We start from the raw sequence: 72,089 nt of genomic DNA, 5'->3' as shown, positions 1-72,089 counted from the left end.
TCTCTACTTGTGGGCCCCTCTGGCTCAAGGGCCCCAGTGTGATCGCTACCTCTGCACCCCCTATTGCTGTGCTACTGATTAGGGGTGATTAATGAGATGTAAATAATTACCTCTTGCATTCAAATTGTATGTAAATAATATACTGGGTGAAATTAGAATGATTAGAATAACTTCTTGTCAATTTTGATTGGTCCAACTTCAAGCTACATAATATTTACATGAAATTGGCATCTCATTGAACCTCCCTACCCAGCCTGTTGTTTCTCTTTCAGATAGCCACCCCTCGTCCAGCAGTGATGCACAAAGTAATACTTATCACACTAAACAAAGTAGTCAAATCTGAATGATTGAATGCTTATTTATTTAATGTAAAGATTAGATTTTTTTTACAAATAATTAATCATTGAATATAAAAGTAAACTTCTTCAGGTCACTTCAGATTCCCTTTATCGGTGATCTGCAAACTTGGCTCTCCAGCTGTTAAGGAACTACAAGTCCTACAATGCAATGCAGGAGCCTGACAGCCACGATTCATAAAGGCAAATGCATTGTGGGATTTTTAGTTTCTTAACAGCTGGAGAGCCCAGTTTGCAGATCACTGCCTTTATGATCTGCATTTGAAGATTGCCAGCAGCAATTCTGCTTGTGAACACAAGAGGGGGTGATTTACTAAAGGCTGTAATGTAATTTGCTCAGAGGGATTGTTTTTTTTCAGTGTACTATAAAGTGACAAAAGGCAGCATGTGCAGCTCTTGCCTGGATCATATCAGAACATAGAGGATATTGATGAAAGGTTAGTCATCTAGAGGTTGTGTGCTGCAGTCATGTGATGCGCCACAATAAGAACTTTTTTTTTTGTTAGTAACACCAAGCAGTGCTGGGCCGAAATTACGCATTAGCGTAATTACGCATCGTAATTCACTACAAATGCACCGTAAGCGTTACGTGTAAGGTTACGGTATTACGCGTAATTAATTACGCGTAGACCGTGGGTTACGTTTTACGCGTAACAAATTACGCGTAAGACAGTAAACTCCCATTGAAATTACACAGTCTGCCGTAATCGCGTAATATTACGCTCCCGTATAATATAAAAAAGCCGCCGACTTTAAGGGTTAATAGCAAAGCCCCCTTAAGTGCTAAGAGCCTCAAATTTGGAGAATATATTAAGGAGATCAGAAGGAATAAGAGGAAAAAAATTTTTTTCAAAAAGACTTTATAGTTTTTGAGAAAATCGATGTTAAAGTTTCAAAGGAAAAATAGATACATTTAAAAACCCGCCGACTTTAACGGTTAATAGCAAAGCCTGCTTAAAATTTAGAAACACCAAATTTACAGGGTATATTAAGGGGATCAGTGGGAATAAGAGGAAAACATTTTTTTTCAAAAAGACCTTATAGTTTTTGAGAAAATCGATTTTTAAGTTTCAAGGGCAAAAATGTCTTTTAAATGCGGAAAATGTCAGTTTTTTTTGCACAGGTAACAATAGTGTTTTATTTTCATAGATTCCCCCAAGTGGGAAGAGTTTTACTTACTTCGTTCTGAGTGTGGGAAATATTAAAAAAAAAACGACGTGGGGTCCCCCCTCCCAGACCTCTTTAACCCCTTGTCCCCCATGCAGACTGGGATAGCCAGAATGCGGAGCACCGGCCGCGTGGGGCTCCGCACCCTGACTATACCAGCCCGCATGGTCCATGGATTGGGGGGTCTCGGAAGGGGAGGGGCAGCCAAGCTTTCCCCTCCCCCTCCGAGCCCTTGTCCAATCCAAGGACAAGGGGCTCTTCTCCACCTCCGGTGGAGGTGGAGGCCGCGATTTCCTGGGGGGGAGGTTCATGGTGGCATCTGGGAGTCCCCTTTAAAAAGGGGTCCCCCAGATGCCCACCCCCCCTCCCAGGAGAAATGAGTATAGAGGTACTTGTACCCCTTACCCATTTCCTTTAAGAGTTAAAAGTAAATAAACACACAGACACTTTGAAAAAGTATTTTAATTGAACAAAAAACATAACCACGAAAAAAGTCCTTTAATATTCTTAATTAACCATTAATACTTACCTGTCCCTTTAAAAGCCAGTTCCCACGCAATATCCTCGGAAATATACTAATCAGTTACAATGTAACAAAGCTATTACAATGTAACAACTTTGTTACTTTGTAACACCACCGCACCCGACGTCACTCGCCGCCACCGCCGCGTCTGCGCTGACCCGACAGAGCTCTGAGCTATATAGCTCAGAGCTCCCTAAGCATCTTTGTATTTGGGCTCCAAGGAGCCCCATTGGTCCTTAGCAGACCAATGGGGTTCCTTTAAATCAGAAGGAACCCCATTGGTCTGCTAAGGACCAATGGGGCTCCTTGGAGCCCAAATACAAAGATGCTAAGAGAGCTCTGAGCTATATAGCTCAGAGCTCTGTCGGGTCCGTGCGGGACGCTAAGTCCCCGCCGCCTCCCGCTGTCCTCCCCGCCTCTTCCACATGTCACCCACATGTCACCCACATGTGGGTGACATGTGGGTGACAGATGTGGGCGGGGCTGACAGCGGGAGGCGGCGGGGACTTAGCGTCCCGCACTGACCCGACAGAGCTCTGAGCTATATAGCTCAGAGCTCTCTTAGCATCTTTGTATTTGGGCTCCAAGGAGCCCCATTGGTCCTTAGCAGACCAATGGGGTTCCTTCTGATTTAAAGGAACCCCATTGGTCTGCTAAGGACCAATGGGGCTCCTTGGAGCCCAAATACAAAGATGCTTAGGGAGCTCTGAGCTATATAGCTCAGAGCTCTGTCGGGTCAGCGCAGACGCGGCGTGGCGGCGAGTGACGTCGGGTGCGGTGGTGTTACAAAGTAACAAAGTTGTTACATTGTAATAGCTTTGTTACATTGTAACTGATTAGTATATTTCCGAGGATATTGCGTGGGAACTGGCTTTTAAAGGGACAGGTAAGTATTAATGGTTAATTAAGAATATTAAAGGACTTTTTTCGTGGTTATGTTTTTTGTTCAATTAAAATACTTTTTCAAAGTGTCTGTGTGTTTATTTACTTTTAACTCTTAAAGGAAATGGGTAAGGGGTACAAGTACCTCTATACTCATTTCTCCTGGGAGGGGGGGTGGGCATCTGGGGGACCCCTTTTTAAAGGGGACTCCCAGATGCCACCATGAACCTCCCCCCCAGGAAATCGCGGCCTCCACCTCCACCGCCCATCGGAGGTGGAGAAGAGCCCCTTGTCCTTGGATTGGACAAGGGCTCGGAGGGGGAGGGGAAAGCTTGGCTGCCCCTCCCCTTCCGAGACCCCCCAATCCATGGACCATGCGGGCTGGTATAGTCAGGGTGCGGAGCCCCACGCGGCCGGTGCTCCGCATTCTGGCTATCCCAGTCTGCATGGGGGACAAGGGGTTAAAGAGGTCTGGGAGGGGGGACCCCACGTCGTTTTTTTTTTAATATTTCCCACACTCAGAACGAAGTAAGTAAAACTCTTCCCACTTGGGGGAATCTATGAAAATAAAACACTATTGTTACCTGTGCAAAAAAAACGGACATTTTCCGCATTTAAAAGACATTTTTGCCCTTGAAACTTAAAAATCGATTTTCTCAAAAACTATAAGGTCTTTTTGAAAAAAATTTTTTTCCTCTTATTCCCACTGATCCCCTTAATATACCCTGTAAATTTGGTGTTTCTAAATTTTAAGCAGGCTTTGCTATTAACCGTTAAAGTCGGCGGGTTTTTAAATGTATCTATTTTTCCTTTGAAACTTTAACATCGATTTTCTCAAAAACTATAAGGTCTTTTTGAAAAAAAAAATTTCCCTCTTATTCCTTCTGATCTCCTTAATATATTCTCCAAATTTGAGGCTCTTAGCACTTAAGGGGGCTTTGCTATTAACCCTTAAAGTCGGCGGCTACCTAACATTGATCCATGCGTCAACTTTTCCGCTTGGCAGCATGACCTTACGCATTAATTGCTAGTAGGAATTTACGCGTAAGCCTATAACGTAACAACTTGAATTACGGTGTTCTTACGCGTAATTGCGTAAGGGCAATGCGTAATTACAGACATGTACCGAAATTGAATGTCTATGCCGTAAGCGTAATTTCGTAATGCGTAATAGCGTAAAATTACGCGTAATGATCCGTAAGCGTAGCTTTTTCCATTACGATCAGCACTGACACCAAGGTCTGTTCTGATATGATGAGGATTCTTGCGGTGGGTGCTGCATGGAACTGCCATAGTATAAACCCCGTAATTCCCTAACCTTTCAGCCAGTCACACTATATCCTCCTGATATGACTCAAGCGAAGGGTGCATATTTTACCAGCTAACAGCAGACATAACACAGAGGTTGCAGAGGGCAGATACACACTGCAGAGTGCTTTTGAGGCCTCTTGCACACTACATGCGATTCCGATTTTTTATACGATCCAATTTTTTTATTCTGATTAAAAAACGTAGCAGCATGCAGTACTTTTTAAAATCAAAATCAAAAATCGGATCGTATAAAAAAATCGTAATTGCATATAGTGTGCAAGCGGCCTTAATCTGTTTTCGTTTTTAAAAACACACGCCCATTGACTTGCATTAAAATGACGGTAAAAGTGCAGCAACATTTCTCCAATTGCGATTTTTCAAAAAAATTATAATCACACCAATTTTTCCGCGATTTGAATGCAAGTGAATGAGAGCAGGTTTTTGTAAGAATGAAAACGGATCGAAAAAGTGTTCTACAGTGTGTTTCAGCTCTAAAAGTAGAGGAACAGTGTGGTGAAGCCACACACTAGCATCATATTGGTACAATGTACAAGAACATGTCTGCTGATGTTTACTTAATTAAATGACTTTAGAACAGTCCCGGGCACTTTAGTCTGGACCTGATTATTCATATAAATCCCTTGATTTTGGCAAAGCTTCTCTTCACTACAAATGCAGCATGGAGGGGCTCAGTGAAAGTGGTGGTGAAGGTGTGGATATGTCTGATGGGATTACACAGCTCATAAAACGATAGTCGCCCAGCCTCATAATCCAGATATACACCAAAACTGGGTCTGTAGGCCGGTGCTGCAACTCTGATCACCTTATTGTTATGGGAAACACTGAGAATGTTTTCAGAGCATAAAAGACACCAAGACTTCTTATTAACCCCAATAATTCTCTTATCTTTTCTGTCTATGCTTGAGTAAGCGACCCCCAAACAAAAACTCCCTGTTTTACCTGTTTCCACTTCCCAGTAATGTCGCCCAGAGGAAAAACCTGTTTTACTTAAAACCTGATTATTGCTAAATCGTGCCGGATTCTCTGGATAATTATTAAGCTGTTCTGCCCAAGACACAGTTTTCAGATCCTCAGAGATATTTACATTAATTCCAGCTGTATCTCTATCTAGTATGATGTCTGTCTCAGTCTGTGCAAACATATCTATATTAATGTCACCTATAATATGGGATAGGCCATGCAGCAATGATATAAATGTCTCCTCTTGATGAAAATGTCTCACACCAGTTGTTGCCGCCTCTAATTTCTTATATTCCTCAGTTATAGTGTCATTGTCTTCTCCATGTTCCTGCAAAACATTTAATGGATCTTTCATACTGCAAAGCTTCTCAACCTTCATTATCTTCTGGGAGAATTTGGCCACTTTTGTTTCCAGATGTTTGATAAGATCAGATACAGAGCTGTAGACCATCCTTTCTTGTAGATACATTTCATGAAGGATCCTCTGCTCCAGACCATCCAGCTTTTCCTTAATGTCTTTGAACAAGGCAGTGATTGTCTTTTTTACACTAGTAGCATCCTTCTTCACTTTACTCTCATGGTCCAGAAGCATCTGGATATGACTCTTGGCCTGTGCTTTTTGTGAGGACAACCCATCAAGACTGTTTTTCAACCGTTCTCTCTTCTTTGCAGAAGCATCATTTATGGACTCCACCTTATGCAACTTATGTTTCCCATCCAGCCTGCAGGACACGCAGATGCACACCGAATCCTTTTTACAGTAATACTCCAAGATCTTCTTGTGGACGGAGCACTTCCTGTTCTTCAGGCAAGTGGTAGGCTCAATTAGTACATGTTCTGCTGCTTTATTGTGGACTTTCACATGCCCCTCACACAGAGAAGCTTCACAAAGCACACACGTCTTTACAGCAGCTACTGAAGAGTTAATGCAGTAGCTACACAAGATTCCACGTATCTCCTCCTCTGCTGGAATATTAGGCTGGAGACTCTCTGCAATGTTCCTTAAAGCAATGTTCCTGTGCAGTGCAGGGCGCTCTGCAAACTTTGTACGGCATTGAGGACAGGAATAGAATAAGTCAGATCCTTCTTGTGCATCCAGTACAACTCCTATACAGCTGCTGCAGAAGTTGTGGCCACATCTCAGCACGACAGGGTCCTGGTAGACATTCAGGCAGATGGAGCAGTTCAGCTCCTCGCTGACATTAGCGAACGCCATTGCTGAGAAGAAGGAAGTAGGAATAAAACAGAAACAAGCTTTGTCAGCCAGTGTTTGATATGTGAGCTGGAGGGGGTGTGGCCAGACTGAGTAAGTTTCAATTCCTGACTTAGTATGATGAGGTCCCAAAACATACCGTAATGTCTGTAGCAGGCTGGCTTTATTTTAATCGGCATTGGCAAGTTACTACAGGAAGAATAAAACAATATTTCTTTATAGGAAACATAGCATTTCAGACCAGGATCCATTCGAAATGCAGAACATTACAGTGAATTCAGTCAGTTTGTACCTGGGAAGAATTTTAGCAAATATCTACTGAGGAGCTACTGATAGTCCTAGACATGTAGTGCCTCAAGCTATTCATCAACTATAGGACTGTAAGGATCTGCGTATGCAGATCGATATCAAGACAAGGAACAGGAGATGACTTGCAAGAAAATACTGAGGTGTGCAAAGGCTGGATTTAAAGGTGAAAACAAATGTATTTTATAAAGGTGCAACAATACAAATACACAGACCACCATACACATGCAATCAGAAAATCAGCACTTAATGCAGACTGGTACAGCCCAGCAGATGGATAATGGTCGCACACATTGCTAGAGGTTCAGTCCAACAAGCAAAGGTAGAGAAAAGAGCTGGGCACTGTCATTAACTAGCCCCACGGCACGCTTGCAGAGATGGGTACTGGCGGGGTTTGACCAAATATCGAGAGGAGGAGCAGCCTTATTTAAGCTAAACCAGGCTGTCGACCTCAACCACACTCCACAAGACTCACCCACCTCTAGCAGGCGTCTGTGAACGATACTGCTAGAAACCATACACACACAGATTCCTGCACTGAAGGAGTTCTGTCCCAGTCTATGTCAATTACAACAATTGTATGCACTGCTGTCGAGCTGCAGGCACTCAGGCTGGCGTGCACTTATCTTGGGTCAGCCGTAGACTTTAGGCTAAAACTACAGGAACGCCACCTACACACAATGCAATCTCACATGGGTAGTAATTAACAATCTGAGCATACAATATGGCAATGAATTGTAACACAAACCTTTGCAGTCTCTCTCTAGGAGAGACTGGAGAGACCGTCCCCCCCAACAAACACTTCCTGACACCTAACTCTAACCATCCCCCACACAAACACCCTTCCTGACACCTAACCCTAACAATTCCCCCACACAAACACTTCCTGACACCTAACCCTAACCGTCCCCCACACAAACACTTCCTGACACCTAACCCTAACCGTCCCCCACACAAACACTTCCTGACACCTAACCATAACCATCCCCACACAAACACTTCCTGACACCTAACCCTAACTGTCCCCCACACAAACACTTCCTGACACCTAACCCTAACCGTCCCCCACACAAACACTTCCTGACACCTAACCCTAACCGTCCCCCACACAAACACTTCCTGACACCTAACCATAACCATCCCCACACAAACACTTCCTGACACCTAACCCTAACTGTCCCCCACACAAACACTTCCTGACACCTAACCCTAACCGTCCCCCACACAAACACTTCCTGACACCTAACCGTCCCCCACACAAACACTTCCTGACACCTAACCATAACCATCCCCACACAAACACTTCCTGACACCTAACCCTAACTGTCCCCCACACAAACACTTCCTGACACCTAACCCTAACCGTCCCCCACACAAACACTTCCTGACACCTAACCCTAACCGTCCCCCACACAAACACTTCCTGACACCTAACCATAACCATCCCCACACAAACACTTCCTGACACCTAACCCTAACTGTCCCCCACACAAACACTTCCTGACACCTAACCCTAACTGTCCCCCACACAAACACTTCCTGACACCTAACCCTAACCGTCACCCACACAAACACTTCCTGACACCTAACCCTAACCGTCCCCCACACAAACACTTCCTGACACCTAACCCTAACCATCCCCCACACAAACACTTCCTGACACCTAACCATAACCATCCCCACACAAACACTTCCTGACACCTAACCCTAACCATCCCCCACACAAACACTTCCTGACACCTAACCATAACCATCCCCACACAAACCGCCTTCCTGACACCTAACCCTAACCATCCCCCACACAAACCCCCTTCCTGACACCTAACCGTCCCCCACACAAACACTTCCTGACACCTAACCCTAACCATCCCCACACAAACACTTCCTGACACCTAACCCTAACTGTCCCCCACACAAACACTTCCTGACACCTAACCCTAACCGTCCCCCACACAAACACTTCCTGACACCTAACCCTAACCGTCCCCCACACAAACACTTCCTGACACCTAACCATAACCATCCCCACACAAACACTTCCTGACACCTAACCCTAACTGTCCCCCACACAAACACTTCCTGACACCTAACCCTAACCGTCCCCCACACAAACACTTCCTGACACCTAACCGTCCCCCACACAAACACTTCCTGACACCTAACCATAACCATCCCCACACAAACACTTCCTGACACCTAACCCTAACTGTCCCCCACACAAACACTTCCTGACACCTAACCCTAACCGTCCCCCACACAAACACTTCCTGACACCTAACCCTAACCGTCCCCCACACAAACACTTCCTGACACCTAACCATAACCATCCCCACACAAACACTTCCTGACACCTAACCCTAACTGTCCCCCACACAAACACTTCCTGACGCCTAACCCTAACTGTCCCCCACACAAACACTTCCTGACACCTAACCCTAACCGTCACCCACACAAACACTTCCTGACACCTAACCCTAACCGTCCCCCACACAAACACTTCCTGACACCTAACCCTAACCATCCCCCACACAAACACTTCCTGACACCTAACCATAACCATCCCCACACAAACACTTCCTGACACCTAACCCTAACCATCCCCCACACAAACACTTCCTGACACCTAACCATAACCATCCCCACACAAACCGCCTTCCTGACACCTAACCCTAACCATCCCCCACACAAACCCCCTTCCTGACACCTAACCCTAACTGTCCCCCACACAAACACTTCCTGACACCTAACCCTAACCATCCCCACACAAACACTTCCTGACACCTAACCCTAACTGTCCCCCACACAAACACTTCCTGACACCTAACCCTAACCATCCCCCACACAAACACTTCCTGACACCTAACCATAACCATCCCCACACAAACCGCCTTCCTGACACCTAACCCTAACCATCCCCCACACAAACCCCCTTCCTGACACCTAACCCTAACCATCCCCCACACAAACACTTCCTGACACCTAACCCTAACCGTCCCCCACACAAACACTTCCTGACACCTAACCATCCCCACACAAACACTTCCTGACACCTAACCCTAACTGTCCCCCACACAAACACTTCCTGACACCTAACCCTAACCATCCCCCACACAAACACTTCCTGACACCTAACCATAACCATCCCCACACAAACCGCCTTCCTGACACCTAACCCTAACCATCCCCCACACAAACCCCCTTCCTGACACCTAACCCTAACCATCCCCCACACAAACACTTCCTGACACCTAACCCTAACCATCCCCCACACAAACACCCTTCCTGACACCTAACCCTAACCATCCCCCACACAAACCCCCTTCCTGACAGCTAACCTTAACAATTCCCCCACACAAACACCTTTCCTGATACCTATCCCTAACCGCCCCCCACACAAACACCCTTCCTGATACCTATCCCTAACAGGCCCCCCCCCCCCTCACACAAACACCCTTCCTGACACCTATCCCTAACCATCCCCCCTCACACTAACACCCTTCCTGATACCTATCTCTAACCGCCCCCCCCCTCTTCCACAAACACCCTTCCTGATACCTATCCCTAACCATCCCCCCCTCACACAAACACCCTTCCTGATACCTAACCCTATCCGTTTTTCCCCCATACAAACACACTTCATGACACCTATCCCTAACCGTCCTCCCCTCACACAAACACCCTTCCTGATACCTATCCCTAACCGCCCCCCCCCTTACACAAACACCCTTCCTGATACCTATCCCTAACCGTCCCCCCCTCACACAAACACCCTTCCTGATACCTATCCCTAACTGTCCCCCCTCACACAAACACCCTTCCAGATACCTATCCCTATCCGTTCTTCCCCCATACAAACACACTTCCTGACACCTATCCCTAACCGCCCCCTCCCCCCTCACACAAACACCCTTCCTGATACCTATCCCTATCCGTTCCCCCCTCACGCAAACACTTCCTGGAGGAGCAAACAGGATCTTCCGGGAGGAGCAAATAGAATTTTAACAAAGCTGCCAAACTTTCCAGATGGGATAATACGAAAGTACCGATATACTTTTAGGTAAGGGATATACAGGCAGATTCATCAAGTTGCGCTGCGTAGCAGTACAGCTTAATGTGAAGGAGCTCCAGCTTTCCCTGCCTTACATAGCAGTGCTCGCTGCTATGTAAGGAGCGTGCCTTCCCTTGGTTACGTGCATTGCTTACGAGCGATGCTATGTGAGAGGGAAAGCGGGTGCTCCTTCACATTAAAGGGAATGGGAAAAAAAATCAGTTTTACTCACCTGGGGCTTCTACCAGCCCCCTGCAGCCATCCTGTGCCCTCGCAGTCACTCGCGGATCCTCCTGTCCCCAGCTAGTTTCGTTTTCGCCTAACAGGCTCACTGCGCCTGCTCAGGCCTAGTCACGCGCCCCTTTCTTTGCGCTCCTGTCTGCAATCACGTCCTGCGCAGGAAGCTATTGCGGAAGGGAACGCAAAGAAGGCTACGTTTGACTGTGAGGGCTGGTAGAAGCCCCAGGTGAGTAAAACTGACTTTTTTTTCCAGGCTTAAGTGCCTCTTTAAGCTGCACTGCTAATGAATGCTTGATGAATCAGCCTCATCGTGTCTTACCTTCGCAAATGGAAAAGCCACGTGTTTAGTAGAAAATATTTATTCATGCACAAAAGACAACACGTTTCATGGGTTCTGGCCCACTTCCTCCGGTCAATAAAAAGTGCCTTGGGAGCAATAGGCCGCAAGTGTGAGCCCCTTTCCAATATCGGCCAGTTTCACCAATTACAGACCATACCACTCTGGCCCATCAAGGACCAGAGCCTAGTTTTAACGAGGCCGTTCCATGATCACTGTGATTGTCTCAAAGTTCTCACCTGGTAATGAGCCAAAGAAACTGGCTTCTTACTGACAGGAGGAATCTTGGCTGTCACATATAAGTTAACTTCCGCACCGATATACGCTGCATCAGAGTTAGAGACAGGGCTGTGGAGTCGGTATAAAAATTATCCGACTCCAACTCTGACTTTTCAGTTTATGAAACCACCGACTTTGACTCAAACTCTGACTCCAGGTATCCAAAATTGCTCCGACTCCTCGACTCCGACTCCGCAGCCCTGGTTAGAGACCCGCAGATGCGGTGTAGATCACCTACCGTGGTCCCAAGACGTTTAAAGAAAAACAAAACAATTATATGAAACCAATAAGGTTTGAGTGCGGCAGGAGAAAAACGCAATATAAATGTTCTGTCTAATCTTGCCTTTTTTAGGGCCTGCCTGCACACACTGACATGTACATTGGCAGCAACACGACATGCAGCTCCTGTGTTGCTGGTTACTCCATTGCTGATCCTATTCAGTTGCACTAAATGGGATAGCGCAGCACAGCGCACTGAAATGCCTGCAGCAGTGCTTTCCCGGGATGCATGGCATCAGACAGTTGCTGCCCAATGCCCAATGTATTGCGTTGCTGAAACAGCTGAACTTTGGTCTTTATTCGTACAGCAGAAAAGTACTTCTTTATGACTATTTTTTGTGTGAAATGGGACATTTCAACTTTGCTGTAATATTCTTTTCATTACAATTGAAATTTATTAGGTGTCGGGGACGGAACTGTTTTTGTCAACTCCAACTCCAGGTACCCAAACATCTCCGACTCCTGGTTGTAGGTGTTGTATGAAGCACACAGAGAAGCATGCAGTACATACTGTTACAAACGGGTTTGGTTAGGGGTCACCACAATTACAGAGAAACACAAGACGGGATTTGCTTACGTCTAAACACACGTTTATTATAAGGTGCACCAGTGATTAAACCACAGCAATGCAGAAATATCCCAAAACATGCACTCATAACCCTCCCCCAAACACCAAGCCCATTTAACTAGCTAATGCAAATATATACAATAATATACGGGGCACATACATATATATATATATATATATATATATATACACAAGAAATCTAGGACCAAATCACTAAAACAGTTTAAAAGGTAAGAGGAACTTACCTCCGCATGGCACATAGTTTAATAAGAGGTAGCTTATTTGTAAAGAAAAAAACAAAACAAAAACAGACAACGCGTTTTACAGAAGTCAACCAGTGAAACGCATGGACTGGCTTTTTTTTTTTTTTACAAATAAATTACTCTTTTTTACCCTAAACTATGTGTCATTTATACCACGTGCATAACATACTACACCATAAGGGGCTCCTGGCCTCTAGGGTGTTATTCCCTCTTTCTGGAAGATGCCAGGTTCTCCCGACCTCCACATACAAAGTATGCTTCACTTCCGCTGGTAATGCACGCGTTATCTGGTACCGCACTGCATGCACCACGTTACTCCAACGGATCCCATCACATCACACTGTTAATTTGATGAGAACATACCATTACAATAGAATCGCATTGCATTAGCAATGTGATTATATTGCCCAACACACACAACACACTGCAGTGAGTCCCTGTGAATGTAGCCTCAGGCCCCTTTCACATTGGGATGTTTTTTACCACAGGGTAACACTACAGCAATGATAAACTGGGGGCATTTCATACCTGCCGTGGTGTGATGCGATGCGCCAAAAGTTACGGATTTGACACTCCGACAACAGCGTTCTCGGCAACCACCCGCAGCAACGTGCAGTGATTGGAAGTCATGTAAGGCTATGGTGCCACAGACACCGCGTTTGCGTCGCACATACAGAAAAGTATATTTTGTCAATGCACTTCGTATTTCTGCAACAGGAAGTGAGCGCTAGAGTTCTTGCTCGGCTCGCAGCCAGAAGTGAGATTACTGCGTATTGCCGGGGTAATCTCTGAAGGCTGTTTTTGACTTTGCAGTGCGATTTGATCGCACCGCAAAAAAAATAAAATAAATGCAGGTTTCTGGTGTGAAACTGGCCTCAAAATACACATAAACTTAGAGATGTATGAAGGCCGCCATATTAATTTCCTTTTAAACTATGCCAATTGCCTGGCTGTCGTGCTGATCTCTTCCGCTGCAGTAGTGTCTGAATCACACCCTGAAACAAGCATGTGAATAATCCAGTCAGACTTCAGTCAGAAACACCTGATTTGCATGCTTGGTCAGGGTTTAAAGTGAATGGGAACCGCATTTAAAAAAATGAGACAGATACTTAACCAAGGAGAGGGAAGGCTCTGGGTCCTATAGAGCCTTCCGGCTCCTCTTCTGGTCCCCTCGTTCCAGTGCTGGCTCGCCCTGTAGCAGTATTTGACTAATTTAGTCAGGGTCTATATGAAAAGGGCACCGGTAAAAAAGGGCGCCTGGTGGAGCCCATATATACCAACTTCGGCTACAAAAAAGGCGCCTGGTGTAGCCCATATAAACTTCGGCTACAAAAAGGGCGCCTGGTTTAGCCCATATAAAAACTTCGGCTACAAAAAAGGCGCCTGGTGTAGCCCATATAAAAACTTCGGCTACAAAAAAACTCCGGGATGTGTTAATTACTATTCCCCCTCCAGGCCGCCATGGATAGTGGGGGAATGAAATAATTCGGCTTACAGTGCTTGTAGCCCATATAAAAACTTCGGCTACAAAAAAACTCCGGGATGTGTTAATTACTATTCCCCCTTCAGGCCGCCATGGATAGTGGGGGAATGAAATAATTCGGCTTCCAGCACTTGTAGCCCATATAAAAACATAGGCTACAAAAAAATGCAGTAATATGGGCTACAAAGGGGCGCCCTACTGTAGCCGAAAACCTTGTAGCCGAAAAAATATGGGCTACAAAGGGGCGCCCTACTGTAGCCGAAAGCCTTGTAGCCGAAAAAATATGGGCTACAAAGGGGAGCCCGCTTGTAGCCTATATCAAAACTCGGGCGCCCTTTTCTACACCTTGTAGCCCATATTTCCAGAAATAACATTGATGTCTATGGCGGCGCCCTTTTCATACAGGCAGCTCGGGCGCCCTTTTCAACCGATACCTTTAGTCAAATACTGCTTTACCCGGCTGGAGGAGGCTTCAGAAGTCTTCAGGGAGCCTGAGTGCTCCTGAAGAAGGGCGGCCCTGCACTGCACCTGCGCAAGCACGCTCTCTTGCACGCTCACGCCTGTGCAGTATGGAGCCGCACGTCTTCTGTAGGACACGGCTCCCGAAGACTTCCAAATACCCTTTTGGTCGGGGATTGAAACGGGGAGGGGGGAGCCAGCAGAGGATAGAGAGCACCGAGAGAGGAGACGGAAGGCTCTATAGGACCCAGAGCCTTCCCTCTCCTTAGGTAGGTATTTGCTTCATTTTTTTTTAAATGCGGTTCCCATTCACTTTAAAAACAGAGGCTCAGCAGAACAGCCAGACAATGTGCATTGTTTAAAAAAGGAATAAAGATGTCAGCCTCCATGTTCCTCTCAGTTCAGTTGTACCTTTTGCCTTTCGAGACCTCATGTGTGGCGACTTCTGTGGCTTAACCCCGCCCCCTTCTAGACGAGGGCTGTGGCACTCTGTATTGGAGATAGAGGTCCATATGCAATTAGCCTTTTCTCCCCAGTTTTCTCCCATGTGGCAATTTCAAACTTGTCAATAAAATGCCTTTTAAACCACCAGCAAGCAAGAAAATACTTAAAGAGAATCTGTACTCTAATATTCTTACACTAAAAAGCATACCATTCTATTCATTATTTTCTCCTGTGCCCCTCTGTGCTGTTTCTGCCACTCTCTGCTGCAATCCTGGCTTGTAATTAACAGTTTTAGGCAGTGTTTACAAACAAACTAACCAGCTTCTAATAGGCTCAGCTAAGCATAGTGTGTGAGTCATACAGAGTGTGCAGGGGGCCTGCAGAGGGTGTGTATCGCTTCTACCAATCACAAGCAGCCCTGCACATTCCACACAATCAAGTTTTAGCCCGACAAACAGGACAGAGGAAAGATACATTGATTTATTACAGAGACAGTGCAGTTAGGAAAGACTGCAGTAAGCCAGAGCAGATTAGAACAGGCATAGGAACTTATAGGATAGAAGAACTAAGGCTGAAAAATTTGTTACAGAGTCTCTTTAAAATAGTTTTGATAGTACTTTTCCACCCTTTTTTTGGTATATTTGTAACTGCAAAGTGCTGAAAAGTTATCCTAAGAGAAGATAAAAAATTTCCTCCTAGGAGAAAATTCAGGAGAAAAAAAGAATTGCATATGGGCCAGAGAGTGCCATGGAAGCACCACAGCAAGTCTCTGCAATGGGCGGGGCTAAGTGCCAGAAGAACACACAGAGTCTCGGAGGGGGAGTGTAACTAAAAATCCCCCCGTGAAGACCTTGTAATCAGCAGGACAGCCTGGCAACTGGTATAGTTTAAAAGGAACTAAATTTGGCATTTGCCATATCCTTCTCACGTCAGGTGTTATTATTATAGTGTTAAAGGTGTCCTTTAACACTACTGCTTCTAAAAACAGCTATCATAGTACAATACTCTAGTATCCATAAACAAGGAAGAAATTGCTTTAAGGCACATTTGAATTACTTTTGTACAGCAACATTATTTTCTCATTACTAATTTGATATACATACAGGCAAATATTGAATTGACCCGGTAGATGGGTGCACCTTACCAACTCAGAACCAATGGCTGCTGTAACTAATGGAGCTGGATGAGAATCAGTCTCTGGACTTACATGTTAAGACCCCCACCCCACATCCACCCCCACGCTTGCACTGGGTTATTGTTTGGTAATAAGGGTATTGTTTACTTTCTATGGAAGGGCCCTATGTGGCCTCAAAATGAAAATCTGCTACAGCCACCAAGATGGCACTAAAGATAAAACTATTTTTAACTTTGTAACAGAAAGTGTGCCAGCCCTTGCTACTTACCTAAGCAGAGGGAAGCCTCTGGATCCTGCAGAGGCTTCCCACGTCCTCTGGACTCCACTGTTGCAGTGTGGACCTCCTAAAATGAGCTTGTCAGATTCCTGATCGTGACCCCGCTCCTCTTCATCAATACATGCAGCCATACTGCACCTGCTCGACTATAGCAGCACCTGCCCTACTGCATATGTGTATGAAGAGGAGGGTGGTCTTAAGAAGGGTCCTGGGTTGCCACGATGGTTTCCAGGAGGACACAGGAAATCTCTGGAGGAAGGGAAGGGTAGAATCTATTTTTTTTTCACCTTAGAATTGCCTCGGGTTTACTTTAACTAGATCAGGTGATTTATCAATAGCAAAGGTGAGATTTAGAGGGTGTTGTACCAATGGAGTCCAAGGACCTTCCAAAGGAGACACAAAATGAGACAGGGACACCAGGAGCCCCAGATGGTGTAGTATGTCGAGGGTATGAGACACTCAACAACGATAACAGCTGGTGAGGAAAGCCCATCCCTACTCGGGTTCTTTGATCTTTGACAATGTGGGTCGCACTCCAGGAAAAGGATGTAAGGGTTCCAAGAAACCAACATACATGGCAAGTATCCCAAGTTGAGGGGGCTTGTATTGGGTATCACTGGGATGGGGAGGCATCCCAAGATGTAATGTGTGGAACTGGGAATGTTGGCTGAATAAAACATAGGAAGGGGGTAGCGCAAATAAAATGATAAATGTTTACTAGAAACCAGACATTTGACACTTACTAGTGTCTGCTTTCTATTAAAAATGTTATCATTTTATTTGGGCTACCCCCTTCCCATCAGAGGTAAGCCAACTTTGTATGTTTTATCCAGTCGACTTTCCCACTTCCGCACGTTACATCTTGGGGTGCCTACTTCCTCCTAGTGAAAGGTAAGATTTGTTCCTAGATTATCAGAGTGGGGAAGCCACAAACTGCCACCACATTGGTACAATATAATAGAAAACTAACAGATGAGGTTTACTTAATTAGTTAGTTACTTTAGATCAGGTTGGTGGCCTAGTGGTGGCGGGCACTTTGACCTGGTATGACTGAGGATCTGATTATTCGATATGCCAGTTAAAGCCCTTGACTCTGGCAAAGCTTCTGTTTACTAAAAACGCAGCATGAAAGGGCTCAGTGAAGGTGGTGGTGAAGGTGTGGATATGTCTGATGGGATCACACAGAGCATAAAATGATAGTCGCCCAGCCTCATAATCCAGATATACACCAAAACTGTGTCTGCAGGATTCTACAGCAACTCTGATCTCCTCATTGTTATGGAGAACACTGAACTTATTTTCATAGCGTCTTAAACACCAAGACTTCTTATTTTTCCCAATGTATATCTGATCTCCTCTTCTGTCTATGCTTGAATAAGCGACTCCCAACCTCCAATTCCCTATTTTACCTGTTTCTACTTCCCAGAAATGTAGCCCTGATGAATAAATATTTTTACTTAAAACTTGATTATTGCTAAATCGTGCCGGATTCTCTGGATAATTATTCAGCTGTTTTGCCCAAGAGACAGTTTTCAGATCCTCAGAAATGTTTACGTAGTTTCCAGCTGTATCTCTGTCCAGTACGATGTCGGTATCAGTCTGTGCAAAAATATCTATATTAACCTCCTTCATAATATGGGACAGGCCTCGCAGTGATGTTATAAAACTCTCTTCATGACAGAATTGTTTTACACCAGTTGTTGCCCCCTCTGACTCCTGATGTTCCTCCATTATAATGTCTTTGTCTTTTCCATATTCTTGCAATACATTTAATGGATCTGTCATACTGCAAAGCTTCTCAACTTTTATTATCTTTTTGGAGAATTTGTCCACTTCTGTTTCCAGATGTTTAATAAGATCAGATAGAGAACAGGAGACCAGCCCTTCCTGTCGATACATTTCATGAAGGATCCTCTGCTCCAGATCATCCAGCTTTTTCTTTAACTGCAAGAACAAGGCAGTGATTGTCTTTTTTACACAAGCAGTATCCTTCTTCACTTTACTCTCATGATCGAGAAGCATCTGGATATGACTCTTGGCCTGTGCTTTTTGTGAGGACAACGTATCAAGACTGTTTTTCAACCTCTCTCTCTTCTTCTCAAAAGAATCATTTATGGACTCCACCTGATGCCCCTTATGTTCTCCATCCAGCCTGCAGGACACACAGATGCACACAGAATCCTCATTGCAGTAATACTCCAAGATCTTCTTGTGGATGGGGCATTTCCTGTTCTCCAGGCAAGTGGTGGGCTCTATCAGTACATGTTCTGCTGCTTTACTGTGGACTTTCACATGACCCGCACACAGAGAAGCTTCACAATTGACACACGTCTTTATTGCAGGTGCTGAAGAGTTAATGCAGTAGTTACACAAGATTCCACTTATCTCCTGCTCTGGAATATTAGGCTGGAGACTCTCTGCAATGTTCCTTAAAGCGATGTTCCTGTGCAGAGCGGGACGCTCTGCAAACTCCGTACGGCATTGAGGACAGGAATAAAAGCCAGATCCTTCTTGTGCATCCAGCACACTTCCTATACAGCTGCTGCAGAAGTTGTGGCCACATCTCAGCAGGACAGGGTCCTGGTAGACATTCAGGCAGATGGAGCAGTTCAACTCCTCGCTGACATTAGCAAACGCCATTGCTGAGCAGAAGGAAGTAGGAATAAAAGAGAAACAGGCTTTGTCAGCCAGTGTTTGATATGTGAGCTGAAGAGGGTGTGGCCAGATTGAGTATGTTCCAATTCCTGACTTACTATGATGAGTTCCCAAAACATAACTTCTATAAGAAGGCTTAAGGCTTTATTTTAATTAACATTGGCATATTACAACAGGAAGATGAATCTTTATAGGAAACATAACATTTTAGGCCTGATGCCAAGACCAAGATCCACTGAAAATGCACAACACTTGCAGTACATTCTGTCAGTTTGTACCTGGGCAGAATTGCTGCAAATGTCTACTGAGGAGCTACTGATGGCCGTAGATATGTATCATGTAGTGCTACCCACCAACTATAGAACAGAAGCCAACTACGGAAAAGGGGACACAGGAGAAATGCAACTATATAAAAAGCAGCGGCTTAGGTTTAAGGGGAAGGTTCAGGGAGGGTGGTTAAAAAATAAAAATCAATTTCCACTTACCTGGGGCTTCCTCCAGCCCGTGGCAGGCAGGAGGTGCCCTCGCCACTGCTCCGGAGGCTCCCGGTGGTCTCCGGTGGCCGACCCGACCTGGCCAGGCCGGCTGCCAGGTCGGGCTCTTCTGCGTTCCAAGACCCGGCACTTCTGCGTCCCACGCCGGCGCGCTGACGTCATCGGATGTCCTCCGGGCTGTACTGCGCAGGCGCAGTAGTTCTGCGCCTGCGCAGTACAGCCCGGCGGACGTCCGATGACGCAGCAGCGCCGTACAATGTAAACAGAGTGGATTATTTCCGCTTGTGTTTACATTTAGCCTGCGAGCCGCGATCGGCGGCCCGCAGGCTATTCACGGAGCCCCCCGCCGTGAATTGACAGGAAGCAGCCGCTCGCGCGAGCGGCTGCTTCCTGATTAATCAGCCTGCAGCTGGCGACGCAGTACTGCGTCACTGGTCCTGCAGCTGCCACTTTGCCGACGCGCGGTATGAGTGCGCGGTCGGCAAGTGGTTAAAGGTTGCAAAGGTTCTGGTTTCAGAGGGCCTGCCTAGAAATAATCTTACTAATATTATAAATGTGAAAGTTTGGATGTTTGTTACTCAATCACGCAACAATAACTCATTCAGCCATTGTTGCGTAATTAACAAACATCCAAATCCGTTCGATTTGAATGAAATTTGGCACACACAGTACATTACCTGTAATAACATATCGGATACTTTTTATCTCCATAACCATGAGACAAATACAAATTTCACTGGGAAAATGTAAACTGCAGCCATTCTTACACTGTTAATGGCAGGGTTCTCAAACTTTGCACAGGTGGTCACTGGGTGACTGGGATTAATATTCAGAAAAGTGGGTGGAGCCTACAAAAGCCAATCAAAATTCACCTATTGATTTTCAAAGGGAATATTTAATTGCTGTTATTCTTGCACTGTTAATGGCACAAGCCTCAAACCTGGTACAGTTGGTCATTGGGTGACTGGGGTTCAAACTCAGAAAAGGGGGTGGAGCCACAGCCAATCAGATTTGTTTAATTTCAATGCAAAATTATTTATGCCAAAAGCCGCAAAGCTCACAAACTTGGTCATTGAGTAATTGAGTAATTGTGTGTTAAAAGAGTTAGAAAAATGGGCGGAGCCAACACCAGACAAATACACACCCAGGCAATGCCGGGCCATCAGCTAGTTTAATTAATAGATAGATACATACAATGTTAGAATTAGGATCCATTATTTGACCTTACCATTGAACAAGAGGACATGAATTGCATATTGAGGAAATCTTTTCCCATAATGTAAGAAATGGGTTCTTTATAGTTAGCATAACCAAACTGCATTTTCCAGCATCCCTACATTACAGCAGAAACCATGTATCTTTTATGTTTTTTAAGGAGGGGTGACCTGTAGTCCACAGGAAGTAGGTGTAAGCAATTGTAAGACCTCATCCTGCTGACAGGAAACTAGTAAGGCACTAAAGGTACATACACACGTCTGATTTTCCCAAACGACCAGTCGTTCGGAATGGTCGTTTGAACGTCAAATCGGGCGTGTGTACAAACGGTAGTCCAGGTGATAACATTGGTTTTGACGGATCCGCTTGGCGGATCGGTTAAAATCAGTCTTATCAGCCGAACGATTTTCAAGGTGTGTTAGCTGTTACATGAAACCAACAGAGGAGGCTTTCATTGTGACACTGGAAGCAGCAAAGAAGGAAGCAAGGCTGAGAAAATCAAGGTAAGCTACAGCCAATTATCCTTTCCGCTGTTCGGACGATGTGCTGCAGTCTCACCTTTTCTAGTACTGAGCAGGAGCCGAACCATACAGTTACAGTGGGATGCGAAAGTTTGGGCAACCTTGTTAATCGCCATGATTTTCCTGTATAAATCATTGGTTGTTACGATAAAAAACGTCAGTTAAATATATCATATAGGAGACACACACAGTGATATTTGAGAAGTGAAATGAAGTTTATTGGATTTACAGAAAGTGCACAATAATTGTTTAAATAAAATTAGGCAGGTGCATACAGTACATTTGGGTATTGTTGTTATTTTATTGATTCCAAAACCTTTAGAACTAATTATTGGAACTCAAATTGGCTTGGTAAGGTCAGTGACTCCTGACCTACATACACAGGTGAATCCAATTATGAGAAAGAGTATTTAAGGGGGTCAATTGTAAGTTTCCCTCCTCTTTTAATTTTCTCTGAAGAGTAGCAACATGGGGATCTCAAAGCAACTCTAAAATGACCTAAAGACAAAGGTTGTTCACCATAATGATTTAGGGGAAGGATACAGAAAGCGGTCTCAGAGATTTCAGCTGTCTGTTTCCACAGTTAGGAACATATTGAGGAAATGGAAGACCACAGGCTCAGTTCAAGTTAAGGCTTGAAGTGGCAGACCAAGAAAAATCTCGGATAAACAGAAGCGACGAATCATGAGAACAGTCAGAGTCAACCCACAGACCAGCACCAAAGACCTACAACATCATTTTTTTTTGCAGATGGAGTCACTGCGCATTGTTCAACCATTCGGCACACTTTTCACCAGGATGCGAGAGTAATGCAGAGGAATCCTTTTCTCTGCCCATAGCAGAAACAGAGCCGCTTGGGTTATGCTAAGGCACATCTGAACAATCCAGCTTCATTTTGTAATAAGGTGCTGTGGACTGATGAAACTAAAATTGAGTTATTTGAGCATAACAAGGGGTGTTATGCATGGAGAAAAAACAACACAGCATTCCAAGAAAAACACCTGCTACCTACAGTAAAATATGGTGGTGATTCCATCATGCTGTGGGGCTGTGTGGCCAGTGCAGGGACTGGGAATCTTGTCAAAGGGATGCATGGATTCCACTCAGTATCAGCAGATTCTGGAGACCAATTTACAGGAGTCAGTGACAAAGCTGAAGCTGTGCCGGGGCTGGATCTTTCAACAAGACAACGACCCTAAACACTGCTCAAAATCCACTAAGGCATTCATGCAGAGGAACAAGTACGACGTTCTGGAATGGTCATCTCAGTCCCCAGACCTGAATATAATTGAAAATCTGTGGTGTGAGTTAAAAAGAGCTGTCCATGCTCGGAAACCATCAAACTTGAATGAACTACAGATGTTTTGTAAAGAGGAATGGTCGAAAATACCTTCAACCAGAATCCAGACTCTCATCGGAACCTATAGGAAGAGTTTAGAGGCTGTAATTTCTGCAAACGGAGGATTTACTAAATGTTGATTTTATTTCTTTTTTTGTGGTGCCCAAATTTAAGCACCTGCCTAATTTTGTTTAAACAATTATTGCACACTTTCTGTAAATCCAATAAACTTCATTTCACTTCTCAAATATCACTGTGTGTGTCTCCTATATGATATATTTAACTGAAATTTTTTATCTTAACAACCAACGATTTATACAGGAAAATCATGACGATTAACAAGGTTGCTCAAACTTTCGCATCCCACTGTATAGATGATGTCATGGTGGATTTGATGATCCCAGTGTAGAAGTGGACATTTTAACTACTTTTTCGACCGCTACAGTATATCTACATCCTCTTTGCAGTGGCGTAGCTAAGGAGCTGTGGGCCCCGATGCAAGTTTTACAGTGGGGCCCCCAAAGCACTCTATAGATAACAGTTGATACGGCGCACCAACCCCTGCCAATGGCAACTACTGTGTCAGAGGTGCAAGTAAATGGGAGCATTTCGTTAATCATTACCACTTATCAATGTATCTATAAAAGTGATTATTATGAGCACAGGACCAATAAAGAGCTAATACTGTGGTTGAAGGAGGGCCCCTCTGGCCCAAGGGCCCTGATACGGTTGCAACCTCTGCACCCCCTATTGCTACGCCCCTGCCTCTTTGACGTCATCTAAGCTCCAAGGTCATTGATATAAGTTGTGAAGCTGAAACACAGCTGTGCACAAATGGGCTTGCTCCTGTGCAAAACCTCCAACACGATCTACTGCAGCACTAATTGGTTAAAGCGAATATACAGTGCTGCCCATAATTATTCATACCCCTGGGCAAATTTTGACTTAAAGTTACTTTTATTCAACCAACAAATAATTTTTTCACGGGAAATGACACATGTGTCTCCCAAAAGATTATAAGATGATGTACAAGAGGCATCATTGTGGAAAAAAAAAACATTTCTCAGCTTTTATTTACATTTGAGCAAAAAGTGTCCATTCCAAAATTATTCATACCCTTCACATACTGTCACAGCCTGTGGGAAAATCTAAACTTCTATACCATTCCAAATAGTCCAAACTGTTCTAAAGCATCCTAATTACCCTGATTAATTGGGAACAGCTGTTTTAATCAACTCAACAGGTGAAAAACAGCAGTTCTCTGCAGTTGGTTTGTGGACAGTCATGGCTAATACAATAGAGCTCAGTGAGGACCTGAGGCTGCGCATTGTGGCTGCTCACAAGTCAGAGAGGAGTCACACAGCCATTTCTAAATGTTTTCATGTTCCAGTGGCTACAGTGCAAAGTATTATTAAAATATACAAGATGTTCTGCACTGTGGAAAATCTCAGAGGACGCGGTCGGAAGCCAAAAGTGACACCTGTGCTGGCCAGGAGGATAGTGAGAGAGGTAAAAAAGAATCCAAGGATCACCACCAAGGCCATCCTGGTGAATCTGGGCTCTGTTGGTGGCAATGTTTCAAGGCAGACAATCCAATGGACACTGCACACTGCTGGGTTCCACGGATGCAAACCAAGGAGGACACCACTTCTCCAGATAAACCACACACAAGCTCGCTTGGCCTTTGCAAATGCTCATCTGGACAAAGAAGAAGACTTCTGGTCTTCGTCATTATGGTCAGATAAAACAAAAATTGAATTGTTTGGTCTCAATGATGTTTCTTTCATTTGGCGTAAAAAAAGGAGACGCCTTCAACCCAAAGAACATCATCCCCACTGTCAAACATGGTGGTGGAAACCCAATGCTTTGGGGGTGTTTTTCAGCCAGTGGACCAGGGAATCTAATCACAGTAAATGGCACCATGAAAAAAGAGCAATGCATGAGAATTCTCAATGACAACATCAGGCAGTCTGCAGAGAAACGTGGCCTTGGGCACCAGTGGACATTTCAGCATGACAATGACCCAAAACACACAGCAAAAGTGATGAAGAAATGGTTAGCAGACAACAACATTAATGTTTTGAAGTGGCCCAGCCAGAGTTCTGACGTGGGACATTACAGCTGCAGGGGGCCGATAGAAGCCCCAGGTAAGTGTCCGTTTTTATTTTCAACCCCCTTCCACAGAAACCCCTTTAAGAGCATTAAGTTCCAAGTTGTTGCTGCTGCACCAGGACCTTGCTGTCCATCCCTTCAGCATCGGTGCCAGTCCAAAGCTGCATACATGGCCCCAAGCCACCTCGTTCATGGAGGCACGTGGCCGGGGCCAAGCATGCAAAGTAGCCTGTACCTGGCCTGAAGGAAAGTGTGGAAGGAAAGTGCAGAGAGACACCAGGGAACTAGAAGAAGCCCTAGGTAAGTTAAACAGTATGTTTTTTTTTTTTCAATTAACATGCCCCTTAAAGTGGACCCAAATTAAAAATACAAGATTCCAGAAATAAAATCTATTTTCTAAATTATAATAATAAATAGCAGCCTTTTTTCAGCTGCATGATGACAAATATAAAATATTTTACATTTATTGGAGGAACCCCTCCCTTCCTTTCATATTGCCGGGACAGAATCCGGCAAACTGGTGGAGTAGATGGTGTCCGGCAATGGAGGAATTGCCAATGGCTGCCACCTGTATAGCCCTAGTTATGAAAAGAGAAGGGTGAAAAGCATGCACTGAAATGCTCATGGGCTTGAATGAACTGTTTATTTATCTTTGTATGTGTCAGAGTGGTGCAACTAAATATTTTGAATTTAAAAAAATCTTTGGTTTGGGTCCGCTTTAATGAGAGGCTAATAATTCTGTCTTGCATGTGAAATAGAACGCAGCTTTGTTTTCAACCAAACAAACGAAGACCATTTCTACCCTTCAATCATCATCATCATCTTCATCTATCAGTCACCATCCATCATCCTCACATTTCAGTCACCATCCATCATCATCTTCCTCACCTTTCAGTTACCAACTCACCATCATTCATCAATGACATCATCATTAAACCATCATAAATCATAAACATCAGAATTATTTTATAGTTGTATTTATTTAGACAATGTCTATGTTGGGTTCCAGTCAGAAAGAGAAAACATGGAATTGTACAATATTACGAGCAGAGTACAATACTGGGCCAGAGACAAATATTTACAATGAGTTAAGCAAAGGATGAAATAACAAAATGCACTGCAGTAAATGTATGGGGAGAGGAGTACATGGAAGATCAGCAGAGTTCCTATACCTTCACAGTGTATTCATACAATTCACACCTTGTAGGAGATGGACATGGAAGACAAAAGGACGGATACAGTGCATTTTATACAAGTGTTCCTTATTGCAGTGCACAATGAGATCTTTTAGCATCCAGTGATGGTGTACGTGGTGCACAAAGTGTTTTAGTCCCCAGTAGCCAATCAAAACGCAATTTGTTGTCAGATCAGTAAAAGGGTTCCTTATGATTGGTTGCCGTGTATAGTATTCGCACTTGGATGACGGTCTTTGCATTATTTAACAGGCGTGACTGTTTTGTACACATCTTTCTTTTCCTGAAGACTGGAGTTGTATTAATAAACTAACAATTAACAAAGAAAAAATAATAACATTATATTGGAATGGTTTCATTGATTCATGAATTATGGATGTCTAAATTAACAATAAAGTCTTTCTAGGTAATAATCTTGTTTGTTAAAGGAATACTGTAGGGGGGTCGGGGGAAAATGAGTTGAAGTTACCCGGGGTTTCGAATGGTCCCCCGCAGACATCCTGTGCCCGAGCAGCCACTCACCGATGCTCCGGCCCCGCCTCCGGTTCACTTCTGGAATTTCAGACTTTAAAGTCTGAAAACCACTGCGCCTGCATTGCCGTGTCCTCGCTCCCACTGAAGTCACCAGGAGTTTACTGCGCACACCCAGTATGGTCTGTGCCTGCGCAGTATGCTCCTGCTGACATCAGCATGAGCAAGGACACAGCAACGCAGGCGCAGTGGTTTTCAGACTTTAAAGTCTGAAATTCCAGAAGTGAACCGGAGGCGGGGCCGGAGCATCGGTGAGTGGCTGTGTGGGCACAGGATGTCTGTGGGGGACCATTCGAAGCCCCGGGTATGTTCAACTCATTTTCCCCCGACCCCCCCCCCCCCCACAGTATTCCTTTAAAATCTATGTTTTTTTATATAATGCTACATAAACAGTTAGAAACATATAATTAATATCATTGGTGGCATTACAGCTAAAATACTCCTGCCCTAAATCACTAAAGTCCTCGGGTAAATTCTTGGGTCGGAGGCTATTCTCAGCATGGAATTTGTATAGTTTCCATGTGCGTGTTTGTTTGGATTTCCTCTGGGTATCTCCAGCTGCGTACGTACGAAAAGGGCGTCGGGAAAAAAGGGCGCGTGGTATAAACGATAAATGAAAAATATCGTTTATAGAAATATTGTGTAGAATTTCGTTTATAAATAGTGTTTTAAGAATTTATAAATCACTAAATAATGTGTATGAGATCGGCAATTCTTAAAACGTTAATCTTCCCTATTTGTAAAGTGAAACTTATATTTACGTTTATTAAAAACCCTCCCTGTACCTATCCCTAACCCCTAGACCCCCTGTTGGTGCCTAATCCTAAGACCCCCCTGTTGGTGCCTAAACCTAAGACCCCCCAGTTGGTGCCTAAACCTAAGACCCCCCAGTTGGTGCCTAAACCTAAGACCCCCCAGTTGGTGCCTAAACCTAAGACCCCCCAGTTGGTGCCTAAACCTAAGACCCCCCAGTTGGTGCCTAAACCTAAGACCCCCCAGTTGGTGCCTAAACCTAAGACCCCCCAGTTGGTGCCTAAACCTAAGACCCCCCAGTTGGTGCCTAAACCTAAGACCCCCCTGTTGGTGCCTAAACCTAAGACCCCCCAGTTGGTGCCTAAACCTAAGACCCCCCTGTTGGTGCCTAAACCTAAAACCCCCTATGGATAATAATGTTTTACAGACATTAATAAATAAAAAATGTAAAGAAAAAAATGTAAATTATTTTTTTGGGTGGATAATAATGTTTTAGAAATGTTTTAGAAATAGTGATTTAGTATCTTCATAAACGTTATTCGTCACGGGCTCATTTTGTAAACTTAAATCATCACAAACATAGTTATAAATCCTTAAAAATCTCCGGGCGCCGTTATAAATCCTTAAAAATCTCCGGCGCCTTTTTTTCCCTGTTCAGCGCCCATTAAACGATATTTATAATGGAAGTGAATGGGGCGCCCTTTTTGTCCACTTGTCTCATGCGCCCAAATCTACTGCTTCCCTCCAGCTACCCAAAAACATTGTAATAGGTTAAAAGTCTGCCACACAATTTTTTTCTGTAGAGTGTAGTAGGGACATTAGATTATGGGCCACTCTGAGGGAGCAGAGTGGACTTGTCTCACGCACTCTGTAATGTACTGCAAAATTTGTGTCAGAGCCATGGCAGCCTGTAGGGGAGAATGAGTACCTTATTCAATGATCGGCTGTAGCAGTCAGCACCACCAATACTACCACAGAGATATTTCTCGGTGCTATCGACAGACACTTCAAAGATATTCATCTGGATGGAGCAGTTGGCTTTAAGTCCTAATGTCTTGTGCTACCCACAGGACTAACCCAGTACATTCCAACAGCTAGAGTGGACAATCCATGGAAGGTGCACCCTCTGCCTGCGGTGTGGAAGTTTGCCATATCGTCAGATGAAGCAATGCATCTGGCTAACTATAGTGCAGGTTGGGAATGTTCATGGCAATATTGCTATCCCATATCCAGTGCCAATAGACTGTGAGCATGGGCCCATAGGAAAACATGGCTCTGTTCTACATTCACTCTGGAAAATGGTATAGTAGCAGACGTATTATGAAACAACCCTCGGACGTACCTTGCTTCACGTTCCTTGCTTTCATTTCCGAGAAAAAATGGTGGGGTAACATTTGTATGCCTGCTACCAAATTCTGTAAGAAGACGTGAGAATCACTAATGACTAATAGTGAACAATGACCACTAACAAGCGCAGTCCATGAATTTGAAGAATGATGATAATGGTGTTGTGACAATGGCGCATAGCCACAAGTACCAATGAAAGCTGAAATTTCCAGCTCCACTTGGTTCTTCATGTCTAGGTTATGTCTACAATCTATAGACCCCCTGATTGGCTGTGATAAGTGGGGTGTAGACATAAAGTAGCTTAGACAGGTATGTAAGTAGCTTAATGGAACCAACCAAAGGTAACATACAACTTAAAATAAGACCAGCGGTGGCTTAAACGGCAGAAGTTTGTCTGTATCTGCATCAAGCAAATGGTTACAAACTGGTTTAGTTATAGAGACAGGTTAGTTCATCTATAATACTGTAGTGGAATAACACTATAGTTATACATAATAATATACCTTCAGACCTTCATGTAAATGTCAAGCAGGGTGTTCCTTGTCTTTCAGCCACCTGACCACAAAGTGCTAAACATGCCGTTAATTTACAAAATACCATGTAAACAAATAATAATAAAAAAAAAAAAACTTGTGGCGTTCCGAGAATAACTGGTTTGAAAACATTTTAACAACTATGGCAATTATGAGAAGGCACATGTCTTTCACTGACAATTAATGGAATTAATAAGAATTTTGGCAACAGAGCTCAGCTTTGGCTCTGGTGTTTGAGTAATTCGAGAAAGCCACAGATTATGAAATGTAATAGACCATAAAAGGAGAAAGCCTTAGTAATGCCTGTATACTTTTGGCCCACTCTTCATCCACATGGCCTGCTGTAGTAAGTCTGTCCAATGTCTTTTTGATTATTGTCAGGCTCAACCCACTGTTTTTAGCCTGGGAGTATTTACAGGTAATAAAGACAGTTTGCGATGTAGCACATTTGTCTTGTATTATGAAGTAATTTAGAAATCGGAAGGAAAATAAGTCTATTTCATTTTGTTGGTGTTTAATTTTAGAAGACCTTTTACCACTAGCTCAGATGGTTTCCTCAGTTCAAACACTAATGTCTAGGCAGGTGAGATGTCCATGTGTATACGTGAAGGTGTGCAAAGCTTCCTCGATACTCATTAAGCACAATCTCATTACCTCAATGCTATGGTACTCAATAGATGATGTTAGAGATGAGGGACATATTGAATTCCAGGCTTCAGCCTGCTAGTAATTACTAGGCTTGGTTAGCTAGACATTCTACATATTTCCATACAAAATTTTACTTATTGCACTTTGTTCAAATGATTAAACCCATGTACTTTACTTGCCAATTGCTCCACTTTAACCTGTCTTGGTCTGGACAGTATCCAAAACTGAATAAAGTTAAAGTTGGACATGGTCACACCAGAAGTCTAGTTCAAACAGATTGGTGAGGCCAATAAATCGTCCTGGGATTTCAAGATGGAATGTTGGCAAGCTCAATCACTTTATTAGAACCATGAATTATTTCAAGAGATTAAAAACGAAAACAAGACATCTGAAGGTCACATAAGTGCCATTGTAGTATGTCTTTCATTTGCAACCTGTAATGTAAGCATGGTTCATGCATAGCGGATTGATATCAGATTCATGCACTCGAGTGCCAGACATTGGGAAATGGGGGAAAAATAACAGCATACATCGACCAACATTGTGCTCCTAGTGTTTACACATAGAGCGATGTGGACTAGTGAGAACAGTGGTACAGTACAGAACTCTTGATGAGCAAGTGGTGCCTAAAGTAGCAGTGTGTAAACCAGCAAAGCACCGATTCCCAGAAGCAATATGTTGGCATGGAGGTTGCGACCATTGTTTGAACAGGTGATTTCCCGTTTCAATTGGACGGGTCCAAAATTGTAGTTCTGACTTCCGATGTCACAGACTGCCTTGGTGCCGCATCCTCGGACAGCATTCTTGCTGTCCTTTTTTCCTGCAAGAGATAAAAAAGAAGTGTATACTTTCCGTAGGTTTTAGGAAATACAGATCACCACGAAATATTATTACCTTGGGAGTGGTTATTAGGAACACATGGCATTGAGTGTGGTTATTTGGGACACTGTAAATCTGGGTATGGTTATGTGGGACTGGACATTTTTGAGTGTGGTTATTTGCGCCACTAGACATTTGGAAATAGTTAGATGGGACTCTGGACATTTAGGCGTGATTATTTAGGGCACTGGAAATTTGGTCATGGTTATTTGGGACGCTGGAAAATGGGTGAAGTTATTCGGGGCACTGGAAATTTGGGGATGATTATTCAGGGCACAAAACATTTGGGCATGGTTATTAGGGGCACTTGACTTTTAGGCATGGTTATTTGGGATGCTGGACATTTGGGCGTGATTGTTTGGGGCACTGGGCATTTGGGTATGTTTATTTAGGGGCACTGTACATTTGGGCATGGCTATTAGCGGCACTGGACATTTGGGCATGGCTGTTGGGGCACTGGACATTTGGGCATGGCTGTTAGGGGCACTGGACATTTCAATGTTGTTATTTGGGGCATTGGAACATTTGGGTGTGGTTATTTGGGGCACTGGAACATTTGGACATGGTTGTTAGGGGTACTGGACATTTGGGTGTGGTTATTTGGTCTATGGAACTAATAATCATATGCTCAGATATCCCAGCAATCACGTAAGTACCCCTAATGGAAGCATTTTGGGTGCGTTTTATGATCATGAGCATCATATAGTCTGAAAAATATGTTAGTATTGCTTAATCCATTCGTAATTTTGTGTTATTTTATGCCAAATTTAGTGGTAAATAGCAAAGCTCTCATACAATACTATCATCACCAAAATTGCTACATATGTTAAGGAGAACAGGAGGAAAAAGTCAAAGACATTGTAGTTTTTGAGATACTGTATTTTTCGGACTATAAGACACACTTTTTCTCCCCCAAAAGTAGGGAGAAAAAGTTACTGCGTCTTATAGTCCGAATGTAGCAGTTTTACCTATCCTGCCGCTTGACTTTTGTGAGCTGAAATTAATCCTAATGAGGTCCGCAGTGGTGTCTCTGACCGGCATAGCAGCAGCCGCGGTAATGACTGGCTTTGATGTTCTGTCCCTGCATCAGCACAATCTTAAGTTTCCTAGGGGCTTAGCAGGAGCCGCTGTGATCACCGTGTGACTGATGGTTTTCTGTCCCTTCATCAGCGCAATCCAAAGTTTGCTAGCTGCATACCAGGAGCCGCTGTGATGACCGGTGTGGCTTCCATGACATTCTTTCCCTACATTTGTCTGCGCATCTGCCCTGCTTTAACGCGATCCAGAGTTTCCTAGTTGCCGCTGTGATGATCGCCGTAACATTGTCCCTTCATCAGCAGCACGATTCTGGCACGGACATACCATAGATCTTCAGCCGCTATAACGGCAATGTCCTCAGAGGCTTCCGTACTGCTTTGTTTATTGGGTGTTACTCCATGTCCCCGGCGCACGCGTGTGGCAGGTCATGAGAGGGCGCCAGTAAAAGCAGTACGGAAGCCTCTGAGGACATTGCCGTTATAGCGGCTGAAGATCTATGGTATGTCCGTGCCAGAATCGTGCTGCTGATGAAGGGACAAAGTCACGGCGATCATCACATCGGCAACTAGGAAACTGCAGGGCAGATGCGTGGACAAATGGAGGGAAAGAATGTCATGGAAGCCACACCGGTCATCACAGCGGCTCCTGGTATGCAGCTAGCAAACTTTGGATCGCGCTGATGAAGGGACAGAAAACCATCAGTCACACGGTGATCACAGCGGCTCCTGCTATGCCCCTAGGAAACTTAAGATTGCGCTGATGCAGGGACAGAACATCAAAGCCAGTCATTACCGCGGCTGCTGCTATGCCGGTCAATGTATGTTAAAATGTTGGAACACCGGCTGCTTGAGCCCACTGCGGACCTCCTTAGCATTTACAGCCTGGATACCCACACTGGACCCAGCTACTTTTGGAAGAAGCTGCTGTCATCCAGACTGGTGAGATCTGCAATATTCTTGTACTGGTTAGTTAATGTAGCTGGTGGGGGAGGGGAGAAGGGGAGGGGGTTTGTGTAGTACAGTGTAGCTGAAGGGGGGAGGCATCAGGGTTAGTGTAGTGTAGTGTGTATTTGGTGGGGGGAGCTATGGTTAGTGTAGCTGGGCAGAGTTACTTAGATAGAGACATGGGAAGGGGGTCCATAAGACACTTCTGCACTACGGACGCAAGTAGGTTTAGTAGTATTTTTTTTCCTGGTTTTTGCCCTCTAAACCCAGGTGCGTCTTATAGTCCGGAGCGTCTTATAGTCCGAAAAATACGGTAATTGATTGTTAAAAATGCCAAGGCCAAATGTTTTTTAAACTCACAAAAGGGACAGTTTAGCAAACATTTTTTTTTTGCATATTCACAAATGATTATCTCAAAAACTACATGGACCACCCTGGGCGCAGACCGGCAAGTAGAAGAAGGGGGATCAGGCAGAAGGACATAACCTCTAGGGAGCTTGTGACGTAGTGATGCAGCCAAATGGAAGAAGAAAGAAGAACACCAGCGCGATCGCCTTCCTTGACTCCTCCGGGGCTGCCTGCATCAGACGTCAGGTCATCATCACGTCACCACCGGGTGACACCTGTAGCGGTACTGCAGGCTGTCAGTGTGCGGCACCCATGGAGGAGTCAGCGCTCTGGGCTCTCTTCGCCTGTGTGGTTTCCTGGTCCCTGCTCCCTCCTGGATGAGCAGCTGGTCACTAGTAAGTAGGCAGATCTACTTGTGACCTGTGGCTGTGTGACTGTCCCTAAAGAGTATGGGTTCCTGAGTCCACGGGGGTGGGGAGAAAGGGGGCACAATTTTTACACCCTCACCCTGTGTGCAATTTAGCCTAGAAACTGCCCTGGATAGCATGTATTGGGGCTGTGCTATTAACTCTTAAAGTAGACATGAAATCACACAGAAATGGAGCAAAATCATGGGTCCTCCTGATTGCGTTTACATACAAAATTTATCATGATTTTTTCCCAAGATTTCGCATTACAATTTTGCATTGTAATTGTGCATTACGATGTGAAATTACAATTATGCAAAATCTGTGATCATCACTAAAGTTGATATTTCATTACTGGAGTCTCATAAGACATTAAATGGAACATTGGTCCAGTTACGTATTATTATTTTTTTATTTATATAGCGCCAACATCTTCCATAGCGTTGTACATAGTACAAAACAAATATTGGGGCACATACAGTATATACATGAGAAGTTCAAGACACTGTACAGTCATGACAATCAATAGTACAAGTACAAATAGAAATACATACATAGTAAATGTGTAGTTTGGGGTATCGCTAAGATTGGTACAAGTTCATATGGTAAATTACAGCAATATAAGAAACACTAGGAGAAGGTCTCTGCCCTTGCGAGCTTATTTTATTAGGCATTTTCTTTTTTTGTACAGTATGTGTGCGTTATATCACTGTAATAAATGTCACATGCATTCTGCAGAAAATCCCTCAGTGTGAGTGACTAACACTATACCTTTCTGACTACATCACAACAGGTAGGGAAAGCTATTGATGGTAATACTGTCTATACTCGAGTATAAGTCGAGAAATTACGCTCTTATTTGCTTCATAAAAATATAGGGGTCGGCTTATACACGAGTCACGGGTAATCCTGAGCACAATGAGTAATGTGTGTACTAATAGTGACATTCCCATTTGCAGCAGTGTACCAAGTGGTAAGTGATACTATGAGGAAAGAAAATGCCAATAAAACACAGGTCTGAATGTCCTGGCCGCAACAATTAACAAGGAAAGAGGCAGGGAGGAAATACTGGGCTGCAAGAATGGGAGTGAATAATTGCAGCACTTGGGGGCCAGGAGGAGGTTTTGGCTGTACTTAAGGGACAGGAGAGGTTAATGGCTGCAAAACTGTATGCAGTGCTGTCATTAACCCCTCCTGAGCCCCAAGTGCAGCCATTAACTTTGCTGGGTAGATGTATACTTGAGCAAAACAAAATTCCAGCTTAAGAGGGTTGAATAGGAGTCGACTTATACAAGAGGTCGACTTGTATTCGAGTATATACGGTAGCTCAAAAACCCACTTCATTAGACATCCAACCAATCAGATCTCAAGATTTTCCAGACCACTTAAATACTAGGCTAATTTAATGTATTTTGTGCATAAGTATGCACTATAGAATACCTGAGTAGACATCTGTCTGCAGAATACACTTGTTCTCCTCTCCAGTACATTCGATGGTATCAGGGGTGTGGCACCAGTTAGAGTCCATGGAGGTGCAGCTGCGGCAGGATAGTCCATTCCTCCGGGTGCTATCTTGAGGTACTGCGGATGACAAGTAGGGGTTTTGTCAGTGACAGCATTAAAGCCCAATATCAGGATTTTTTCGATTTTAGTTTTGGCTATTGTGGGAAGTAAATAGAAATGTTTGGTATGTGCCAGTACTGGATAGATTTTCACTCTTTTCCTGTCCTTGGGACCTCCGTGGTCCTTTGCAGCTTTAAGGCAAGTGCACACGGACCAACCTGCTGCCTGATTTTCATCTGACTTTAGTCTGTTGGACGATAATTAGGCACATTTACGCGTGCAAATGACTTGACAAGCGACTGACAACAAGTAGTTTTCCCGCTCCAACTGTCAGATCTACTCACACGACTGTTGGTCTGATATCATGTGGTTGATGCATGTACAAGTCGTTTGAATGCGTAGCCCGTCATTACGCTTGCATGCGCAGTTTGTAAATGAGTTGGCCCATTTAGCCATCTAGACGTGTGGATGTAAAGGTCGTGCGGTTCGGCAGGTTGTATGGTTCGTCGGATCGTTTGGTTTGTTGTGTGCATGTTGTGCGCTTGTTGGACATGTGTACCCACCTTTACATTGAGGGCCTGCTAACACTGCATAACCAACTGATTATAGGCCATAAAAATAAACCAATAACCACCGTGATAAGTGTCAGTACGGATGGAAAAGCAACCAGGTAAGCATCCAATGCAAGACCCCCAACATATATAGCATTTGAGGTGGACAGGTGTCCGCAATTCCCATGCTAATGCCACTTTTTCTGCATATGCGTTCCATGCCTCACTAGTTTCCACTTCCTGTCCTATTTACGCGTATGCGCTCCATGCATGGCCATGCATGGGACACAATTAGCCAAGACGTCACCACATGACGCCTCAGCTGATCGCTCCTGCCGCCGTTCACTGAATTAACTATGCGCTAGCGCTGGGAGCATGGCTTTTTGGGTTTAATTGTTTTTAACTTTTTTTGTATTGGCTCTTCAATAAAATGTATATTAAAGTCAGATTACCATTACCTTGGGAACATTAGGAACATTTTTGTTTTTCAGTTATGGATGCCTTTTTGATGATTTGATGATTTGATGGCCTATAACACTGAACACTAAAAAACGGATGCATTTAAACTGATCGGTTGTTCTATAGCAGTGGTGTATGGTGAAAGCGATCAGTAAAAACACATTTAACCACTTGAGGACCACAGTCTTTTCGCCCCTTAAGGACCAGAGCCTTTTTTTCCATTCAGACCACTGCAGCTTTCACAGTTTATTGCTCGGTCATACAACCTACCACCTGAATAAATTTTACCTCCTTTTCTTGTCACTAATACAGCTTTCTTTTGGTGCTATTTGATTGCTGCTGCGAGTTTTAGTTTTTATTATATTCATCAAAAAAGGCATTAATTTTGTCAAAAAAATGACTTTTTTAACTTTCTGTGCTGACATTTTTCAAATAAAGTAAGATTTCCTATACATTTGAGTGCGAAAGTTATTCTACTACATGTCTTTGATTAAAAAAAAAAACATTCAGTGTATATTTATTGGATTGGGTAAAAGTTATAGCGTTTACAAACTATGGTGCCAAAAGTGAATTTTCCCATTTGGAAGCATTTCTGACTTTTCTGACCACCTGTCATGTTTCTTGAGGTGCTAAAATTCCAGGATAGTATAAATACCCCCCAAATGACCCCATTTTGGAAAGAAGACATCCCAAAGTATTCAGTGAGAGGCATGGTGAGTTCATAGAAGATTTTATTTTTTGTCACAAGTTAGTGGAAAATGACACTTTGTGACAAAAAAAAAATAAAATAAAAGTTTCCATTTCTTCTCCTGTGAAATCCTAAAGGTACTCATTGGACTTTGGGCCCCTTAGCACAGTTAGGCTGCAAAAAAGTGTCACACATGTGGTATCGCCGTACTCTCCCACCCAGCATGGGTATGTGTAAAAATACACCACAAAACACATTATACTACTTCTCCTGAGTACGGTGATACCACATGTGTGACACTTTTTTGCAGCCTAGGTGCGCTAAGGGGTCCAACGTCCTATTCACAGGTCATTTTGAGGCATTTGTTTTCTAGACTACTCCTCACGGTTTAGGGCCCCTAAAATGCCAGGGCAGTATAGGAACCCCACAAGTGACCCCATTTTAGAAAGAAGACACCCCAAGGTATTCTGTTAGGTGTATGGTGAGTTCATAGAAGATTTTATTTTTTTGTCACAAGTTAGTGAAAAATTACACTTTGTGAAAAAAACAATATAAATCAATTTCCGCTAACTTTTGACAAAAAATAAAATCTTCTATGAACTCATACACCTAACAGAATACCTTGGGTGTCTTTTTTCTAAAATGGGGTCACTTGTGGGGTTCCATTTTACGGGCCCAAAACCGTGAGTAGTCTGGAAACCAACTTTCTCAAAATGACTGTTCAGGGGTATAAGCATCTGCAAATTTTGATGACAGGTGGTCTATGAGGGGGCAAATTTTGTTGAACCGGTCATAAGCAGGGTGGCCTCTTAGATGACAGGTTGTATTGGGCCTGATCTGATGGATAGGAGTGCTAGGGGGGTGACAGGAGGTGATTGATCGGTGTCTCGGGGTGGTTAGAGGGGAAAATAGATGCAATCAATGCACTGGGGAGGTGATCGGAAGGGGGTCTGAGGGGGATCTGAGAGTTTGGCCGAGTGATCAGGAGCCCACAGGGGGCAAATTAGGGCCTGATCTGATGGGTAGGTGTGCTAGGGGGTGACAGGTGGTGACAGGAGGTGATTGATGGGTGTCTCAAGGTGTGATTAGAGGGGGGGAAATAGATGCAAGCAATGCACTGGCGAGGTGATCAGGGCTGGGGTCTGAGGGCGTTCTGAGGGTGTGGGCGGGTGATTGGGTGCCCTAGGGGCAGATTAGGGTCTAATCTGATGGGTAACAGCGACAGGTGGTGATAGGGGGTGATTGATGGATAATTCGTTGGTGTTTAGGGTAGAGAACAGATGTAAACAATGCACTTGGGAGGTGATCTGACGTCGGATCTGCGGGTGATCTATTGGTGTGGGTGGGTGATCAGATTGCCCGCAAGGGGCAGGTTAGGGGCTGATTGATGGGTGGCAGTGACAGGGGGTGATTGATGGGTGATTGACAGGTGATCAGTGGGTTATTACAGGGAAGAACAGATGTAAATAATGCACTGGCGAATTGATAAGGGGGGGGTCTGAGGGCAATCTGAGCGTGTGGGTGGGTGATTGGGTGCCCGCAAGGGGCAGATTAGGGTCTAATCTGGTGGGTAACAGTGACAGGTGGTGATAGGGGGTGATTGATGGGTAATTAGTGGGTGTTTAGGGTAGAGAACAGATGTAAACACTGCACTTGGGAGGTGATCTGATGTCGGATCTGCGGGCGATCTATTGGTGTGGGTGGGTGATCAGATTGCCCGCAAGGGGCAGGTTAGGGGCTGATTGATGGGTGGCAGTGACAGGGGGTGATTGATGGGTGGCAGTGACAGGGGGTGATTGATGGGTGATTGATAGGTAATTGACAGGTGATCAGTGGGTTATTACAGGGAAGAACAGATGTAAATAATGCAATGGCGAATTGATAAGGGGGGGTCTGAGGGCAATCTGAGCGTGTGGGCGGGTGATTGGGTGCCCGCAAGGGGCAGATTAGGGTCTAATCTGATGGGTAACAGTGACAGGTGGTGATAGGGGGTGATTGATGGGTAATTAGTGGGTGTTTAGGGTAGAGAACAGATGTAAACACTGCACTTGGGAGGTGATCTGACGTCGGATCTGCGGGCAATCTATTGGTGTGATTGGGTGATCAGATTGCCCGCAAGGGGCAGGTTAGGGGCTGATTGATGGGTGGCAGTGACAGGGGGTGATTGATGGGTGATTGACAGGTGATTGACAGGTGATCAGGAGGGATAGAGGCATACAGTAAACAGGGGGGAGGGTCCTGGGGGGGGGGGGGTCTGAGGGGTGGGGGGGGTGATCAGGAGGGAGTAGGGGGCAGTTTACGGAATAAAAAAAAATAGTGTTGACAGATAGTGACAGGGAGTGATTGATGGGTGATTAGGGGGGTGATTGGGTGCAAACAGGGGTCTGGGGGGTGGGCAGGGGGGTGTCTGAGGGGTGCTGTGGGCAATCAGGGGGCAGGGGGGGGGAAATCAGTGTGCTTGGGTGCAGACTAGGGTGGCTGCAGCCTGCCCTGGTGGTCCCTCGGACACTGGGACCACCAGGGCAGGAGGCAGCCTGTATAATAGGCTTTGTATACATTACAAAGCCTATTATACATACGGGCAGCGGCGATCCGGGTGCTAGTAACCCGCCGGCACTTCCGAACGGCCGGCGGGTTACAGCGCAAGGGGGCGGAGCCAGTCGCCGGCGGCTGATCGCGTCACGAATGACGCGATCGCCGCATAACCACACCCGCAGCCACCCCCCCCCCCCCCCCCCGATGGGCGTATTGCGGTTGTTTAGGCCCGGTGTTTGCCGCCGCCCATCGGCTGGGGGCGGTCCTCAAGTGGTTAATGTGAAATGACGCATAGGGAAACATGAACGAACGCTGTTAAAACAGCGCAGGATATTTGGGCGCAGCCATTGCCACTTTAGACTGTAGTAGGAATTACGGCTATATTCGGCTGCTAGCAATAGCTGGAAGCAGAATTACATCATTACCCACCATCTATGGCGACCTGAAGGGGAAATAGTAATTAACGCTGTGCAGGAGCAGGGTGAGCTGTATACTGGCTTTACCCTGCGCCCAAATCCCCTGGCGGCTATTTCATAGGTATGCAACATGGACACTGAGCTGCACATATGTCCATTCAGTTATAACATGACGTCCATCAGTTATATGACATAAACTGATTCATTGTGAATGGTAGGGATGGTCGGAAGTGCCGATTTCCGCATTCTGGTGCAGTTTTTTGCGGAAATTTCCGCCAACTATGACATAGATTTTCTCAAAAACTACAAGGTCTTTTTGAAAAAAAATTTCCTCTTGTTCCCACTCTTCTGGTTAACATACCCTGCAAATGTGGTGTGTCTAGCACCTATGGGGGCTCGACTAACATTGCAGCCTCTTGATGCTCTTGTTCAGCTTGTGGCTGCAGGGCAGCATGGATCCAATATTGCACGGAGGAAAAAGCCTTGCACAAGCAGCTCAGTGCTATGAGTTGTCATTGCTCCTATGCACTGTGGCCTCGCTCGTACAGATACAGGAGCACGGCTCCAGGAACCTATTCAAACAACCAGTGTTGGCCATTGTTTACCCTAAAACTGTGGGGGACATGGGATTCTACCCTCCAAGTAGTCTTCTGGTCTCTGCCTCAAATCATGATGTCCTAATACCACACTTATCCCATAGGGAGGATAACAGAGGGGTTGATTCACAAAGGTTACTTATTTTTCACCTTAACTGTAAGGAGTGCTAATGCATGAAATAAACAAATAAGGAGAGATAATTAATGAGATAAATAGATAAGGAGAGCTAAACCATGAGTTATGTAAAATAAGGAGAGCTAAACCATGAGCTATATCAAATAAGGAGAGCTAAACCATGAGCTATGTCAAATGAGGAGAGCTAAACCATGAGTTATGTCAAATAAGGAGAGCTAAACCATGAGTTATGTCAAATAAGGAGAGCTAAACCATAAGCTATGTCAAATAAGGAGAACTAAACCATAAGCTATGTCAAATAAGGAGAACTAAACCATGAGCTATGTCAAATAAGGAGAGCTAAACCATGAGTTATGTCAAATAAGGAGAGATAAAGCATAAGTTATGTCAAATGAGGAGAGCTAAACCATGAGTTATGTCAGTAAGATAAGGAGAGATACATTGTGAGTTAATAAATAAGGTGAGATAATTTAACAGAAAAGCTTTGTGAATAAGGCCCAAGGTTAGTTGAGAAGCAGGCCAGCTCTTCCTCCTATCGCAATGTCTTGCACCCCAACCCTGAATTTCCCCATAAGTTCAACAATGTCATGTCCCCACTATAATTGTTGAAGTTCCATCAATTCCTGATCAGAATGCAAAGGGAGATTCGGGTTTCTAACAGCCAACCCATCCTCCAGTAGCTGGCAGTGGAATGGAGTAATTGGTGCATATGCCATGACCTTTTGCAGAAGTAACTATAGTAGGCTTGGCCACTACAATGAAACAACGTATGTCCTACAGAAGACAGCAAGATCCCACCAGGAAACTTCAGTGTGGCATCATCACTGGAGTGTAAAGTGGACCTACTGACTGAGTATCACGGGTAGATGGTTGTTTCCTAATGTTGTTAGGTAGGGACAGGGGGAAGAAATAAATTGTTTGTGTGAATAATAGACTTCAATTCTGTTGTAACTGCCCAATAAATGTTACACTTTTACTACAGAACATTGCCCTCTCTGTTGTTATTCATTACTATATGGTATCACTGTCTCAGTAGGAGAAAGGGTCCTTTCCCACTGCACAGCTAAATTTATCTTTACGGCTTACAGCTTTACAGCTTTATCATAGAAATCATGAGAAGTATTTTCCACTCTAGTGATTCGATTTGCAAATAGCAATCGCTTTCTGAAACGATTTTAAGAGGGATGATGCAATATAAATGAAAAATCGCAATCGCATAACAAAATTAATGAAAAATTGCAATCGCTGGCGTTTGTGATTGCTAGTGGAAAAGGGCCCAAAAAAGCGTTTTTTTCCTAGGTCAATCAGCCAGTGCTGCCATTGCTGTCTTTACTAGGGATGCTTATTTAGAGTCCGCAGAACTAAAATGTTCACATTTCCAATTTGTAATCAGCATTTCCGATCGGAATTACATGGACATCCGTTTAACCGCAGTCGGACCACCTTGGTTATTTTAGACCAATTATAAGACTTTCCGATTTTCGGGGGGGGGGGGTTCATTCTCTGATGCAAAAAACTACTAATAAAATCCTACTTGAGAATCTGGAAAAAAACAGAAAATCGGATATCGGAAAAACGGAAATGGGCACTGGCAGAAGTCAAAGTTGCGCAAGATCAGAAACAGGCATTTCCAACCCTCCCTAGTCTTTACCCATACGAACAACTCTAACAGCTAATGCTGCAGAATGAAGTGGTTATGATCCCATGTGCAGGATGGAGAAGGGCACCCAAAGGGCTCGTTCACACTACAAGAGCTTTTCTAAGCGCTTGTGATTTTAAAAGCTCTTACTAATATTATTATGATGAGTCCGCATGGACGAAACGGGCGGAGCCAGGTGCGTCTGATGTCACTGGACACGAGGTTGAACGCTGGCCGGGTTTGAATGTGAGAGAGGACGAGCAGGTGCGCCGAAGTGGAGTCGGGACCCGGCAACCACATTGAGGGTGACACCGCTGGGCTATCAGCTCGATAGGCTTGCAGTGTATCTGATCACGTGAGTGCACAACATAGTGCGGTGCAGTGCCGCATGTTTTAATGTTTTTACGCTATGATTGTTTTATCATGCATTTTTTATGAGCATACTGGATTAAATCTTTGACTTACCTACCGTTGGAAAGCTGCTGGCTGTTTTATCAATACGCTAGGCCCACCTGGATTCTGAGGGGGATGATATCCGGTGAGCTTATATTTTAAAGGGGACGTGTCCATGTTTATGCACAGAGTGAAGCACGGGTGAAGCATTTAGCACTTGGGGTGTTTGCCTGAATTATGTCAATTTAAAGAGACACTGAAGCGAAAAAAAAATGATGATATTATGATTTGTATGTGTAGCACAGCTAAGAAATAAAACATTAAGATCAGATACATCAGTGTAATTGTTTCCAGTACAGGAAGAGTTGAGAAACTCCAGTTGTTATCTCTATGCAAACAAGACATTAAGCTCTCCGACTAAGTTAGTCGTGGAGAGGGCTGTTATCTGACTTTTATTATCTCAACTGTTCCTGGACTATTTACTTTTTCTCTGCTAGAGGAGAGGTCATTACTTCACAGACTGCTCTGAAAGAATCATTTTGAATGCTGAGTGTTGTGTAATCTGCACATATTATAGAATGATGCAATGTTAGAAAAAACACTATATACCTGAAAATAAAAGTATGATAATATTTTCTTTGCTGCTAATCTTCTAGAAATTATTCATAGTACACAACCAATTCATTATATCATATTTTTTTTTTTCGCTTCAGTGTCTCTTTAACAGTAATGCACTATGTTGAGCTCTTGTCAATTCCACAGATTATAATACAGAAGAAGAGGAGCGCTGTCATTGTATATTAATATATATATCCTATGTGTGTGTTCACACTGGAGCGATGTGATTTTGTAAAAAAAAAAAACCCATAGCATTGCTTTAGCAAGAGTTTTTAAAATCTCTAGTGCATAAAAAGCTCTTGTAGTGTGAATCAGCCCTAAGTGCAAAAATTACTTGGTAAAAGCAAGAGGTCAACTCAAACTCTTTGGTGAACTCAAGGGATGGTTTGTCTCAATGATTGGTAACTATGAGGGCTGGCATAAGCCTGGCTCTGGACATGGAGAAACATCTGAAGATACTTAGTGGCCATTGTCTTCTTCTAGGACTTACATGCAGGAGAAGAAGGTGAGCAGGCATCGGAGTAGCAGCAGGATGTGGCCGTTTTGAAGTGACCTTTGTTGTATACGATGGTTCCAGCTACTCCACAGTTGCTGCGCTTCTGACATGACCTGAAGAAGGACTTTGTCATGTGCCCCTCTGCAGGATGAAATACGGCAAAATTAGATGTTTAATAGTAACAGAATATTACAACAGGAAAATACATTTCAGTAAACTGGAGGGTTCATCATCATCATCATTGACCACCATATCTTTTTCAGATGATTGTTGCTACATCTCTCGGTATCATCTGTTAGAGTTGCCACATTTTTGGTTGTTGCTAAATAGGAGGGTAAGGCAATAATTATTCACACTTTTTTTGAGTCTTTTGTTTGGGCAGGCTTTAAAACTCTCCCCTCCCCAACTGCTCCCCCAGCTGTGGAAACATGAGGATGGCATACCGCCGAAACCTGGTCAGGAAGGGAAGACGGGCCACATATATCTCTGACACTACCAAACAGGTTTAGTAATAAGGTGTACTGGAGTGATTATCTGTGCATATACCTTATACGCGATTCTATGCAAGGAGGGTCCAGTATGCATGGACCCACAAATGTAAGTTGTTCTTATCATATGTGCAATATGTTTTAAATAGAATGTGTTGCAAGGAATACTAAGCCTGTGTTGTGGTTTGCACCCTGCGTGGTGGCCACATATTATATATTGAGCACTGGGTGACTGCAGGCTGCAACTGGAAGGGTGTTTTAACATACAACACTGAGGACTACAAATCTATTTATCTGTATCCACTGTGAATTGGAGGAACCTCTGGCAGCAAAAGTATTATTATTGTCTAGCGCTCACGTTTTTTACTCTTCAAGAAACATAATGTATTGGTGGAAACCGTGGCGAAGTTTCCACCTTGATCAGTTCGCTTTGCTTGCTCTTTTCAAGGTGTAAATATGGCCACTGAGCGGATGTTTGTGAGCAGTGATCTGTTTTCTATGGGGCTAAGGTAAAGCAATAGCCAAACTCTATCAATAGCTTAGGCCTAATATACACAGCTTTGTGCTCCTCAATGCTATAAGTAGCAGCAGGCAGCTACTGGTACTATAAAAATGACGTATCACTCCCAAAAATCAAAAATACATGTGTAAATATCCACTTTCAGTGCAACAATGCATCCTACTCCAAGTATCGAGTAATGTTTACTGTGTAGTACCACTATCACAACAATTGTAAACTTTAAAACACATGAAAACACATAGATAAAAAAACAACATTTCTCTGAGAGTAAAATGTGCTTTATATTACTTTTGTACTATGTTGCTGTCACTTACAGTAGGTAGAAGAAATCTGACAGAACTTACATGTTTTGGACTAGCCCATTTCCTCATGGGGGATTCTCAGGGTTTTCTTTACTTTTAAAAGCACTAGTGAATAGCAGTTGCTCAGTCAACTGCCAGAATAGTGTGCAAACATGGGGCAGCCTGCATCTTTATATAGATCCTTTCCAAGTAGTGCTTTCGTAAAAAATAAATTAAATGCTGAAATGTCTTCATGAGGAGATGGACTAGTCAAAAACCTGTGGTTTCCATCAGATTTCTACTAACTACTGTAAGTGACAGCAATACAGGAGAAAAGTAATCTATGGCTTATTTTACTCGGAAAGAAACATGCATCTTATTTGTATATGTTTAAACGTATTGTAAATTTAAAAACATTTTTGTGTTACAATAGTGGACCTTTAAAGTGTAACTGTCGGGCATAAAATAGCCAATTAATTATTTATTTGTATCTGTTAAACAATTAATAAGAATGCTAACCAGGCAATCCAAAAGTTAAAATCACTATTATTTTTCTTGTTGATAAATGATCATTCCCCAGTTTACATGACTCTTATTTAGTACACACAATATTTGGTACGCAAAAAGGAAGCTGCAGGGCATGCTGGGTTGTCCTTTTTTGCTTCTCTATTTCCCCTCAATCTTCACTAATGCAGCCTGACTGGCTGAAGCCTCTTTCCCTCCTGTTTTCCCTTCCCACACCTCTGTTCCTCTCTGATTGGCCAATATTTCTCCTGCTAAAACAATGCACTTTCTATAGTGGAGGGCTGGCAATGCATACATAATCAGGCAGAGGAGGATAAAGGAGGAAATGACATCAGGATTGGATTCAAAACAGCCACAGTTAAAATGGAAAATGCTTAGATATCTTTTTTTACTGTAGAAAAATCACTAAAATCAAAACGTGGACAGTGCAATACATATGCTTTGTAAGTAGAGCAAGTATTTATCTACTTATATATGTGGGTTTTTTTCTGCAATATTATGGCTGACAGCTCCTTTTTAATAGAGTCATCAATCAAATGATGCTTCCCCTCTGTACTACTTACCCAGGTCTTCCTCCAGCCCCTGGCAGCTGCTAGGTCTCTTGCCGCAGCTTCGCCGCTGGCCCCCGGTCCCCGACGGTGCACAGGACGACCTCCAGATTGTCCTCTACTGGGCCTGCGCGAGTCCCGCTGTCAATCCCCTCCACAATGGTTCGCTGTGTACTGCGCAGGCGTAGTAGTTCTGCTCATGTGCAATACGATCCGGACCACATGGAGGTCATTGACAGCGGTGCTCACGCAGGCGCAGTTAATGACACCTGGCAAGGCACCATCAAGGACCAGGAGTCATCGGCAGAGCGTGGTGCTGTGGCGAGGGACATAGCGGCAGCCAGGTGCTGGAGGAAGCCCTGAGTAAGTAGTACTTGGGGTAGCATCATTTGATTGATGACTCCTTTAAACAAGCCATTATAAATCAGGCAAAATGATCAACTAATCTGGAAAATTGTGTAAATTCAAATCCATGTAAATAAAAATAAAAATGTAAATTTAACTTCTGTTCCATGAACCCCATATAGACCTATAAAAGTCTTGGGCTTAAAGGACAACTGAGGTGACAACTGAGGAAATCAACTGAATTGATTTCAATGGCATACAGCACAGTGCGCGATGCGTAATGCCGTTTGCACGCTAAAACTTAGCACGCGAACGGCATAAACTTTGCACGTGCAAACTGTGTTATCACGGTTTAGTGAATCAAGCACCTGATCTGCTGCATGCTTGTTCAGTGTCTGTGGCTAAAAGTATTACAGGCTGAAGATCAGCAGGACAGCCAGGAAACTGGTATTATTTAAAAGGAAATAAATATGGCAGCCTCCATATCCCTCTCATTATAGTTGTCCTTTAAGAATATCTCAAATCTAAATGATGAAGGACCCTGGCAAGAGGAAGCAGCGGATGCGGAGACACAACAGCGCTGCACAATACGTGGCATGTATAGGAAATTCATAGGATACCCATGATGGTGACTTGGCTGGTAGAGGCGCACACATAGTCTCTCGGACAATTCACTTCTTCTCCATTACAGTTGAAATCTCCTCCTTCTGTTCTGCAGACGATGCAGGTAAGGGAGTGTCCTAGAAAAACACAACAAAACATATTTATTTATATACGTTATATACGTAAAGAGGAAAGGGAGACCCACGATGATGTCTTTTGAAACCCAAATATATTGTGTCACACGTTTAAATCTGCTGCTCACAAAAAGATCCCCAAAAGTTTAGACAAACCTGCTGATTATATATAAAATATCTCCTAACAACATCACTAAAGTGAAACTCCACCATTATTAAAATTACTATGATATTGTTATTAAATAGGAACTTTAGTGACATATAGTAGAGTAGAATATAGTAAATTATTCAGGATACCCTAATTTATGTTAATTATCCTGGTTTCAACATTAGAAACACTTCCTACAGCTATATACTGGTAGGTAACCTTGCTTTCCCAGTGATGTTTAGCCTGGGCTGTTTATTATGCAGAATTCTCCTCCCAGAGCATTCTGGGAAGCAAGGTGTTATTTCTGCTGGCCTCAAAAGACACATCAGAAATTCTGCAGAGACGCACCTGTGATAATTTGCAGAATATAAGTCAGGGAGAGGACAGATGTTACAGTCAAGAATGAATATTGTAAAAAAGCAATATTATTCGTTACATTATATTTACTTACATTCCCAGTTAAGAATCAGCTTTCCCGGTAGGTGTTCAGCCAGCATTGTCTAAACGAGTCCGCCATAAACTAAATACCACGTTTTCTAACCATGATATGATATAGGACTGCGCTCTAAAACCATTGACCCCCCATAACAGAGGTGTCATTGATTTACCCATAAAAGATGAAAAACTGCACATAGTGCTATGTACTGTATGAATGGAGGACCCTGTAACCAGCATGCACAGCACTACACTGTAATGTGCCCCAAAACCAGGAAGCCACAAACAGTACCCCCTTCGTGAGAGCACTCACAGGAACTCCTATCAGTACATAAAGTCCTTCTTCTGGTCCAGGTCCGCATGCACCATTCAAGCTAGTTCAGATGAATAAAAAGTTCTTTAACCTGTTGCCGACCGCGTCATGCCGATGGGCGTGGACGCGGCGGCAGCCCCAGGACCGCCTAATGCCGATCGGCGCAAGTTCCTTGGGTGGGGATTGTAGGAGATCGCGCGCGCATCTCCGCATGCATGACGGAGTGTGTGACACGGCTGTCCCCTCCATTGGCTCAGGGGTGATCCGCTGTCATAGGCTGAAGCCTATGACAGCCGATCACAGTGATAGGCTGGTGGGGGGAGGGAGGGGGCATAGTGAAAAAATAATAATAATAATCAAGCATTTTATTTAAAAATAAAACAAATAAATATTTATTAAAAAACAAACAAAGATTGGGGGAGCGATCAAACCCCACTAACATAGAGCTCTGTTGGTGGGGAGAAAAGGGGGGGGGGAATCACTTGTGTGCTGTGTTGTGCGGCCCTGCAGCTTGGCCTTAAAGCTGCAGTGGCCCTTTTTGTGAAAAATGGCCTGGTCTTTAGGGGGGTTTAACACTGCGGTCCTCAAGTGGTTAATAGACAAGCGGTAACAGAATCGGCAATCCAAACACTTCAGGACGGCGGCTTCACGGCAGAACACAGCCCAGCCGCCGTCTTGAAGTGTTTGGAGTGGTCCTGTGAGTGCTCTCAGGAAAGGGGGGGGGGGGGCTGTTTGTGGCTTCCTGGTTTTTGGACACGTCCCGGTGGAGTGCTGTGTATGCTGGTTACAGGGTCCTCCATTCATACAGTACTTCGCACTATGTGCAGTTTTTTATCTTTCATGGGTAAATTGATGATACCTCTGTAATGGTGGATCAATGGTTTTAGAGCGCAGTACTATATCCTATATCTATATATATATAAAATCGGATGTGTGTATGTGTGTGTGTGTGTGTGTATGTATGTGCCGCGATCACTCGAAAACGCCTTGACCAATTTGAACGAAACTTGGTATACAGATCCCTTACTACCTGAGATGATATGTTCTGGGGTCTCGCGGCCCCCCTGCAGACCTGGGCGGAGCTACAAACAGCAAATCAGATTTCCCCCATTCAAGTCAATAGAAAAAATGTAAAAGGCTGCCAATCCAGGAAAAGTGGGCGGAGCATAAAACAGCCAATCAAAATTCAGCCATTCATTTTAAATGGGAAAATGTAAACTGCAGCCATTCTTACACTGTTAATCGCAGAGTTCTCAAACTTGCCACACTTGGTCACTGGGTGAATAAGATTACGATTTAGGAAAGTGGGTGGAGCCTACAACAGCCAATCAAAATTCACCTATTGCGTTTAAAGGGGAATATTTAAACTGCTGCCATTCTTACACTGTTTATGGCAGAGGCTTCAGACTTGCTGCAGTCAGTCATCGGTTGACTGGGGTCCAAATTCACTAAAGGGGCGGGCCACAAACAGCCAATCAGATTTATTTGCTGGATAAACTGCTTTCATGCACACATTTTTGATGCCAGGAACCTGAAAGCTCACAAAATTGGTCATTGAGTGACTGTGTGACAAGGTTACACAAAGTGGGCGGAGCCAAAAACAAATTTTACTGGGAAAATATAAACTGCAGCCATTCTTACACTGTTAATGGCAGGGTTGTCAAACTTTGCACAGTTGGTCATTGGGTGAATGAGATTAAGATTTTGGAAAGTGGGTGGAGCCTACAACAGCCAATCAAAATTCAACTTTTGATTTTCAAAGGGAATATTTAAACTGCTACCATTCTTATACTGTTAATAGCAGATGCCTCAACCCTGGTACAGTTGGTTACTGGGTGACTGGGGTTCAAATTCAGAAAGGGGTGGAGCCACAAATAGCCAATCAGATATACAAAGTATTGATACCAAGGACCCCAAAGCTAATAAACTTGGTAATTGAGTGACTATATGTCAAGGTTACAAAAAGTGGGCGGTGCCAGAAACTTAATTTTTTACATGGCAGGGTTCCCAAACTTGACACAATTGGCCACTGAGTGCCTGGGATTATTATTCAGAAATGTGGGTGGAGCCTACAACAGCCAATCAAAATTCACCTATTGATTTTCATGGGGAATATTTACATTGCTACCATTCTTACACTGTTAAGGGCAGAGGCCTTAAACCTGATACAGTCAGTAATTGGGTGACTGGGGACCAAATTTACTAAAGGGGGTGGAGGCACAAACAGCCAATCATATTTGTTAGATTGATTTCAGCCATTCTGTTATTGGCAGGGTTCTCAAACTTGACACAGTTGGCCACTGGGTGACTAGGATTAATATTCAGGAAAGTGGGTGGAGCGTACAGCAGCCAATCAAAATTCATCTTTTGATTTTCAAGGGGAATATTTACATTGCTGCCATTCTTGCACTGTTAATGGCACAGATTATTATACAGATAAGTGGGTGGAGCCTAAAAAAGCCAATCAGAATTCACCAGTTGATTTTTAAGGGGAATATTAAAATTGCTGCCATTCTTGCACTGTTAATGGCACAAGCCTCAAACATGATACAGTTGGTCATTGGGTCACTGGGGTTCAAATTCAGAAAAGGGGATAGAGCAGGCATGGGCAAACTTGGCTCTCCAGCTGTTGAGGAACTACAAGGCCCACAATGCATTGCAGGAGTCTGACAGCCACAGTCATGACTCATAAAGGCAAATGCATTGTGGCATTTGTAGTTCCTTAACAGCTGAAGGGCCAAGTTTGCCCATGCCTGGGATAGAGCCACAAACAGCCAATCAGATATGTTTCATTTCACTGGGAAAATACAAATTATTGATGCCAAGAACCCAAAGCTCACAAACATGGTCATTGAGTGACTGTGTGTCCAGGTTACAAAAAGTGGGCGGAGCCAAAAACAAATTTCACTGGGAAAATGTAAACTGCAGCCCTTCTTCACTGTTAATGGCAGGGATCTCAAACTTTTTTGCCAAGATGGTCACTGGGTGACTGAGAGAAATATTCAGGGAAGTGGGTGGAGCCTATCATAGCCAATCAAAATTCACCTGTTTATTTTCAAGGGGAATATTTAAATTGCTGCCATTTTTACACTGGTAATAGCAGATGCCTCAAACTTGCTATAGTTGGTCATTGGGTGACTGGGATTCAAATGTTGGAGAGGGGCGCAGCCACAAACAGCCAATCTGATTTGTTTAATTTCTATGGGAATATAGAAATTATTGATGCCAAAGACCCCAAAGCTCACAAACTTGGTCATTGAGTGTTCATGCGTTAGGGTTAGAAAAAGTGGGCGGAGCCAAAACCGGTCAAATACATACACGGGCAGGCAGTTCCAGGTCATTAGTGGGCGGAGACAAATACAAATTTCACTGGGAAAATGTATACTGCAGCCATTCTTACACTGTTAATGGCAGGGTTCTCAAGCTTTGCACAGTTGGTCACTGGGTGACTGGGTTTAATATTCAGAAAAGTGGGTGGAGCCTACAAAAGTGAATTAAACTTCACCTATTGCTTCTCAAGGGGAATATTTAATTGCTGCCATTCTTGCACTGTTAATGGCACGGGCCTCAAACATGCTACAGTTGGTCATTGGGTGACTGGGGTTCAAATTCAGAAAAAAGGGGTGGAGCCACAAACAGCCAATCAGATTTTTTTTTCATTTCAATGCAAATTATTGATTCCAAAGACCGCAAAGCTCACAAATTTGGTCATTGAGTAATTGTGTGTTAGGGTTAGAAAAAGTGGGCGGAGTCAACACTAGCCAAATACATTCCCGGGCAACGCCGGGCAATCAGCTATTGGAATATAAAGAAAGGAGTCAGGGACTTTGCAGGAACTGTGAATCCCTGTGATTTGTCCATTTTCCATTGGGAGCGCAATCTTTCCTTTTGACTGTTTTAAGTTTTATAACTATGAAATCAGTACATTTTCATGCACTCTTTAAAGTGAATGGTGCACAAAATTATGAAAACTAATCAAACAAGCCTCCCGCTAAGAGAGGTTTGTTAATTGTGTGGGCTTTTTGGGGTGCACGGACACACCCAGTTCTCACGCTGCTGCTAGGAATGCTGAGCAATGCATTTGGCTGCATCTGCAGAGAACGCATTTGAAATGATGTATGAAATGCAGTGTAATGCGACATACAACCAGAGGTCTTGTTAACTATTTTCCACATCTGCACAAACTAGGAGACTGGTAGCAGCGCAGTGCTCTGATGGTCTGTGTAACAAGCATGGAGGGGGGGGGGGGCTGGATAAATTATGATATTCAGTATTGCAATAACGTGGGTCATGAATACCAACAGCATGGAGAGCAGAACCAAAAGGTATTGTTTTATAATTCAATGAAAGTGAATTGCTCTTTAACCCTTTGACTGCCATGCAGGATCGGACTGGGACACTAAGAGCCCACCAAGAAAGTTCCAGCCTGGGCCCCCCTCCTCTCCCCCCCCCGATCCCCTTTCTGTCCTCCCCCCCCCCCCCCCCCCCCTCATTTTGGGCTCACGTACTCTAGAAATTTTGCATGATTTTATGGTAGGGAATAGATTGTGAGCACTTCTGAGGACAGTCTCCAATAGGGATATGTCCACATGCGGCGCACGCATAAATGGGTGGGTGTCACCAAGCACTGGAACATGGGCGTGGTCATGATGAGTCATGGGCAGACTTAAAAAACAAAAAACACAAAATAAGTAGCAGTAGCAGCAGATATCCGCACAAAATGCAATCAGATTGGCAGCAGCTTTCCCCACAAAATGCAATTAGATTGGTGGCAGATATCCCCACAAAATGCAATCAGATTGGCGGCAGATTTCCCCACAAAATGCAATCAGATTGGCGGCAGATATCCCCACAAAATACAATCAGATTGGCGGCAGATACCCCACAAAATGCAATCAGATTGGCAGCAGATATCCCCACAAAATGAAATCAGATTGGTGGCAGATTTTCCCACAAAATGCAATCAGATTGGCAGCAGATTTCCCCACAAAATGCAATTAGATTGGCGGCAGATTTCCCCACAAAATGCAATTAGATTGGCGGCAGATTTTGCCACAAAATGCAATCAGATTGGCGGCAGATATCACCACAAAATACAATCAGATTGTTGGCAGATTACGCCCCAATATGCAACCAGATTGTCAGCAGATTTCCCCACAAATTGCAACCAGATTGTTGGCAGATTTCCCCACAAAATGGAATCAGATTGGCAGCAGATATCCCCACAAAATGCAATCAGATTGGTGGCAGATTTCCCCAGAAAATGCAATCAGATTGGCGGCAGATTTCCCAACAAAATGCAATCAGATTGGCGGCAGATATCCCCACAAATGCAATCAGATTGGCAGTAGATATCCCCACTAAATGTAATTAGATTGGCAGCAGATATCCCCACAAAATGCAATCAGATTGGCGGCAGCCGGCAGATTTCCCAGTTTAGGTGGGCAGGTATATAGGTGTCCCACTCCCCAGTATAGATATACCCAGGTCTAGGTGTCCCCAGTTTAGGTAGGCAGGTCACCAGTTAGTGGGGGCCCCCATGCTGGAAGGGGGGGCAGTGGGAACAGAGTGACGGGGATGGGGGAAGCCTCCCCCCTCCCTCACCTGGAGCCCCACCCCCAGTTTAGGTAGGCAGGCCACAGGTGTCCCCAGTTAGGTAGGCAGAGAGCCAGGTCTAAGTTCCCCCCAGCTTGGAAGGGGGGCAGTGGGCAGTGGAAGCCTCCCCCCCTCCCTCACCTAGGGCCCCCCTTCAGCGCTCCCCCCTCCAAAATTGCAGCCAGCAGCGGCAGCGAGCGGGAATCACTTACCGAGAGAATAGCTCTGCGTGCCGCTGCTGGTCTGGTCTCCTGCACTGCACTGTACAATCACACTCTCACAGGAAGTACTGCAAGAGCGTGATTGGACAGTGTCAGTGCAGGAGACCAGACCAGACCATCGGCACATAGAGCTATCGCTCTCGGTAAGCAGTTCCGCTGGCTGGCTGGCTACAATTCTGGAGGGGGGGGCATGGAATGGGGGGCCCTAGGTGAGGGACGCTTCCCCCCCCCCCCCCTCGTCGCTCTTTGCCCACTTTCCCCCCTTCCTGCGCTGTGCGCCCTCCTTTTCAGCACTGGGGACCCCAGGAGGCGAGGCAGCCGGGGCCCCCCGATGGAAACATCGGCACTTCGGCGGCTCAGTATGAGCCTGCTGCCATGAATAAGATGGTTCTAGGCAAGACTGTACCTCTTACGCTAGGCACACATGATGAGATTTTCTGGCAGGTTTCCTGCCAGATCGAATATTTCCAACATGTCCGGTCTGATTTTGGATTGATTTTTCATTCAATGCTATGGAACATCGATCGGAAATCAGATCAGACATGTTGGAAATAATCGATCTGGCAAGAAATGTACCGGAATATCTCATTGTGTGTACTAGGCATTACTGACAGCCATTTCCGAGTTCCATCTAATCAAGGCTGTCAACTGTAAGCTTCTTTTAAAAGTAAGGAGATAACGCTTGGCGTTCATCGCGATCAGATGCCAGAGACGGATTTCTGGAATGGCCTCGAAGGCCCAGGACTTGGGCAACTGCAGCCAATGAGGGCAGCTGGACATGGGAGAGGAGGATACAAACTGAAAAAAGAGCCTGCAAAAAAGGATCAAGACATGGAAGGGGGTGCTGCTGTCCAAGAAAGTTGTACATGAAAGGGAGGTGATGTGTACACTACATGTAGACTACACATGAAATGGGGGGTGGGACACGCACTCCTGCACATTGGAGGAGGGTAAAAAGAAGTCGGTCTAGGGGTTATAAAAGTATACTGTAAATCAGGCCTTGCAGATGATCACAATTGCTGTTCCCTCGCTACCCATGGTCACGCTGCACTTCTTCCTGCTCTTCTCCCCAACTACTTACTCATTGCTAAGTAGTGACCTGGTGATCAGGTACCCCAAACAGGGCACAGAATAGCTTGAGCAGTAGGAGATAAGCAAACATGAATGCATATGCTTGCTCATCTCCATCTGTAGCTGTGAAACCCAGATGTGGTCTCTTGTGCATTTCCTGGTTCTAGTTGGTGTTATGCAAACACTAGTGCACATAACAGACAGGGGCCCCAAACACTGCCACCACTCGGAACCCCCAAACCAGCATATAACAATACGGGAGTGCAGATGAGCAGCTGCTCCGGTGGTGGCAGCTCCGGGGCTCACCTGCACTCCCCCATTGTGTTACATGCATGTTTGGGGGTCCCGAGTAGTGGTAGTGAGACACACGTTGGAGCGCAAGGAGAAGCCCGACCTGGAAGCAGGCCTGGACAGGTCGGGTGAGCCACCGGAGGAGACCTGGAGCCTCCGGAGCGGCGTCGAGGGCACGTCCTGCCTGCCACGGTAAGTGGATTAGTATTTTTATTTTTTTAACCACTTCAGGACCACAGTCTTTTCGCCCCTTAAGGACCAGAGCCTTTTTCTCCATTCAGACCACTGCAGCTTTCACGGTTTAATGCTCGGTCATACAACCTACCACCTAAATGAATTTTACCTCCTTTTCTTGTCACTAATACAGCTTTCTTTTGATGCTATTTGATTGCTGCTGCGAGTTTTACTTTTTATTATATTCATCAAAAAAGACATGAATTTTGTCAAAAAAATGACTTTTTTAACTTTCTGTGCTGACATTTTTCAAATAAAGTAAAATTTCCTATACATTTGAGCGCGAAAGTTATTCTGCTACATGTCTTTGATAAAAAAAAAACCATTCAGTGTATATTTATTGGATTGGGTAAAAGTTATAGCGTTTACAAACTATGGTGCCAAAAGTGAATTTTCCCATTTTCAAGCATCTCTGACTTTTCTGCGCACCTGTCAGGTTTCATGAGGGGCTAAAATTCCAGGATAGTACAAATACCCCCCAAATGACCCCATTTTGGAAAGAAGACATCCCAAAGTATTCAGTGAGAGGCATGGTGAGTTCATAGAAGATTTTATTTTTTGTCACAAGTTAGCAGAAAATGACACTTTGTGACAACAACAACAAAAAAAAAAAGTTTCCATTTCTTCTAACTTGCGACAAAAAAAAAATGAAATCTGCCACGGACTCACTATGCTCCTCTCTGAATACCTTGAAGTGTCTACTTTCCAAAATGGGGTCATTTGTGGGGTGTGTTCACTGTCCTGGCATTTTGGGGGGTGCCTAATTGTAAGCACCCCTGTAAAGCCTAAAGATGCTCATTGGACTTTGGGCCCCTTAGCGCAGTTAGGCTGCAAAAAAGTGCCACACATGTGGTATTGCCGTACTCAGGAAAAGTAGTATAATGTGTTTTGGGGTGTATTTTTACACCCATGCTGGGTGGGAGAAATATCTCCGTAAATGACAATTTTTTTATTTTTTTTACACACAATTGTCTATTTATAGAGATATTTCCCACTCAGCATGGGTATGTGGAAAAATACACCCCAAAACACATTATACTACTTCTCCTGAGTACGGCGATACCACATGTGTGGCACTTTTTTGCACCCTAACTGCGCTAAGGGGCCCAAAGTCCAATGAGTACCTTTAGGATTTCACAGGTCATTTTGAGAAATTTCGTTTCAAGACTACTCCTCACAGTTTAGGGCCCCTAAAATGCCAGGACAGTATAGGAACCCCACAAATTACCCCATTTTAGAAAGAAGACACCCCAAGGTATTCCATTAGGAGTATGGTGAGTTCATAGAAGATTTTTTTTTTTTGTCACAAGTTAGCGGAAATTGATGTTAATTGTTTTTTTTCACAAAGTGTCATTTTCCGCTAACTTGTGACAAAAAATAAAATCTTCTATGAACTCACCATACTCCTAACGGAATACCTTGGGGTGTCTTCTTTCTAAAATGGGGTCATTTGTGGGGTTCCTATACTGCCCTGGCATTTTAGGGGCCCTAAACCGTGAGGAGTAGTCTTGAAAACAAATGTCGCAAAATGACCTGTGAAATCCTAAAGGTACTCATTGGACTTTGGGCCCCTTAGCGCACTTAGGGTGCAAAAAAGTGCCACACATGTGGTACCGCCGTACTCAGGAGAAGTAGTATAATGTGTTTTGGGGTGTATTTTTACACATACAGATGCTGGGTGGGAGAAATATCTCTGTAAATGACAATTGTTTGATTTTTTTTACACACAATTGTCCATTTACAGAGAGATTTCTCCCACCCAGCATGGGTATGTATAAAAATACACCGCAAAACACATTATACTACTTCTGAGTACGGCGATACCACATGTGTGACACTTTTTTGCAACCTAGGTGCGCTAAGGGGCCTAACGTCCTATTCACAGGTCATTTTGAGGCATTTGGATTCTAGACTACTCCTCACGGTTTAGGGCCCCTAAAATGCCAGGGCAGTATAGGAACCCCACAAGTGACCCCATTTTAGAAAGAAGACACCCCAAGGTATTCCGTTAGGGGTATGGTGAGTTCATAGAAGATTTTATTTTTTGTCACAAGTTAGTGAAAAATGACACTTTGTGAAAAAAACAATAAAAATCCAATTTCCTCTAACTTTTGACAAAAAATAAAATATTCTATGAACTCATCATACACCTAACAGAATACCTTGGGGTGTCTTCTTTCTAAAATGGGGTCACTTGTGGGGTTCCTATACTGCCCTGGCATTTTACGGGCCCAAAACTGTGAGTAGTCTGGAAACCAAATTTCTCAAAATGACTGTTCAGGGGTATAAGCATCTGCAAATTTTGATGACAGGTGGTCTATGAGGGGGCAAATTTTGTGGAAGCGGTCATAAGCAGGGTGGCCTCTTAGATGACAGGATGTATTGGGCCTGATCTGATGGATAGGAGTGCTAGGGGGGTGACAGGAGGTGATTGATGGGTGTCTCAGGGGGCGGTTAGAGGGGAAAATAGATGCAATCAATGCACTGGGGACGTGATCGGAAGGGGGTCTGAGGGGGATCTGAGGGTTTGGCCGAGTGATCTGGAGCCCACACGGGGCAAATTAGGGCCTGATCTGATGGGTAGGTGTGCTAGGGGGTGACAGGAGGTGATTGATGGGTGTCTCAAGGTGTGATTAGAGGGGGGAAATAGATGCAAGCAATGCACTGGCGAGGTGATCAGGGCTGGGGTCTGAGGGCGTTCTGAGGTGTGGGCGGGTGATTGGGTGCCCGTAAGGGGCAGATTAGGGTCTAATCTGATGGGTAACAGTGACAGGTGGTGATAGGGGGTGATTGATGGGTAATTAGTGGGTGTTTAGAGGAGAGAAGATCTGCGGGCGATCTATTGGTGTGGGTGGGTGATCAGATTGCCCGCAAGGGGCAGGTTAGGGGCTGTTTGATGGGTGGCAGTGACAGGGGGTGATTGATGGGTGGCAGTGACAGGGGGTGATTGATGGGTGATTGACAGGTGATCAGTGGGTTATTACAGGGAATAACAGATGTAAATATTGCACGGGCGAATTGATAAGGGGGGGTCTGAGGGCAATCTGAGCGTGTGGGCGGGTGATTGGGTGCCCGCAAGGGGCAGATTAGGGTCTAATCTGATGGGTAACAGTGACAGGTGGTGATAGGGGGTGATTGATGGGTAATTAGTGGGTGTTTAGACGAGATAAGAGATGTAAACAATGGATTTGGGAGGTGATCTGATGTCGGATCTGCGGGCGATCTATTGGTGTGGGTGGGTGATCAGATTGCCCGCAAGGGGCAGGTTAGGGGCTGTTTGATGGGTGGCAGTGACAGGGGGTGATTGATGGGTGGCAGTGACAGGGGGTGATTGATGGGTGATTGACAGGTGATCAGTGGGTTATTACAGGGAATAACAGATGTAAATATTGCACGGGCGAATTGATAAGGGGGGGTCTGAGGGCAATCTGAGCGTGTGGGCGGGTGATTGGGTGCCCGCAAGGGGCAGATTAGGGTCTAATCTGATGGGTAACAGTGACAGGTGGTGATAGGGGGTGATTGATGGGTAATTAGTGGGTGTTTAGAGGAGATAAGAGATGTAAACAATGGATTTGGGAGGTGATCTGATGTCGGATCTGCGGGCGATCTATTGGTGTGGGTGGGTGATCAGATTGCCCGCAAGGGGCAGGTTAGGGGCTGATTGATGGGTGGCAGTGACAGGGGGTGATTGACGGGTGATTGACAGGTGATTGACAGGTGATCAGGGGGGATAGATGCATACAGTACACGGGGGGGGGGGTCTGGGGGGGGGTCTGGGGAGAATCTGAGGGGTGGGGGGGTGATCAGGAGGGAGTAGGGGGCAGATTAGGGACTTAAAAATAAAATAGCGTTGACAGATAGTGACAGGGAGTGATTGATGGGTGATTAGGGGGGTGACTGGGTGCAAACAGTGGTCTGGGGGGTGGGCAGGGGGGGGTCTGAGGGGTGCTGTGGGCGATCAGGGGGCAGGGGAGGGGGAAATCAGTGTGCTTGGGTGCAGACTAGGGTGGCTGCAGCCTGCCCTGGTGGTCCCTCGGACACTGGGACCACCAGGGCAGGAGGCAGCCAGTATAATAGGCTTTGTATACATTACAAAGCCTATTATACTTGTTACATGCGGCGATCCGGGTGCTAGTAACCCGCCGGCGCTTCCGAACGGCCGGCGGGTTACAACGAACGGTGGGCGGAGCCAGTCCCCGGCGGCTGATCGCGTCACGAATGACGCGATCGCCGCACAGCCACTCCCGCAGCCGCCCCCGCCGATGGGCGTATTGCGGTCGTTTGGGCCCGGTCTTTGCCGCCGCCCATCGGCTGGGGGCGGTCGTTAAGTGGTTAAACATGTCCGTGAACCTTCCCTTTAAGTACTGCAGACTAGGTGTAATGTATTTGCACTTCTTATTGGCAATGTGCGGACTAAACTGTAAATGTAAGTGGCAGAGTGCTGTCTGGGAGTGAGCAATCCTTTTGCGTTTCTAGTCGGTGTTACTCAGGCTGCTTCAGTATCAGGCCTCTTGCACACTACATGCGATTCCGATTCGCGATTTTGACATGAATTTACATGCGATTAAGATTTTTAATCCATACTGCATGCTGCGTTTTTTCTCAGTTCTTCTTTTAAAAGCATCCAGGGAAAATCGGAATCGCAAATCAGATTTGCAGTGTGCAGGGGGCCGCTTCTCACATCCATCAGTGACGGGAGGGAGATACCAGGGGGGGCTGATCAGGCTGAAAACGGCTATTTAGCCGCAAGATGAAATGGACGCGCAGGTTCATCCCATTGTAGCTTGGTAACCATTATGATGAACCTTCCAAATCGGCGCCGTGCCTGAATTTATCGGTTTTTATAACGGCTATGATTCGGCAAAGTCAGTTTTGTAAATTTCCAAGCCGAAAGATTAAATGAATGTTCTTTTTGGGGGCAGGAGGGGTCGCAGCATAAGAGGAGAGCTGTGGCCGCAGATCGGTGGGGAGGGGGGAAATTCCCCCCCCCCCCCCCCACCTCCCTCACCTCGGGCACTCCATCTCGTTGCCGTTATACATGAGCTTTGCGGCAACACACGCGTCCATTTATAACTGCGGCCAGTATTCTCGTACCGTGATCAGGCCCCTGGTGTTTCAAAGTATCAGAGTACATATTTATATACAAGATGTCTCTGTAGAGACCGGTCACTGTATGTACTGACCAATAAGGTTTTTATCAGCTCCTTGTAACAGAAAAACAAGCAAATATAAAAAATTAAGGACAGCAATTAAGATCCCCAGTAGAAAATAAAAAGCAAGGTGCTGATTCTAGGTGGACATCTCTAATTCATGTTACAACTGTAAGTATAATTTTTTATGAACTAGGCGCAGTCTAATATTTTTTACAGAATGGAAATAGGGACGTTTTTGTTGTATTCGTAAGACTATGTTCACACTGTGGCAGTGTATTGCATTGCATTGACCAATATAATCACTTTGCTAACACAATGCAATTAAAGGGGCACTATGGCGAAAAATTGTAAAATTTTAAATATGTGCAAACATAGACAAATAAGAAGTACGTTTTTTCTGAGTAAAATGAGCCATAAATGACTTTTCTCCTATGTTGCTGTCACTTACAGTAGGTAGCAGAAATCTGAGGGTAGGTTTACAGTGCGACGTTAAAGTTGCGCTTTATAGCCCTTTCTAACGTGTACAAATGCACTGCAATGCAAAGTCAATGCTACATTCACAGTGCATGCGTTGCGTTATAGTGTAACGCAGCACGTTCTGTGAAAGTAGTGCTTGCAGTGCGTTTGGCACATGGGCTGTGTTACTATGTTGGCACATGCTCAGTGGATTTTGTTTTTAATAAAAAAAACTAACGCATGCGCCGTTTTGGGCGCATCAGGATGCCACAATAACGGCGCATTTGCTGCAACGTTAAAATGACAGCTAAACAATGAAATGACAGCTAAACGCAACGCAATATAGCATAACGTGTACTAACACATTATGCTTTTGCGTTGCGTTACTACCTGCGGTGCGACCTTAACATCGCACCAAAAATGCAACGTCAACTGTGAACTTAGCCTGACAGAAGTGACAGGTTTTGTCCATCTCTTCATAGGGGATTCTCAGCAAGGCTTTTATTCTTTGTAAAGATATTCCCTAAAAATGATTTAAACAATGATGCTGGCCAGCTTTCCTGCTCGCTACACAGTTTTTTGGCAGTTGGACAGAGCAACTGCCATTCACTAAGTGTTTTTGAAAATAAATAAATCCCTGAGGATCCCCTGTGAAGAGGAGGATTAGTCCAAAACCTGTCACTTCTGCCAGACTACCTACTGTAAGTGACAACAACATAGGAGAAATGTAATTTATGGCTGATTTTACTCTGGAAAAACGTACTTCTTACTTGTATATGTTTGTACATATTAAACATTTTTCAATTTTTCGCCATAGTGCCCCTTTAAATTGTAATGATATGTTAGCATTGGTGTATCAGTTTGATGCATTCAGTGTGATACCACATGCATGCAGTTGAAGCATACGTCTCATGTATTGCATGCTTCACTGTATGTATAAATAAATTATAAAGTATTATTGTTAAAAAATAAGCAATTTTATTTATTGTTATTTTGTCTACAAATCCTCTTTAACGGACCACTATATTTTGAAATGTATAAAAAAATAAAACTAAAAAAGCTTTAAACTGAACAGTAATGCTAAAAGGAATAGTGAAGGGTTAAGAATTTGTTGAAAAAAACAACGGTGCAGCTAAGGTTTTGGTGGCCCCAAGCAGCCCATAACTTGAGGGTGAAACAGCCCCTGGTGAGGAAAAATGGGCGTGGTCAATACATGATGTGGGTGGGGCCAAATACTAGCAATATACAGGTAGTCCCTAGTTAACATATGAGATGGGCACAGGTGGTGCCTCAGTATAGGTATCAAGCTATACGTGCTGCAGTATAGGTTGCCAGGTACAGGTGCTGCCCCAGCATAGGTAGTGAGCTATAGGTGCTGCAGTACACATTTCCAGGTACAGGTGGTGCCCTCAGTATAAGTAGCAAGCTATTGGTGCTGCAGTGTAGGTAGCGATAGCCTCTCGCCGTATCCTATTGCAATGGTTACTTCCAGTGGCACTTCTGACGTCATGAGAGGCGCTGCCGGGCAACCATGGAGATAGGACGCTTTCCCCAGCGGCTATAGGAGGATAGAGTGGGCCCGGCGTCAAGAGGAGAGCGACCCGGTGACAAGAGGAGAGCGACCCGGTGACAAGAGGAGAGCGTGGCGATAAGAGTCCACACAGGAACGGGGATACATGAGTAACTGGAGACCTCGGGGCAGCACAGGGCAGGTCGGCGGGTGGCCACTAGCAGCAGAGCGAGGCCCCTCCTTACAGTGAGGCCCAAAGTGGGGAAGTACCTCACTTGTACGCTGGTGGCACCCCTGTTAAAAAATAGATCGCCCTGTTGTTTCCACATTCATGACAGCGTGAATGTGAGGGGAGCTTACCGACAGGGTTATGGGAGACTGACTGCGGGCTGCTAGCTGTCCAACGACATTACAGCTAGCCAGGCAGATACACGCAGCCCGCAGTAAAACCTCTCCATTGGTAACCTCCCCTCACATTCATGCTGAATGTGTAAAGAGCAGGGTGATTTATTTTTTAACTAATTCTTAACCCTTCACTATCCCTTCTACTAGCATTCTGTTCTGCATAAATCTTTTTTTAGTTTTATTTTTTATACATTTTGCGATAGTGTAGAAAATCATAAAATGGGTGTGGCCAGAGGCTGCTACAAACATGTCAGAAGCTCTGCAACACCCCCATACTAAAGTAGAAACAGAGATATGCAGGAATAATGACCATTTGGACAACATGGACACACTGCCAAATATTTTTTATTTGAGTTAAGCAGGTGTATGCTATGTCAACAGCTGCCCTATGTCATTATCTGATATTTAAAACATTATTTTTAGAGATCTAATCAGCCATTAAAAGCTTCATTAATTATTAAGTGTTAGTGTCCTTATACTTGAGGGTTCTACTAATATCTTAAAATTGGGCTCTGATCAATAATGCAATTACTTGCTTTATTGTCTTTAATGCATTGTACTGGCATGATGGCTGCAGTAGGAGGCGTCTATACGAGCTGCAGTGTGTGCCGATCCCTAGGTGAAAAATATTGTTACTAAAATGTCCCACGTTGCTTCTAGAAGGTTCATCCACAGAGATGCTCATTCTGGCTTGCATGCAAGTTTAAAGGATATCTTAGTGCTAAAAATATGGAAAAAATTATGCCTACTGTATGTGTGGAGTAGTGCAGAGGCTTACCGCACCTCCCTTGCCCTGGCGTCAGTCTCCGGTTTCTCGCAAAGCAGCCCATTTTGAAGTCCTGGTCGGCGCATGTGCAGTACGTCTGGGAGTATGCGCATACTCCCGCTGGAAGATGTACCTGACACGCACTGGACTTGAGGTTGGCGAGACCACGGTCACAAGGCGTCAAAATGGACATACTGCGCATGCACAGCATAGTATGTTCAGTTCATATGGCACCAACCCCGCCGACCAGGACGTCAGAACGGGCTGCTCTGCTTAAGCCAGGGCAAGGGAGGTACGGTAAGATTCTGCACTACTCCCCACACATACACAGGGCATCATTTTTTGCCATATTTTTAGCACTAGTATCCTTTAAAGGGGTTTTCCAGTACCTGTCAAAAAGCTACAACTGACACTTACCCGGGGCTTCTATCGCCCCCCTGCAGCTATAATGTCCCGGTCCTCCTCCGATGCTCCGTTCCCCGACGCCGGTATTCTGCTAATTATCCGTCTAACTAGACAAATAGAACTGCGGCTGCGCACAAGAAAACTTCGTATTGCGCCTGTGCAGTAAGCTCCCGATGACGGCCGTGCAGCTGCAGTTCTATTCGTCTAGTTAGATGAATAATTAGCAGTTTGCCGGCGGTGGGGAAGGGAGCATCGGAGGAGGACGGCGCGGGACATTACAGCTGCAGGGGGCCGATAGAAGCCCCAGGTAAGTGTCAGTTTTAGCTTTTTGACAGGTACCGGAGAACCCCTTTAATGCAAACTGCATGCAACTTGGAACTGGGCCGGTCATTTTATAATACTCACCAGGTGTCCGGATTTCCTACTTCCATTCATAGCCCCGCCCCCTAAAGGAAGCGGTCACAGGTGTTTCTATGATTGCTCATACAGAAGCACCTATGACCTCTTCCTTTAGAGGGCGTGGATACGGAGGGAAATCCGACACCTGGTAAGTATAATAAAGTTTTGTTTAAAAAAAAAAAAAACACACTAAACGCTAATTAGTTACAGTTACAGTTAACTGTACAGTGCTTCTAAGCGTCTGGGAATTGCAAGCACGATCACACTAGAAATGGTTGCACACAGTGCTGCAGTGATTTTAAAGCACTGCAGTGATTCCCAATGGGTTCCAGGCCTTAGGGTACTCTCACACTGACATTTTGCTTCCTAATGGATGCTGATTTGCACACTGCAAAGTCTATGAATAGTTCACACCTCATCAGCTGCAATACAATAGAAGGGATTTAAATGTCTCAATGCAGAACATGCTGACATGCACAATGTTAGTCAATGAAGGTGGTTACTGGTCAGTAGCTTCTTTGCCTGCGTTTTATCACATGCCAGTACAAATATTGTACTTGGTTGTGTTATATGTACATTATGATGCAGCACAAAGCAATGTTGGCATGAAAGCAGCCTAATACAGCAAAGTCCCCTGTATCTGGCACAGGCGGGGATCGCTTGAGAAATGTGCTTGCCGGTTGCTTGAGCAGATGGCCAAAGGAGCACCCCCTTTCGGCTTTCCAGCGTCCATGCATGGGTCCCGGGCGTGTCACGCGTTAGGTGATATGCCAGGAGCCGTACATGGACACCGGAAAGCCGAAGGGAGCAGCAGAAGATGGCGCCTGGATGCTCAGTAAGTAGTTCCTGCCATACAATGCCCTGCAAACCCCCTAAAGCACAGTCCCCGTCATCCATCAGGCATGCCAGTTAGATGAGACTTCCGGTTGTCTGAGTTGCGGGTAACGAGGACTTTGCTGTACTCCGTTACTCATAGCTCCCAACTGTCCCTCTTTCGGAGGGACAGTCCCTCTTTGGGAGCCCTGTCCCTCCGTCTCTATTTCCTCCTTATTTGTCCCTCTTTCAGGACTTTGTCCCTCTTTTTATGTAAATATATATATTTCTCTACTAAAAATGTGTTTGACTCTAATCTTTATTCCCATCCTTTCAATTGATATATTGTTAAATGTTAAAAATGAACCAGGACAGAGAAGACCGGTGTTATTTGAATTAGAAAACAATATATTTTTCTTATGAAATCTTTATGATATGCATGACTAGGGCTAGGGTGTGTCAGAGGTGTGATTAGGGGTGTGGCTTAAGTGTCCCCCCTCTTTCTCATCTCAAAAAGTTGGGAGGTATGCATTACTTACTATCAGGAGTCTCGTCATAACACACTTGACCACACTTCCAAATAACCACACTACCACTTTAAGTTCATTATAAATTAAAGTGAACCTGAGGCTGATGAGAATAAAAGTTATCTATTACCTATGATAAGGAAAGACTCTGGATCCTGCAGAGGCTTCCCCAGGGGCTCCAGACCATCACCGCTGCCTGGGGGCCCTCTTCTAGATCTCACTGAGTATGAGCACAGCTGCATTGCGCCTGCGTGAGTACGGCCGCGCCTGTGCAGCAGCACAGAGGCATGCGTAGGTAGATGAACGGCTTTGGGTTACTGTGCAGAGCAGGATCATCCACCAGGCAACCTAGGCATGTGCCTGGGGTCCAGTGAGTGTCAAGGGGCCCATCCGCCAGCTTCTCTGATCTCTCTTCATTTCAGCTTAGCAAAAAGACCACAAGGGGTCCCCAAATCTACTAACTTGTCTAGGGCCCCAATACATCTTAATCCATCTCTGGCTCCCATGCTCACCCAGGTGCAGTACGGCAACGCTTGTAAACAGCGGGAGGCGCGGCCACTAGAACATATCCAACGAGCTCTTGTCAGATATGCTCAGAGGGTCCATGCGTGGCAACAGTGAGGGCGAGGAGTACAAGGGAACAGTGGCGGACAAAGCCAACGATGAGCCCCTGTGCAGAATAAATGAAGCGGGCCCCATGTAAGCGGTAACAGATCATGGTTGGATCCAAACAATTCTGATAAAATAAAAGTACATGAACCTAGGTCACATTCTCTAGGTACTGTATTAATGTAGCACACATTTTAAACTTGTATCTAACTGGGGCATACCTCCCAACTTTTTGAGATGAGAAAGAGGGACACTTAAGCCACGCCCCTGCCACACCCCTGGCCACGCCCCACCACGCCCCTAGTCACGCATACCATAAAGATTTCCGAAGAAAAATATGTTGTTTTATAATTCAAACCACACTGGTCCTTTCTATCCTGGTTCATTTTCCTTCATAGTAACATTTTAAAATTAGTAATATATCACATGGGAATAAAGTTTAGAGTCAAACACATTTTTTAGCAGAGAAATATATTTATTTACATAGAAAGAGGGACAAAGTCCTGAAAGAGGGACAAATGAGGAGGAAAGAGGGACAGGGCTCCCAAAGAGGGACTGTCCCTCCAAAAGGCTGGATAGCGTAATGGTTAAGGGCTCTGCCTCTGACACAGGAGACCTGGGTTCAAATCTCGGCTCTGCCTGTTCCGTAAGCCAGCACCTATTCAGTAAGGAGTTTCTTGGGCAAGTCTCCATAACACTGCTACTGCCTACTGAGTGCGCTCTAGTGGCTGCCTTGCAAGTGCTTTGAGTCCGACAGGAGAGAGGCGCTATACAAATACTGCAATTATTAAAAGAGGGACAGTTGGGAGCTATGCTGGGGTACAAGTTATTATCACCGTTTCTCTTGAGCTTCAGAGAGAAATACATGGAGAAAAGCCTAGAGGATAATCAGACCCTAACTGGTGCAATTGCATGGGCCCAAGAGGACATGGGCCCCCTGTGCGGCAGCACGGCCTGCACAGGCCTATGTCCGCCTCTGCACGGGGAGTCTCTGAACTAGCCAGAGGCTTCCTCTACCTAGGTATGTCATTTTATGTATGTTTTGTATTCAAACCACGTGGGGCTCAAATCTAGAGAGAGTGCAGAGACAGCAGTGGGCGGCGGCAAATAAAGTGTAACTGCACATGTGGGGGAGGGGCTTGTCATATTCTTAAACTAGGTGGAACAGCGGCTGGGGATTTCTGTCGTGTTGTGATTATCACACACGATTACTGTCGCATACCTAATTGAGCATGTTGACCCCACATATAGCAGCATGTCCAATCGACACATGCAACCAATTTTGACCTGAAATTGGTCGTATCATCGACCAGACATGCTTTTGGCGGTACCAATTTTTATCCGATTTGATAATTAATAACCACTGAATTTGATGGTCGATCGGCCGCCAAATCGGTAGATGTATGGGCACCGTAAATGTCCGTACACACGCCGGACTGGAGGCAACGACGCCCGGCGGATCGCTCAGAAACAGCCGTATCAGTCCGCCGACAGACTGTACACACGCCGGACTGTCGCTGGAACGCCCACCCAGCGGGAGGTGATGACGGACCTTTATCCTCACCCTAATCATAGCTTGATACTCTTATCATAGTGATAGTGAGGCCATTTTTACTTTTTTTCTATATTTTTTTTTTTGGGGGGGGGGGGGGGGGGGGGGGGCGCAGTTAACTTATCAGTAGATGTGTGACAAAACAGGGCAGGAAACACAGGAATCCATCTGTCTTCCCCCCATTTGTCAATCCATCTGTTTAGTTTACCCTTGTCTGGCTAATAATCAACTCACCCATAGAACACACGTCATAAAAGCATTCCCAGTATCAATAGTCTGTACACATCTCATACTCATCCAGGCACAACATTCATTACAACATAACTAATAACCCTAAAATCATCAGCTTGTTATTTCAGTCTCACGTTAGTAATAAAGCACGCGGGCCCTTTAATAAACTCTATTACTCAGCTATACACCTGCAGCCGCTCTGCTGATGCTGCGGAACTTGTCCCGTACAGTGTAATTGGCCTTCTATTGCGGCTCTCCCCACCCCTCTTCCCGGCAGCGGATGGTGCAGTCCAGGCTTTGCAGCGCAGCCTGTCCCCTCTGCGGCTCTCGGGACCTCTGCAGAGAGGGGCGCACCGAGCAGAATCCATACTGCTCAGCATTATGCTAAAAATAAAACATCTTCCAGAGATCATCGGATACAAAGTATCCCAGTACGATAAACACAGACGCCTCTGCCCAGCCTGCACCTGATCCCTAGCGAGCAATGCCTATGGGGAGTGTGCTCTGTCACCAGATCCCCCAGCCAGAGGGGACATTATGCTATTCTCACTGTGACAAAGACATTTGGGAGAAATCAGCCCAGTGTGCTCCCTATACATCCCAGCAGCCCATAGCAAGCAATTCATAAACAGTGTATAAATATATATACATAGTCTGTCACTGGACACAAGCTGAAACTGCACATCATCATTAGTCACTGCATTGCCTTGATTAAATGGCTTGGCTCATCAGTGCAAGCATTCAATGTAGAAACTGCCTGTGATCTATACAGACAGTCAATTAAATGATATAGTTCTGTAATGAAGGGGTTATTTTCAGCAATCTCCCCCTCCCCCAGGATTATGACTTACCCAGGGTGATGAGAGTGGACAGCAGGCAGGTGACAGTGACCAGGGTGCCCATGGTGGTGGTCATTAGCTGTGTCAGGACAGAATGGGGCCAGGCTGGAGAGTGTCAGTGTGATGCAGAGAGGAGGGTGAGGTGAGGGAGGGAGGGAGGGAGGATCCTGAGCAGTACTAGTGTTTAAAGATGCAGAATCTTCCTCTGTACCCAGCCTAAAGTGTGCCCAGCCCACATCCCAGCGCCTCCCTGGCAAGCCTTACATTATGAAGTGACACTGACAGTTCTATTTTTATATCACTGTCATTACTTATTGTTAAAACCTAAAGTGAGCTTGTAAATGGGTCTAATGAGTGGCAAAGTGTCCTCTGCCCTGCCAGTTTCTTGTCACCTGTTGGCTGGTGGGTGCAGAAGGTGAGGGATGCCTGGGCACGTATCAAGCAGACACAATGTCATAGACCATCATTTGAGAAGTGTTTTGAGAAACACATGCCTTCCACTTATTGACCAACACACACTAGACCATACCTTCCAACTTTTTGAGATGAGAAAGAGGGACACGTAAGCCATGCCCCTGCCACACCCCTGATCACGCCCCCAGCACACCCCTAGTCATGCATACCATAAAGATTTCATAAGAAACATATGGAATAAGCCAGGTCACAACAGTGCGTCGCGGCAAAAAAATTAAAGTGGCCATGGCATCACATGGGCGGGGCAAACTGTAATGTAACAGTGTAACAGTAAGGCAGCGGGGAGGGAGTGGGGGAGGGTGACACTAAGTGAGGAGGGTGACATTGATTGGGTGGGGGAGGGTGACAAGAGGTGAGGAGGGTGACATTGATTGGGTGGGGGAGGGTGACAGACACTAGGTGGGCAGCAGCCAGAGGGTGACAGTGACGGGGTGGAGGGAAGGTGACAGACACTAGGTGGGTAGGAGCCAGAGGGTGACACTGACTGGGTGGGGGAGGTTGACAGACACTAGGTGGGCAGCAGCCAGAGGGTGACAGTGACTGGGTGGGGGAGGGTGACACAGACACTAGGTGGGTAGGAGCCAGAGGGTGACCGTGACAGTGACTGGGTGGAGGGAGGGTGACAGACACTAGATGGATAGGAGCCAGAGGGTGACACTGACTGGGTGGGGGGGAGGGTGATAGACACTAGGTGGGGAGGAGCCGGAGGGTGACACTGACTGGGTGGGGGTGGGAGGGTGACAGACACTAGGTGGGTAGGAGCCAGAGGGTGACACTGACTGGGTGGGGATGGGAGGGTGACAGACACTAGGTGGGTAGGAGCCGGAGGGTGACAGTGACTAGGTGGGGGGGAGGGTGACAGACACTAGGTGGGGAGGAGACACTCACAGGATACTCTCACCCTTCTCCTCGACTTGCTTCCTCATGCCAGCTGCGTCTTGGAGGGTGGATACATGCCAGGGGCTGGCATGATACGGCCAGGCAGCCACGCAATAGGAGGGTGGGCAGTGCAGTACACTTGGGGCGGAGCTAACACGGCCAGGCGGCTGTGCGATTGGAGGATGGTCAGGGAAGGTGGGGGTAACAAGCTGGGGGTGGAGCTGATGCGGCCAAGAGGCTACATGATTGGAGGGTGGGCAGGGCAGGAAGATGGGGGAGAGGCTAATGCAGCCGACTGGCCGTGCCCACCATTGACGGTGGCCAGAGCAGCTGGGACATCCCGCGGGTGAAAGTGGGACGTTTCTCGGGACGCAGTGCAGCTTGCGACAGGGGACCCCAAACCTAGGATGTGTCCCGGGTAAAGCGGGACGTCTGGTCACCGTATATTATTATTATTTAGTATTTATTTAGCACCGACATCTTCCACAGCGCTGTACAGAGTACATTGTCTTGTCACTTAACTGTCCCTCAGAGGGGCTCACAATCTAGTCCCTACCATAGTCATATGTCTATATATGTATCGTGTAGTGTATGTATTGTAGTCTGGGGCCAATTTAAAGGAAAGCCAATTAACTTATCTGTATGTTTTTGAGATGTGGGAGGAAACCGAAGTGCCGGGAGAAACCCCACGCAGACACAGGGAGAACATACAATCTCTGTGCAGTTAGGGCCCTGGCTGGGATTTGAACTGGGGATCCAGGTTCCAGGTCCTATAGAGCCTTCCTGTTCCTCCTATGGTCCCTGCATTCCAGCAATGGCTCCCTTGTGAGCAGTCTCGGACTGATGGGTCGGGGACCGCTCACTTCCGCCGCTGTTGGAGGCTTCGGCAATCATCAGGAGCCAGAGTGCTCCTGAAGACGGCTGCTCTGTGCTGCGCATGAGTGAGTGTGTGATAATGCGTGCTCACGCATGCGTAGTTCGGAGCAGCCGTCTTTGGGAGCACTCGAGCTCCTGATGATTGCTGAAGTGAGCGGTCTCTTGAGTAGCAATCAGTATGAGTGTTACTAGCTGTCCTCTTCCTCTTGCATGTTAATAATTGATGCTGGATTGCTGCAGGGCTTCCTGATATGTACATTGGCAGGATAAGAAGTACAGCAGAGGTGAAGGCTTTAAGCATGTACTTCCCCCGGAGGTGCCATCTGCTAATTTAGACTCAGCGTGGCATTTCATGTGACTGTGACGACCAGCAAAGATATCTGCGTTACGGCAGACTACAATACTGTGCGAGGATATAAATAGCAATGCGCTAGACGGAGAGAGGACTGGGATTAAATTAGGAGCTGACAGTTTGGCTCTGTTAATTTTGGCGCCAGTACTGCCCAGCGCAGTGTGAACACTGACAAAAGCCAACAGTAAGGCCTCGTTCCCACTATACGCGCTGACATGCACATTTCGCCAGCGCATATAGTGTGTGGCAAGCAAGAAAGGTAGAAGTGCATAGACAGCACTTGTGCTGTTCCCATCATATGCGCTGCGCAGCAGTGTGATGCCCTATTGCACATGCATTTTTTGGTAGGTGCAGTGCTGACCTATTCACTGTAATGAATTGGATCAGCAGCGCATAGCGGCGCGGATGGCCTGCTATCGTACGCGTTGCGTTCCGATCGTGCGGCCGTCTACAGTAAATGATGTGAACGGACCTTTAGCTGGACACACACGTG

At 45.1% G+C, this 72,089-nt stretch overlaps 3 protein-coding genes across 3 annotated transcripts; all 3 read right to left on the bottom strand.

Annotated features, from left to right (window-relative positions):
* Window positions 1–4,867: 4,867 nt before the first annotated feature.
* Window positions 4,868–6,436, bottom strand: LOC137522214 (E3 ubiquitin/ISG15 ligase TRIM25-like). Its single transcript, XM_068242244.1, has one exon. The coding sequence runs from the start codon at window positions 6,434–6,436 to the stop codon at window positions 4,868–4,870; it is 1,569 nt and encodes a 522-aa protein (XP_068098345.1).
* An 11,177-nt stretch (window positions 6,437–17,613) lies between these two features.
* Window positions 17,614–19,191, bottom strand: LOC137522213 (E3 ubiquitin/ISG15 ligase TRIM25-like). The gene has a single exon (XM_068242243.1). It carries the CDS (start codon window positions 19,189–19,191, stop codon window positions 17,614–17,616), a length of 1,578 nt encoding a protein of 525 aa, XP_068098344.1.
* Window positions 19,192–30,296: 11,105 nt separating this feature from the next.
* Window positions 30,297–69,150, bottom strand: LOC137521787 (phospholipase A2 inhibitor and Ly6/PLAUR domain-containing protein-like). The gene is made up of 5 exons (XM_068241519.1): window positions 69,028–69,150; window positions 46,926–47,045; window positions 43,593–43,739; window positions 34,949–35,089; window positions 30,297–30,712 (listed from the first exon to the last, which is right to left on the bottom strand). Exons 1-5 carry the CDS (start codon window positions 69,089–69,091, stop codon window positions 30,519–30,521), a joined length of 666 nt encoding a protein of 221 aa, XP_068097620.1. The 5' UTR covers window positions 69,092–69,150; the 3' UTR covers window positions 30,297–30,518.
* Between the last annotated feature and the right edge of the window lie 2,939 nt (window positions 69,151–72,089).

This window comes from Hyperolius riggenbachi, chromosome 6 (genome assembly GCF_040937935.1).
Source record: "Hyperolius riggenbachi isolate aHypRig1 chromosome 6, aHypRig1.pri, whole genome shotgun sequence".
NCBI lineage: Eukaryota > Metazoa > Chordata > Amphibia > Anura > Hyperoliidae > Hyperolius > Hyperolius riggenbachi.
This window is presented reverse-complemented; position numbering and strand designations above follow the sequence as displayed.

What these genes read in the sequence shown, in the direction of transcription:
- LOC137522213 (XM_068242243.1), bottom strand. Translation starts at nt 19,191, where the DNA reads ATGGCGTTTGCTAATGTCAGCGAGGAGTTGAACTGCTCCATCTGCCTG.
- LOC137521787 (XM_068241519.1), bottom strand. Translation starts at nt 69,091, where the DNA reads ATGACCACCACCATGGGCACCCTGGTCACTGTCACCTGCCTGCTGTCC. An exon ending in GTCCACTCTCATCACCCTGG is followed by an intron (nt 47,046 to 69,027) that starts GTAAGTCATAAT and finishes GTGTTTTTCTAG; the next exon opens with GACACTCCCTTACCTGCATC. An exon ending in GCAGACAGATGTCTACTCAG is followed by an intron (nt 30,713 to 34,948) that starts GTATTCTATAGT and finishes TATCTCTTGCAG; the next exon opens with GAAAAAAGGACAGCAAGAAT.
- LOC137522214 (XM_068242244.1), bottom strand. Translation starts at nt 6,436, where the DNA reads ATGGCGTTCGCTAATGTCAGCGAGGAGCTGAACTGCTCCATCTGCCTG.